This window comes from Macrosteles quadrilineatus, unplaced genomic scaffold, assembly GCF_028750875.1.
Source record: "Macrosteles quadrilineatus isolate MER2022 unplaced genomic scaffold, UCM_ALF_1.0 Scaffold_7__1_contigs__length_78375512, whole genome shotgun sequence".
Lineage (NCBI taxonomy): Eukaryota > Metazoa > Arthropoda > Insecta > Hemiptera > Cicadellidae > Macrosteles > Macrosteles quadrilineatus.
In genome coordinates, this window is record NW_026542600.1 from 31,292,643 (window position 1) to 31,364,731 (window position 72,089).

Genomic DNA, 72,089 nt, shown 5'->3' on the forward strand with positions numbered 1-72,089 from the left:
GGTTTACTTTGAAACATTTTTAGTTGCCCCTCAAATCCCCCCTTTTTTGGGGGATACTCAAAAATTTCAAAATCATAGAATGAAAGTTCCTGCTGAGATTGCACGATCACCAAAAGGATATCTCTGTAAATTTACTTGGAGAAATATTAGAGCGGGGGGGGGGGTCTTGACTTTTTATTCACCCTGTATAGATGGTCTTCACTATGTGACTGGTGTGTATGTATAAATGCGTGTATAAAACTAATGTTGGAGGTTTTTTTTAGAACTTTGAGTCCAACGTTGAAGGATCGTGCCTGATGGACAGTACTTTGGATTTTGCCAGTGTAACAAAATGTTCCTTGTTGTAAACCCCTTTTTGTTGCATGAACAGTTAAAATCGGATCATTAGAACTATCCACTGATACTATCCAGTCATTAGACTGTCCAATGATAAACAGAAAGACGTCATCTTCTTACTCCTGGGTACAAGGTGATATAACCTTAGCTAGCATAGTTTCTTCCGATCCTGGGGTGAAAAGTTAAAGTGTTTTTTTCATTTTTGTTCTAGAACGCTAGGCACGAGCCGGGAATTGTTTTTCACATTACCTCAGGCTAGACCTAGGCGTTACGTCATCATCACTTATATCAAATCCATTGGTGATTTGCCGGGATTTGAACCCGGGACCCCCCTCGAAGTCCCACGCTCTAATCACTAGAACAGCTCGCTCCCCGAAAGGAAGTATTGGATTTTTTATTCAAGCTCATATTCATATAAATGCCCCAATAACAATGCTACTCTAATACAGTATAGTCATTTATGGAATGCAATAACTGTAGTAGTTCGAATTGAAATACTTATAAAAAACTGAATAGAGTTGCAACACAAATTTCAATTCCTCTCCTGAAATTTTTCGATCTTAACTTGTACCGGCTATAGTTTATAATACGTATGATTAAAATCTTAACTCATAAATTTTTTTGAATAAAATTCCTTCCATGATTCTGTGTTTTACATAATATGTTTATTTAAATTGTCAATGATTTATATTTGATTTTTACTTTCTCACCCTTTTATTTTTTTTGTACTCCCACCGCACACCCATGATAAGGGGCATTGACAAGCTAATGGGATGAATAATGTGTCAAATTGATACAGTTTATTTTTTGTATGAATGAAAATAATGAGGTAAGAAACTAATGTCACAAGAATTTTTTTTTCCAAAAAATGCTTTATTGAATGTATGATACAACATGATTCACTGCGCCTACGTCTAGTATGGCTGCTATGGTTCAGTATTCAGTCTTATCTTAAAGAAAAAGAAGTTAAATATATTAAATAAAGCATATACCATGCTTTACAATATTTACAAATTATAAAGGATTTCAACAATAAACTATATACAAATACATAAGCTGACTAGCGACGATGTAGTACGAACTCTGTGATTTGGAGTTGCTCACTTAACTGAGAAGGCCTCAAACAGTGATATAAAAAAGGGAATACTATCGTGTTTTATGTATATAATGAAACTATTTTTTCCAGGACTTTTTCAAAGTAATTGAAGTTGTATGCTAAAGGGTTAAATAAAATAAAAACTTGCAATATACCCAATTTGATTTCATTTTTAAAATATTTCATGGATAAATATTGTAATATCAAAACTGTGATTGTAGCATTCAAACGATTGATCTCTCTAAATATAGAAATTTGATAATTTTACTGCGAAAAACAATTCGCAGTTCTCTCGTGAGCAATTCCATTCATAGTTCCGTAGGTACCGTCTTTTGTTAGGGTAAAGCAGGAGACTTACTAAATCTACATTATTGATGAACAACTTACATCTAAAATCTAATTACAGAAAACGTTTTACACTGTCGATTACATATATTTACACTTATTCTCACCAAGTTACTTACGTTTGATTTTTAAAGTAATAACAAGCTGGTTAGGTGAATATAAAATGAGTTAAAGTTATGCAAAACTTAACTTTCTCGCCTAGTAAAGTTTCATTTGCAATTTGGTTTGAATTATAATGATGCAAACTTTAATTAACATGTTCATCTTTAAAACAGTTCTTTCAATCTAAGTTATTGCTTTATTGCTTATATTCCTATAAATTCTCCTTAAAACAACATGATCAAACTATGTAAGATAAAAACTGTTAGGGCTACCTAATTTCAAAGTAAACAACCATTGTAAAATAGAATAAATAGAGGCAAAATATTTATAAAACAGTTGAAATTCTACATTTACTAGCTAAAACTAAATTTTTCTTCTGTAATACTTTTGTGAAAGACACCACACAAATCAAAACAATAAGTTATATATGGTTTGAATACATGAATCAATATAAAACCTGTACACAATTTGTTATATACATATCTACATACATCAGTAATATTGTGAATATTGCAATTACCAACCAGATTCTTAAAGGTTGTCCTGGCATATCTATGAAGAAAACTCTTATTTAACAAAGTAGATTGTTTTAAGGAATTCACATAAGAAATATTATTTTGTTAAAATTGGACTTGATATAAATCTCTTGCCTACAGTATGTAAATTAAAATGGAACTGACGATTATATACAGACAAACCTTGTTAATTTCAATAACACACTGTAATATCTCCTTATGTACAAGAAACCCAACTTCTATTAAATCTTAAACTATTATTATTGCACTAGGTAGTTATTTCTTACACACAAGAATTGGCACTATAACACAAAACAATCGTCCGTACATGTTAGGATTACGAAAACCAATTGACCTTTAACCCTTACAATAAATTACATATCAGCACTCGTTTACATCACATTCTATACAAACATATCAACAATAATACATATTTCTAACATTTCTAAACATTTTCGTTTTAAAATTAACTCACTTCAACTTTAAAATGAACTACACATGTTAGTTTATTTTAGCACATAAAAAAGATTGTGTGGTAGAAATTTGTCTCTATGGTTGATATATATAAGGTTAATCAAATTTCATGTAATTTGCACGGCTTAGTTGTGTTTCTCCTGATTAAGTATGTACTATTGACAAGTCACATCAAAGTCATTGTATACAAGTGTCAAATTACTCATGTATAAGCAAACATAAACATACGCTAGCGGTTTAGTATTTACAAGCTTTGATAAGTAGCATTACAAGTTTGTTTCGTTTAATTTGAATTGAAAAAGGTGGTTGATATTGATTTATTTATGAATAGTTAACACAAAACTAAACTGTATTTCTTATTATATGACATAAATACACGTTACAAATTATGGGGAAAATTATGTTACCTTTTATGGTTTTACGTGATGTTCATTGTTACGGATGCCATTATTAGGATAGTTATTTCTCACAACCTAAGAGTAAGAGCCTTTTGATAACAAGTGCACTTAATAATTACATCGATTTATCAAGACTTAAAATCTTCATAGTGTTTTTGTATAGTTCCTTGAGAAACTTGCTACAGTATGTAAAAGGGAACTCCTAGTATGTGTCTGTGGCATATCCAGGGATATTTTGTTGTAGGTAGGTGTTTGAACTATGGAACATTGTCTTTCTCAGGATCATTCAAGTTTCCAGGACCTAGTCTACGATGGTCTACTGCTACTACCACTCTCTGACTCTTCTTCTTCGTCACTAAGAGGGACGGTGCTGTGGTTGTACAGTCCCTGGGCCATCAGTTGCAACGCCAGCGGATTCTTGGTGCCGTTGGCCTTCTTGATCTTGGCTCTCTTGTTCTGGAACCAGATCTTGATCTGCGCCTCATTCAGTCCCAGCTCGTTCGCCAGTTCTTGTCGCCGCTTTTCCGTCAGATATCTGTTCTCTGAGAACTCACTCTTGAGTCGAGAAAGTTGCTCTCCGCTGAACGCTGTCCGAGGCCTCTTCTCCTCCGGTCGCTTGTCTTTCCTCTTCACTCTCCGGGACCTCGGACCTGCAAACACAATACCAGGTTAGTTATAGGTTATATGCATCAGAAGAAATTTTAGCTTAAGAAATTCTATTTGATCAAAATGCTAAGCTAACATGTATGCACACAAATATGGATTTTAAAATGTGTACAAAAATGAACACAGTAATGAACACTGTTCAAAATCTTTAACTTCCTGCCGTTCATTAGCTGTAAAGGACCAATTCTTTTCTTTCGGAAAATCATTGGATGGCAACATTTTAATCGCACTTTGATATACAGCGTTATTCTCCTCGTCAACATTTCTTTGATATAAATATCAAAGACCATTAACGAAAGCTACAGTATTCCTTGTCGGTATCCGACCTTTAACACCTAACCATCTTTCCATTTCGCCTGTCTTAAAGGCATGAGAGTAATGCAATTGAGACATTAAAATTACCCAACACGTATTACAATGTCTTATAAACAAAAACATTACCACGCCGAAAGGAGATAGGAACCGACCATTACGTATAATTCATCTGCCGTATAATGTATCTAGCCGCCATGTCCCACGGGTTTCCCTATTCCCTATTCCCTATCCCTGATGCGTGTTGCAGCATTGTTCACCGACACAGAACACAGCAGAGGAGGTCGACTCCGGGTGGCTATAACGGCCAATTAGAAGCCTTGTGGGAGCATTGTTGCTGTTTATGTGGGGAGTTTATGGGGGCGCCAGTGTATTGTACCAACAAGCGTTGTGATTAGTTGTTTAATAACCGATCCCTGGGGCTTGGAGCCTGGGGTTGTGTTGATGAGGCATCTGTGATGCTCTTCCACGGTCGTCCCATCGATATTGGGCCGAAAATATCTTCTGGTATTATTGGTTTGGATAAAAACGTAGATATATTACGTAATTATTAAACCTAGATTATGTAATCACTATATAATTCACTGTTCGTATTTCTTGTTGGCCATAGGTTCGTGGTCGGTGTGGCAATTATAGATTTACTTTTGGAAGAGTTAATATTTTTATCTATACTCAATTCACAAAATTTAGGCAGTTTTAGGGTAAGAAATGTATCCCCCTCCACTTGATCTCACCTTCAAACCTACAGCTGAGGGTTGCCAAAACGTCGATCAGTTTTAACATACATTAAGCAAAAAGAAAAAAGTGATGGAAGAAATTCCTTTTAAACCACCTACATTTTATGCACAGAACTATGGTTAATTCAACCCACATATGGTATATTTTTACAACATACAATTCACCAGTAGTATAAGATAAATTGATATTAAAGCTTCAGACAAAATGCTATTTTACGGCATAACTGGGTCCTGTTGACTAGAATTTATTGACTTAAGCTCCATTTACATTATTATTATTATATACATTATTATTATTATTGTAAGTTACATTATTATTATTATCATACATTATTATTATCTTTGAAAAAACAATAGATAAAAAAGTAGCTTAGTATGATAAGAAATGTTCCTAACCATCTAGTAAATGTTATGTTTGATATTCGTTGACATAAATAAGGCTATGAGTTAATTTGTATGTCTTATAATCTCTGAAATTCTGAACAGCATGGAGATGTTTAAAATGAAGAACCTTAAGGTATTGATTGCAAAAGTGATCTTGACTGGTGGTGGACAATCGTAAGATCAGCCTACTCTGAACTAAAAAAAATTACGAACCAACCGAAGGGGGAAAATAGTTTCACCAAGGTGTCAATGTGATACAACCGGCGTTATTCAGTAACGTTCCCTTCATGACTTTATGTCGTAGGTAATGTTCACGTCATTTATGATCTGAGGGTAACGAGTAGGCCTAAGTCCATCTTAGTATTTTACTGTGTGAAATCATCACCAACCGTTTTGGAGTATGAAACAGCCAACATTCGTTATCACTCTGTTCTTGCAAATGTAAACTTGGTCAGGTTAGAATAGTTGTTTCATCTATGTAATTACAAATAATATTGTATTTCCTATACAAAACATAAAAATAGGAAATTAATGCGATAACTATCCTTAGCTAAACTAACGTCAACCAACATAAATTAAAAGAAGACATTACAGCAAAGAGATTTACACCGAACAAACGAAACCTTAAACCAACAGCTGAGGGTTGCAAAAACGTCGATCAGTTTTAACATACATTAAAATAAAAGAAAAAGTGATGGATCAATATTTTTACCTCCAACCACCAATGACACCATCACAACCTCTCAAAAATTACTTTATGTCCTAACACAATCGGTGATATAGTTGGTAGAAAACGTTCTCTACAAAAACGACTCGGCTGGAAGGCAGAGAGAAGGTAGGTAATTATACATGTTTGTATGGGGATTCAGGAAGAAGCTAAGAGCTCACTGACAGAGCAGTAAACATGTTGACAGTTCGTCAGTAACAACAGCACTTAGCACGGCAACACCGTAGCAACACAACAGCACATGTGTGAGGCTAAACACACAACACATCATCATTGTAACTTTGGTTGGACGAGGTCAAATCGACCATATATGGTACAGTAGAGTCAATATCCAAGGTAAAATATAAGTTTTTATAATAATTGATTTTGATAATGATGTGGACTTCGTCTACTATGCGATTAAATTACATATTCTTATTGGTTTGCACTATACTTTGCATAGTATGTTTAATTATATGGAAAACATACTTTTGGTTTAGTGATCAATGTTTTTTAAGAGCATTAGAAATAAGTATGATAGTTGTAAAAAGTGGAAGCATGGATGGAAATATTATTACTGTTATTTTTAAATTGATTATATCAACTGTGAACACAAATTGTCTTGAAAGCCGAATACTTTTAGTTCTCACCTAAAATCTTTAAGTTTAGCAAAGTTTAATTTTTGACCCCGAGTGGGGTCAATTTTGCGCACAGATGCAATTTTCCATTTTGCTATCATTATAATGATGCTACATAACAAAAGTTTGACGTTTGATCGTAAGTTGGCTAGTGTTTGGATGGACCGCAAAAAAGACCCAACGCCATTAAACGAACACAAACTAAAATAGAATATAAACTGTAATATTATATCACCTGATAGTTATTCAACTCTTTGCCAGAATATAGAGCGGGCGTGTATGCAAATTTGTATACTTAACAAAATTTGTATTCTGAAGAAAATCAATAATATTTTTAAATATGCTAAAACTCGGCCTGAGTTGGTTTAAAACAAATGTTTCTATCGAAACGAGCTAGGAAAGGCAATTTTGTGCTGTAACCGTGTACACAAACCCTACTCTTCAGAGTGTAAACTAACAGGATTTAAAAAGATAAAGATTTAAAGTCACCTCTAGCCTGAAAAAAGGACTAAAAAGGGAATCCCATCTCTCAGTGCACAATTCGCAGGTAAAAAGCTTTCTTTGCATTATCCGCCCGGCCCTGCGCGGCGATCCAGGTGCGAAGATTACTCAAAGCCATCAGAGATTGAGCTTAGCCTCCAAACTTGGCTTTTACGACCGATTTCATCGCTGTCGTTGCCGCTCACTTCTTGATTTTAGCCAAAACCAAAATTCTAAACCCTCTTTTACGATTGACGATAAAGTTGATCGGTTGAGTGTCAAATTATCTTCTTAAAGCTTTCCTGTCGTTTTCCGACATAGCTTAATTCACTTTCGAAACTGAGTTCGTTAAGGCTCAAGAGTTGACTATGTAAAAATGTTTTATTGAATTTTAACTGTTTATGAATACCACCAAATATATTATATTTCCCGCGTTTTCTTTTCATTATGTATTGTTCAATAGGCACAAGAGTAGAATCCTAGGTTAGGTGGCAAAATAACCTATTCTATGTGCCTCACAAGCCATGGAAACCTAATATGGCCCTATAACAATGACTCTAGATAGGACAAGTATGATTTTCATCCAATTGTAAATATAGAGTAAGTTTGTATGTTTGTTTCGTGTTGAGCGTGCTGATTTGAGTATAACGAATATGTTGAACATTTTGTTACAAAAAAGGATATTGATGAAGCAAAATAACTATGCCAAGTTATTTATTAAATAAGAATTATGCATGGATTACTAATCAAAGACGGTACGAATACTTTAAAATTTTAAAATTATATTACTTGGTGCTTGATAAATAGCTCTGTATCAAATAAGGTGGACCAAAATATTTAGGTGTTGAAACTGTTGAAGCAAACCACCAAATAGTCAACTGCAACAAGAGATTAGTATCTCAGAAATATTAAAACTCACAATGAAAGTACGTCCCGAAGAATCCACATTTGTTACATAACCTCAATACCACAATGTAATATAAATATCAAATTACGATGAAAAGATCGTGTATTTTCCATCCACTTGCGACGGAGTTCTGTGGGATTCCCTTGAACTTTAGAATGTCGAAAGCGAGTTCACCTTTAGGGTTGAGGTGCTGAGGACCATTACATTACCATAGCATGATCTATATACTGTGAGGCCGTGCGCGCATAACACGCATGTACGCCCGACAAAGGTACTGTTGCGACATTAAACACTATACACTATACAGTATACACTGACAATATGTCTCCGCCACCCAGACACTTTCCAATCACTTTGGAGGATAATGGCGTGGTCACAATACGCAAGGCAAACTTCTATACTCTAATTATAACGGGTTTTGCCTCACCTAAAGGGTTATGTCGCAAACAGTGTGCACGTTTACAAAACTACTACATCAATGATATTATTTAGTTTAAATTCAATTTTTCCATTTCGTACCACAACTTAGATGAAAACGTGACGTTTCAAAATTATCAAAGATTATAGTTTTGCACTATGACTTCTATACTTTAATTGCAACGGTTATCACCTCACACTGGGGCTTATGCTGCAATCATAATCATAATCATCATAATTAACATGATTCAGTGAATTGATGTGAAAAATAATTTTTTTGTATATCAAAACCCAATTAAGTTGACAGCTTAACGTTTTAACACTATCAAAGATCACAATTTTGCATTATAGCTTCTATATTCAAATCAAAACACTATTTTCTTACGTATGGTTTATGGAACAACCCCATGCTTTACACTCCCCCACAAATTCATCTCGTTAATGCTTTATTACGTACTGTTCATTAATTTTGCCTTACTCCAACTTATTGAGCCAAACAAAAATATGGCAACTTCATGTTTTTACAATGTTAAATGTCCTTATTTTGCACTAGGATTGAAATGAAATACTACTTTACGAAAGAGTTATGTAGGTAAAGAAGTTCCCTTACAAATTTGGTGATGGCGCTCAAGGGGTTAAATCACCCTGTACATAAATTTACGAGACAACGAGAGAACAGGGTTGAAACGAGGAGAATTATAAATGGCAAAGCTGTGAGAACCCCATCACAGGGCAATGCCTTTCACACCTTGCTTGGACTAATTAGCTGACTTTTGTTAAGATTAAGTTGGCAATAGTTTATTACGTGGTTCAGTTAAGAATATTAATAAGTTGAATTAAAAATTTGGTTTAAGTTGCATTTAAAGTTTAATCGGCTAATTGGACATTACTATCAATGTCAATTCTTCTTTAAGATCTCTGCGTTTCCTTATAATTAGGTAGTTAAATCAAGTCAATAGGTTCTTTACGTATATAAAATTACACAACGAGCAATAGAATCCGACATATATTACGCGGGCACTCAAAATACTGTATTTAACAAAACTACAGCACCATATAAGAGGTGCCTAAAGAGGTTGCAGCTAAATTTATAAAAAGATAGTTTTTTGATGATAATGTAACTAATGTAAGATAAAGTTTCAGTTATTGTATGCAATTACATGCAAGTTGTTTCTTGTAAAAGCGTGCTCAATTACAAAGAGGCACATATGGAGCACATCTGGGAGGTGAGAAGGTGTGAACAGTAATGATTGGTGGTTGTTGTCACAAGTGCTCTCGTTGTCTGTCGTCGGTCGTCGATAGCGTTTTTATCAGCAGTTTTGGAAATGAGAACTCGTGTTTACACGATATTGTCACCCATTAAGACCTCCCAGGTCGATCTGGAAGATATATAGTCGACGATATTTACAAAGGTTGTAAACCTTTGTGATCGTTAACATTGTTTGATCATCTTAAATGATTACGTTTGAAAAATCCGATTGAAATAGGAATTTAAATGTTCTTTTATATTTACTTTCCTTAACTATTCAAGTGAATGTTGACTAAACTTGACCAACTATTGATCAAAACATATAAGTGAACAGGTATCACATTAATTTGGAAAAATGGAATTTTGTATAGACTCTTCACTTAAAAACCTTTCATCTATGAGTGTATTATGATTACTGAGGTATAACAGTACTGACCATATTGAACTTTGGCGTGAAAAATAATTTACCATAGTGTTGATGGATTTTTATAACGCGACAATCTGGTATGGTGTAAACTAACCCAAGAGTTATATCTAAACTTGCTCAAGACCGGATAGCAAGAAAGTCTGTAGCTACAGTTATACAGGGTGTGAAGAGAACATTACACACCATCGTGGTTCAAATAAGCTCCACTTTGCTTGTTAATTGCTTGCCGGGTACAAAATTAACTGGATTACTTTGCATCGTCTTCTCCCCCCCCCTCCCCTTACTCTGCGCACACACATTTATTGTTCTGCAATTACAGTTCCAAGATTATCTTGGAGTTGTAATATACCCTTGCGTTTAGGTTTGTTCTTAACATTTTCTAAAGCTGTTAATTAGACTGAATTAACACAAGACACGTTTTACTTATGTTCCAAACAAAATCTTTTCTAATCAAGATTATTCATATTCTTCGGCGAAGCTAGGATATTTTGAAAGTTATCACTGTATTGATACATATTCTATTGTTACGAGGAGTCATTAAAATGAAATTCAAAATTACCAGCATAAAACCGAAATTAAATGGTTGTCTACCCTTTCTTGGTTAAAAACTAAAGATTACTAAAGATGAGTTTACCAAGTTACGAAATCAAAGCTATATTGACTTAAGTTATGGATTTAATTATCATCGGCAGTAAAGATAAAGTATAGGGTGGCCTCCAAATAGCTAACCAGATGATAGATTGTTTGTACAATATGTTTAGAACTTGTTGAAGTTTAGTAGTGACAATGCTTGCCGCAAGTGGAGGCTAGCTTGGTCGCAAAAAATAAAAGTTCAAAAGCATTTTTTGATAGTTTTAAATGTAAACAAGTGAATGTGGATATCATTAGATATATTTCTTGCGTTTACATTTCCAATGCATTTCGTTTAGTACATTGTAATGTTCTACACTTTCTTGGAAATTAGAACCTCCTCAATGCGATATGGATCACCATATGAGAAATGTAAATTAATCTAACCTTTAACAAATGAAAGTGTGATACCAGTTACATATTAAATTACAGAGATTAAGCCATAACTGCCCCCATATTACATACTGTATGATAGGTATTTACCGTGATTGTAAATACAGTTTTATCTGCAAGTGCTTTATTCCCCACGACCGTCACTTAACGGAGGTTATCCAGATAACACTAAGTGAGTCAATGATTTCACCACCCTTTCCCTCGACTTGTACCATAGTTAACGAGACTGGCTCTAATAGATTCTAATGATCGGACCTAATCATACAGTGCTAAATACTGCGAACCTTTGGTAACCATAACATGTTCGGTAGACTGTAATTTATATATGAGTTGATGAAGATATTAAAGATTTGTATCCTCACGTATTAAAACACTTCACTAGCCTATGTTGAACACTTTTCATATAAACACGACCAATCGATTGAATACAGCTGGAAAGACATTCTTTATTGCCGAAAACAAAGACTGTTTATTAAAAACAAAACTACAAGCTAATAGTCAAATTTACAGCCAATTATTATTTAAACGTATTTTTTTCAGTTTTGCGTGTTAACGACATTAAATTACCTCACTTAACCCAATATTCAATTTCAAAATGCATGAATTGCATTTATTGGTGTCTGACATGTATACTTTACTGGTTACTTCGGATTGACTTTTCGTGTGTTGTAAATTATTTCAGCTTCAACAGTTTCTCACGAAAATCAAATTCGGCAGGTAAACACGATGCACAGGTTAAACATGTGTTAAAGAGATTAAACAAGTTCACTTACCGAGGAAAACAAGAGCTACAGAGGTCAAAAAGGTTCAGATACTTTCGCAAAAAATAAACATTACGGCGACAATACATTTAAATGCCTCATACATACAGTTATGCCATTCTTTTAAAACCTTCAACATTCAAAGCATTAATTCACCACATCTTTGTATCTTTTAACAACAATTTTGATATTTATAATCACTAATTATTCTAAAGTAAATCTACAGAAAATAGGTAATAAGAGATTTTAACCTACGTGTTGGGGTAGAGGTCAAGACAAATATTTTTTGTCAAATGTGGAGAAACTTATACATTGAAATGTTGCAATTTAACAAATATAATTTTTCTTGGATATTTCCCAAAACCTTATTGGCCTAAAACAGTTGTTAACGTTATAGAAAGAAGATACTGAATATTAGTTTGTGTGATAGATCATGCTATACTTCTCAGTTCCTTCTATTCTTTCAGGAAAAGGATGCTACATTTTTTCAACTTCCTATTCTTTATGGTGAATAATACCCCTAATTTCTATATAATTTCAGGCAGACCATTCTAAGTTTCTCAAACCTTCCCATTCTTCCAGATAGAACATACTCCATTCCTCACAACTTCCTATTCTTTCACTCCATTTCGAACCGCGAGGGATGTTAATGCCGTTGGTAACACGTTTACAGAAGGCAGCACAAGTCCTTTATATCAACTGCGATAACGCCACGCCGGTAGGTGGCAGTACCTCGATAATAACGCAATATATTATATTTGTCGCGGGAGAGCAATTTATATAGGTGATGTTAAACAATGCACTGCCTCGTTAGGTACTATCTGATCTCACATACGATTAGTACCTCTCGGTCGGGACGCGACGATAATGGCCCGATGATCACCGGCCACCGCTCAACCACTCAACCGCTCAACAGCTCAAGCTTCTGTTTACAAATGTTCAACTCCTTCTGTTACTACTGGTTTCTGTTAACAGTTTGCTTCTGTGAAGAGTAACATTGCAGAATTATTTTACCACGTTCCCTAAAAGTTATAAAGGCTCTTGGGTGCAAAATGTCTATTTATCTTTATCGCCAATGCTGCCTAGAAGAGTTTAAAAGTTGTCCCCTTAGCCTAGTCCCCTGTATGTCTTAAGGATTTTTTCACAGGTATTCAACTCCCCCCTGACTTCTACACACTTTGCTTCTGTCAAAAATTGTAATTTTTGGAACATATAAATTTAATTCGAAAGTAATGACCTCTTCTTTTCCCGCGTCCCTGGAGCTTACCTAGGATTTTCTTAAATGTTTAATCATTTCAACTGCTCCAGTTTCCTGGATGCTATATAAAGCCTTATAAGTATAAATTTCTTCTTTTGCTCAAATCCCTACACACCTTACAAAACCAGCTGAATCTTTCTCTTTTTTCAAGTACGCATTTTCTGCAAACCTGCATGCACGAACAGCTGTGATTATAACCATTTTCCTACTTCCGAACCTTCTTACTATGAATAGTATGTTTTCTTATAAATGCAGTAATATTTTTCTCTCTGCTGTCCAATTATACATCGGCTAATCATTTGCCACTATAGATTCATCTTGCCACTATAGATCCATCATCATTCGATATCATCATCCACAATCAAATTTCCGTCCTGAGATCACACTGAATGAAATATATGTATAAAAAACACCTTAATGAATGTGATTTTAATACTTTTTAGGTCAATCTCCGTTTATACTATAACGCAACCCGATTAATGAAAATAACTGCATAAAATATAATTTATCCCCGCTCATTATTTTGATACTCTACGTATAATTCGATCAAAGGGACAGCCGAGTTAGTTAACGATTTTCCTGCTGGTGGGAAGCATAATGTTCCATCTAGTCTGGGACTTGCGGTTGGGTCTGAGGGTATCAACCTCTACAACCGCAACTGTCTTCATCCATGGCTTCCCGACATCATCTCAACTCCCACCTACCATAATGGCACTACAAACCATCATTGTTGCAACTGCAGCTGCAGCAAGCCACAGGAGATTCACTGGTGGTGTTGGGGGAAATCAACGATTCTATGGTTCTATGGTTAAATTCATCAGTGATGAAACAAATGAATATAAACCGATGTTCAAGCTGGTATATAAATGAAGTATTTACTTTGAACAAAATTAGATTTGTTAGTCAAAACCGTGAATATTCCGAGACCCGGAAACAATGATCAAATATAGCTAGGTCATGAAGAATAGTTAACAGCTACTTTTAGGATCAAACCAGCACTCAGCTACCCAAATGACCCAACGCAAACGCCTTAGCAAAACCAAAGCAAACTCAGCAGTGTTCACTGGATCTTCGATTGTTAACTAGAAAACTAAAATCTCGTCTAGAAAGATCAAAGAGTTACAACCCCAAAAGAACAAAATTGATCAGTTTTTCTAGGTGTCAACTATACTCAAGTGTCCAATGTTATTGCCCGATTATCGGCCCAGGGTAGGGGGTGCTCGGTGTTGTTTTAACAAAGGCTCCCCTCCGATTAATCACTTTGTACAAGGGTATGTACAATTATACAGCCCGATTGTTTTCATTATATACACTTGTAAGGCCTATCCACTCCCCCATTGTCGGGAATTAATTCACTGTCCACGTCGCTTATTGGATCCACCCTCCCCTCCCCCACTCGGCTTAAACTGACTAATCGCTGGAAAAAGTACATTGTCGTTTTAATTTTACTGGAAATTCGTGGTTTCAACCGGGGGAGAATTTAATAAAGGAGGGTTACAATTGAAATTACACCGCGTTTGGGAACAATTTTCGATGGAAATCTGCCGCTTAGCGCGAATATCGGCCACTGTGTGCTTGGACCGGATTTGTTTGGGGGTTTTTAATGTTGTGGTAGCGAAAACGAATAAAGAAGAATAATAGGAAATAGTACTCGGTGTTGTAGAACCGTATAGAAGAAAGTTTGTTCATGAATACGGTTTATTTTAATTGATCATTGCTTGTTATTTTACTTATCATTTACATAACAATCCCGTATGACATCAAATACAACTAAAACAGCTTCTAATCAGGTTTTGTTGTAACATTATAATTTTATAATATTGCTGAGCAGGTATTGTAGGGTATTTCCTCCGGGTAAAAAGGAGTTAAATTAATACTGAAAAAATGTCCAGCAACCTTAATTTTTTCAGAGTTTCGGAAGACGTCATAGGCCTACATTCAGTTTTTTTCGAACTCATATTAAATTACCTACCAGAATATTCCTTTGTGTAGTTTCACATATATTATACGTCCCGTTGTGGGTTTAGAAATATAAATTACCACAATCAAGATACTACATTATTTACTCTTAAAGTTTAAACGCCAATGATATTCGAAATGCCAGGTCACTGCGGAAGTGCTATCTTAAACAAGGCTGGGCTGGGCAGGTGTTTCTCCTAATTCCGGATTCGATCTAAATTCCCAGTCCGCGTAAGCAGTAGCTAAGATATAATTAGTCAGATAGGACGCCCGGTGATGGGGCCAACACAGATAAAGGTACAATATGGGAGGTAATTGTGGATACGGTTACAGAGTTGCTTAATCTATTTAAAAAATAAAATCTACGTCTTTTATGATTCCATTTCAATCACATGATACTAGTTATTATTTTATTGATAATTAGACTTTTGAAGAAATAATTTACCATATTTGGTAACAAGGCTACACAGACCTTCCTTCTCCATTCTACACACCTTGCATTCATATACAGTTAATAATACGCACACGGTACCTGTAAGTATGCATCGCTGTCTTACAGTAGGTAAGGATAGCGAAATTTTCATTTCTCGAGGAGATCCAGTGAAAATTGAAAAGGGTCAAATTTCAAAATATTTGAACAAAAGGAGGGACTGTCATATAAGTAAAGTAACTTGGAATAAAATAGCTATGAAATATACAATCAAATATACTAAATCTGATATTGATTCGTATTCATTTTCGTTTAAACAATCTATTCACGTACGAGCAAGTCCAAAGGATTTGTGCACATTTTAACGGGGATAAACTCTTTGCCAGACAGACTCTTTGCCTGACTTTGCCAAAAGTAACAGATGCTGACTTACAGATCCCTAGAACAGAAGCTGGCATATAATTATTAGGGAGTGTGTGGAGTATAGACAAACAGACTCCATCTGACGCAGTATAAATACTGTTGGGAAAGAGGTTTACATTCCTTTTTTCCTAAACGTCTTTAAGTGCATGGCAATCAAAAGGATACCGAATCGATACCGAGAAAAGCCAGTAGCTTTATGATGGTTCAAACTGGACCCAGCTGTCCTTGATCATTTTAATAAAATGGTCCTGACTTAAGAAGCAGCTAGTCAGCAACAATGCTATACGGGTCATCTCACTCCAGTTGCACTCATATTCAGCAATATGCACCTGTGGCTTTGCTGTCTCAAGCAATGCAGTGAAGTCGTGTAACACTACCTAGATATACTATCGTCCTTCCCTAGAGTATGATGACCATCCTCTCCTCTTGTGTGCCGAGTACCGCGAGTCGCGCCGGCACGGACGCGAGTCAGCGGTTGGCGGTTGGCGGTTGGCGGTTGACGTTGCACCGGCATCGTTCCTGTATGGCATCCGCGAGCTGGGTGGTCTAAACTCGTTCCTCACACTTAGCTTTGTCAACGCATCGACTCTCCTAATCACTGGCTCTCATCTCTTGTAATGATGACAGTTGTTTCTCGTTTACAGTGGTCTAACGAGAGCCTGACCGAACTACCGGCTGCCGATCTAGCAGTCCTACTAGACGGATTTCGGGTTTCATTTTTTATTTGCTGGGTATTTTATTAACGACATTATTACGTTGATGATCTTAGTTAATTTGTATCGGCATTTTCGTAACCGGTTGCATTGGTAGTTTTCATTCCACAATTAAGTAGGAAAATTAAAGCTGAAATTGTGATGATTTGCATATTTCTACATGAACATTTTCGTTCGACAAATATTTTTCGTTTAAAAATAATATCCTACTAAAACTTCTTTCAAAAAATACTGATATTTATTGAATTAAAAGTGTCATCTTGATTGAGAAAACGTTAACAAAAAATTTCTTTATAACCATAAAAAAGCTTTGTAGATATTTAGGTTCTAGAGTAAAATTAAGTGAAAACTTCAAACAGGGTAATCTTTGACGACAGGCATAATAGAAGGAATCCAGGTTTTATTTCATTTTTATATATTTCGTGTCACAAGACAATTTGATTTTCTTTATTAGTATTAACAAGAATTGTTGAGACCAAACGAATTGGTAGATTTATAGTTTCATACTTTTGATTAATATAAATAAAATCGAAAAGCTGAAGTCTTATGAGATATTGTTTCCTACTTGAATCACGCGTCACTGAATATGCTGTTTTAATCATTTTATAAAAGAAATAGATTATGTTAGAGGTTTTATAAAAATATTTGCTTACATCGTTTGTTAAATGACTGATTCAAATATATAATCGGAACAGGCTCAATTCCGATAATCCTAAAATTCATTGAATTAAAAATATCAACTTGATAAGATAATTTTAAACATAAATGTTTTTGGGAACACACCTTCACATAACACCTTCCTAGATATTAAGTTCTAAATCAAAATTAAATACAGTAAATAGTTTACACTGGATAACGGGTTTATGTTTACAGCAACCTTAGTAAGGATTCCTGGGATGATTTGTATTTGCTATTTATAAAAAATGCAATACTGTACTATATATTGCTAAAAGACAATACTGCGTTGATTTTTCTATTGCGATTTTTCGGAATTTATTGCATCCAGTTGCATTGGCATTTTATATTTTAGTCTTCAATTAGTATAAAAAATAAAAAAGCTAAAACTCTGGTTCCATTCACGACTTTCCAAATTTTTTTCGGAGAAATATGTCTTTCGTTTACAAAAATATTTGCAAATGAATCGGCTATTTAAGAAACACATTTAAATTTCCGTCCAAAATGCAGCAAAAGGTATTTAGGTTTGTCTCCACATAAATACATTATTTAGCATAAATCACATAACCACACTGGATATAAAATCAGCTTACATTGAACCTGGATTTTATGGGGATACAACACAGTAACTGACTTACTGTATGTTCTGTTTTTTGAAGGTTTTATTTTTTACTTATATTGATTATTAAGTAATCAGTTCAAATATTCATCGAGAAATTCTGTCTAAAAACTCCTTATGCCCCTGAATTTCAAATTTCGTCGTGAATGAGGAATTATTCATCTAAAGTTGTCTTTACGATCACGCCTTCAATTCTAAAGTTAAATGAAATCAATTTTTGAAACTGAACAACAGGTTTACATTTACTTCATTTATCGTAGGTCATTTTATTATAAGATCTGTAATTAGCATTTCGTTACGTGTTTCATTAATCACTCTGCCTCAACAGTTTCTAATTATTGATGCTTCCTGATCATGATGAGCCTAACTGGTTAGGCAAGTTTTACTTGGCAAAGAAAGCTCCCAGGCGAGCCTTACAGATAAGGTTTGGTTTCAAAATTGAGTAACCACATTACCGATGTGTCCATACACGGTGCTGACGACGTTAAAAAATGTAATTACAGATGATTGTTACAGCTCTTGTCTCAGTTAAGATGCTGGTGTGCATTGTAAGGTATTCTTATAAGCTTGTCTCGTATATGTCATTGGAGAAAACTTTGTTTGGGTAGTAGTCCTCTTTGGTCAGTTTTTAATTAGTGGTGTTTTTTTTTATTCATGCACTATTTATAGGTTGCATTGTGCAGAATGTGAGTAAATTAAATGTAGCCTATTCAATATGATTTCTTCTCAGAGCACTGTCTATGTCCCAGTGGTGAACTTCTGTCGATACTTATGGTAATTAACATTTAGGCACAGTGAATATCCTTTGTACTGTTTGTGTATACAGTACAAAACTGCAATGTCAGTACTGAGTACTGTACGTATGTACATCTTATATAGTTGTGTGATGCAAATTTAAGACATTGAGAACCTATTCTATAGAAACCCCAGTGAATATGTTGGTATACATGAATCGGAAGTTATATACAATAAAGCCCCAGCAAGACTAGTGATGAACTCTGTCAAATCCTTACAAGACTGAGATGAACACAGTAAAGTCCCCATAAGTTTTTCAATTTATATAGTAAATTCCCTGCAACCCTAGTCATGTACAGAGTAATCTCCCTGCAAGCCTAGTGGTAAACACAGTAAAATCCAGTAAAACCCCTGATAGCCTAAAGCACTCTTTATTCTGTTCCAAAGTAAACAAAGTAAATTCCTGTTAGGCTGTTTGTATGCACAGCAGAGCACCTAAAAGACTATACATTAGGACGGTAAAATCCATATAACGCTGACATAACAGTAAATACTCAGCAAGAGTAGTGATGAACTCAGTGAAATCCCTATATGCTTCTGATATAGTCAGTAAACCTCCTGCCAAAGTAGTGATGAACACAGTATAGTTAAGGTTATTCATAGCTCATTAAAAACAACTGTCAGTATGTCGAGAGGCCTTGTTTTGAGCGTGATTCACAGTTAGTTATATTCCAGTAAAACATCCGATGTACACAGTTAACTCCGTGTAAGATCGTTTATGTAGGCAGGGAATCCTGTGTCCGGATTAGTCCCCTACAAGATGCACAACCCTCCATCACTCACCCCTGGATATACTCAATCCAAGGTGTCACCCCATCACCCATCACCCATCACCCAACACTCCCCTCACTTGATAATTGTTTGTTCGCCGAGAAGATTTGTTCTGAGTGAATCTTCTTTGCGAGGGGAAAACGAATTTCACTTCAAACTCTCCAAGAGCTTCAACTTTTCTCTTGCACATTGGTTAACGCAAGAGCTATCAATTATTTTTCGTAGGGGTTCAGTAAAATATATTTTAGGGTTGTATTTTTATTAAGTTTGTACTAACAAATTTTGAAACGATTTAATGCTCAAGGTGTATATTTGTGTTTGTATACAGCTAGTCGAACTATTCCTCTTAACATCGAGATGAAAATAAAATATTGTTTACTTTAAAATGGTAAAAATCAAACGATCCTAAGCCTATGGTACATATTGTTCTTTACATGTAACTGGATTTATTTTAAACCATACCTATCAACACAACACAGTATAATCAAAAGTACTAGCAAAATCTGTCACTTATCTATTCGTTTTAAAAGAAAAAGATTTCTGAGCATCAGTTCATGAAAGAAAAGTATACACAATAAAGAAGTATTTACAGATTCTTTATGTTTCTTACTAAATACTAAGATAATAACTAAGATTTTAATGTGATAATGAGTCAGGACTTTTACTAATAATATAATATCACATTTGATGTTTCTTTATCTATATTTCATCCGTCAAACTATAGAGTGAGTATTGATTGAAGACTTAATTAACACACTCAAACATTGAAAAGGATGATAAGGACCTACCGGAGGACTCCTTCAAGGACAAGATGCCACCCGCCGCTCCGCAGGACACGACCATTGGCCGAGGACATGTCAGGCGCTCGTCATACTTCCAAAAAATATTTTGACAACTGATCTTTGAAAGTTAATTTGGTGACTAACATAAGATAAACCAATGAGCATTATTCATAGTGTTCGCTGCTACGATTATTGTGATATACAGAAGTTTCAGGCTTTACGGGAGCTAGATATTTATCTGTGAATACAGTAATTAGATTTCCAGATTATAGGAGAGTAGTTTTACTGGAATTTGAAAAATAACAGTTTGGATAGAACATTAAAATACAATTTATAAGTTTAGATTCTTTACACATAGATTTAACAGTAACTATGGGTATTGTGTGGTACTGTATTTGACAAAGAAATGCTGGCATAGGTTAACGTATGTTACAGTATGTTTAGGGTAAAGTCTTGGTTAAGTAAAGTCTTAGGTTAGTTACCCTTTGGTAATACATTAACTAAAACAAACTGCTATTTTGTAGTATTCCGTTAGAGTGGATGGTCTACAATTAATAACGGTTTATGTTTTTGATCAATAAAAAAACGAAGGAATTTAGATGGTTTGTTTATCAAATCCGATTTTGGCTTTGAACGTTTTTAGGTCAGCGTTACATAATAATTTGGAAGGGTTTCCAAAAAAACAATCACTGTAAACTATTTCTATAATTATGGCGTGCTACAAAATTAAATAGACATTTTCATCAGTGGGAGTAAAATTGACATAATTTTCACCTAATTTCATGGAAGGTGTTGAATTAATAATAATCCATTTCTTGTCAGCTATTTTCTTATAATTTGGTCCAAGTTGTCAATAAAGTTAACCAAAGTATTGGTATTTGTAACAAAATTTTATTCATTGTGCACCCATTTATTTAAATCATAATAAGGATGTTTTTTTGTATTCGCACTACTGGTGTGATATAATATAAAATAAATGACTACTTGCGCTTATACTAAAGACCTGGATAAGGAAAATGTGTTGATTAAAGGATCTAGCAATTACAGTAGAACCCCTCATATCCGGCCACCACGGGACCAAGCCCCTGACCGGATAACAATTTGGCCGGATAAACCAACCTACTATGAAAATGACAATTCATACCTAATAATAATAGGTAATCATATATATGCAATCAAAAGTATCATTTAATTCTGTTCTGGGATCATTTTTAGAAAAATAAACATGTTTGTAAAAAGGGAAAAAAATATTTGTAGGTTAAAGTCATTAAGTAATGAATGTACAAATATGATGATTCCAGGTAACAAAACATATTAAATGGAAGTAAAAATGACAATAAATTGTACTTAAAGATCATTAGGACTTAAATGGTACATGCATTTCTACTCAACATTCTTAACGATTTTGTGAAATACAAAAATTAATGTACTCGTACTGTACTGTACTAAACCCACTTTGGAAATAATCAACCAACTGATCAGAGGTTAAGCCTACTAGCTCAACTGAGTATAGTTACTCAGCAAATAAATGTATAAACAAACAGATAAATAGTGAGAACAATTTATTTTATGACTTGAGCAGTCACAAAGACTAGTGCTTGCATCTAAGTGTCTATAAGCTGTGAGAAAAAAATTTTGATTTTGGCTTCCTGGAAGGGGCCGGATAAACAGAGGACCGGTAAAACCAAGGCCGGATATGAGGGGTTCTACTAACTGTACTAAACAGATTATTGTAAACACGCACAATCATACTTAACATCTTTCAATAAACATATACAGTAGGTCAATTTCCTACATAAATCATGAATATGCAATGGAATTTCGGAAAGAATATTTAAAGTGCCAATCGAATTTAGGATTTATGTGTAAATAGATCTTAAGTTTATTAAAAGTGATTATTTAAATGTTTAATAGTTTTCAATACATAAAACCTCTTTCATCAAATGAATATTAAATTCATATTGTAATGTTATTATATTTTACTTTAAATATGTGATTTGACTGTCTGAATTTTGGTTAAATATCGTTAATGATACAGACCACTAGTAAAATTATTTGAAATAAAAATCTTATCCAAAAAACGTCTTTGGCGTGGTGAGTTAACATAGATCGCGACTCTCCGTAGAAGCGCGCATTTCTTCATTTTGTTGGAGAAAGAAAAATTTGCGCATCTCCATCCCTTAGAGCTTTGGGCGTATTTTTTGATTATTGAAATACTACGTTTGGATGAGATCTTAAAAGAGTTTAAAGACGTTTATTTAAACATGTGTTCCTTGGCTTCAGTCACCGGTTTATGAACGGTAAACATCTGTCACCGTAGAGATTAAACAAATTATTTGTAGCTCAATAATTTTTATAGTCTGTCAAGACAATTGTTTTATTTTGAAATAAACTATCTATTAAGTGCTACGGATAAAAACGTGTATGCAATTTTACCAATTTAGATGTGTTACTATTACTATATAATCAACAGTATTTGGCACTTTTAAACAATAAATACAAATTAATAAAATGTATGAACTTTTATACATATAAGTTTAATATTCTTATTATAGCAGGTTGTTATTTATGATGTCATCACAAACCATTTTGAGTAGCCATACATGCTATTTTAAAAGTGCATGTAATCTGTAAACATTTTAAAGAATTATGAACAGTATGTTTATTAGTTTTGTGTATTTTGCAAGGGTTTCTGTGTATTATTTATGCGGTTTATGTTTTCTTTAATGCTACAAGTAGATTGTATACAAATGTTGACTTTTAAAGAAAGCAAAACTGTTTACTTATATTAATATCAGTAGTAATTAAACCTACAGTATAAATTAGTTTTACTGATTTTTCCTGCCGTGCTATTTTGACATAAGCAATTATTATGAAGAGAAATATGATTTATACATAGATCCATTTAGACAAAACTAACATGTAAGTACCCAGTTCAACAATATTAACAATTAGAACCGGGTATTTTGTATTATTTTTGCAAGAAAGAAAAATAAACTATACCGTGAATGAATTAAAAATGTTATAAACAAAGCTCCTTAATCAACCCAATAAATATGTATACGTATAACCAAATTAGATAAGGCCTTTTACTAGGAATGATTAAATTTTTTTCATTTAAATTTTCTTTGGATTCTTAACACTAGTTTGTGTTTATTTTCAGTATAGTATTAGATAGGGCCTACATCTATTGGCACAGTTGTTTGTGTTTTTTTTTTATATATAGTTGGCTATACGATGAAGTATGGTCATTCTGGATTAATTTTGTAGTCTAAAATCGTCTTGGGTTTGTCATTTTATATACCGGTATATCACTTATAAAGCTGTTTGTTTTTTCACAAATATTACGCTATCTGACGTTTGTAATAATATGTATTTTGTTGGCTGCAAAAAAGCCGAAATTCACTATTGGATGTATTTTTATGTTATGTAAATTTACAAAATATGACTACCGTGAAATTACTGACTCTAATATAAACACCAACAACTATTATTTCAACGTTTTAATCACAATTTCAAGAACTCTCATTTTGCTACTAATGGCTTTCTTTTTATGATTATATGATGGAAACTATTCCTCAGGTAAATTCCCTAAATCACGTGAGTTTTTAAAGTGTGTATGTATTTTACGATGCGACTTTTAAGATATCTAAAAACTAAATGCAAGCAAGTAACTTTGAAAACAATTTTTTTTTTTTATTGAATATTCTGCGCGATTCGAAAAAGTATATTTTAGTTGCTAAACTCAAAAGTGTTGCTAGAAGCTTAAATAAGGCAAATTAAAATGTACTAATTTAGAAAAACAGTATTTTTTTCAATCTCCCTTGTACAGAATACAGCAGATAATTTTTAAGTTAAGATACGGTACTTATTTGTATGCGCTAGAGTTCCTTAACCTACTAAAGAATTACATAGTGTGTTGTCAACTAAAAAAAAAATATTTTTTACTCGTTGTTAAAATTCATTTATACTGTACTATCTATGGATGGATATCGTGTTAAAAGTATCACCCAGATTTGTATGAAATAAAGAGAAAAACGTATACTATGAAATACATTCTATAATTCTTTACAATATAAACAAATACAAAAAAATATTTTGATAGAAATATTTGAGATAAAATTATATAAAAACTTAAATAGCATTCACAAAATCACTTCAATTACCTATTGATAAACTGTGATCAATATAACAATGGCGTTGATGCATAAGTTTGTTAATATTAAACTTAATAGAACGAAATAGAAAAAAAAACCAGCGGCCTTATGATAAGTATAATGAAAAAAATACAATACGTTTACTGTAATTCATACAGTTCATATCATGTTGCACTATTAATTGAATATTTTTATTCATGTGTAAAAACAATGGAACTTAGTCTATCATAATTGATATAAAACTACTGTAGAACCGATTGTTGTTTAATTAGAATCAACCGTCTAAGTGGTCTAATTGATTTGGATTGTAACATTAATTAGTAGAATAACGATCTATTGAACAACGAAGCTTTATTTTATCAAGGTCAGGTATAGGTTATAATCAGCACTCAGCGTTTCGTACTAACAGATCAATTAATTTACTTATCTTGATTGTCAAAATGACAGTTAATTGTTAATATTTAATTACTCAACTCAAATGCAACTTCTAAAAAATGAGATTGGTTATGATAGTTTGAGTGATGATGGTTAATTTAATGATTAAATACATGTCATATGTTATTTAAAAGATAGACTATTAGTATACGCCCATGATGTAAATAAAATTCAACAATACATTTTCATGGCCATACTTTATTTTTCTAATCCGTGGTAAACCAATATTGGATCCAAATTAATTTTTGCAAAGTGGTCTAATCAAACCTCATTCCTAATACCTTTTTTATACTAAATAACTACTGAAATAAACTCAATGATGAAAATAATTTCAAAATAAATCATAAAGAAGAATGATGTACTGTAAAAAGAATACAGTACATTTACTGTTTAAGGCCTTACCTTTAAATTAATTAAGATATTAGACTTTTTTGAAGTAAGGTCTTTTATTAGTATGGACTGTTATGACGGTCTTTTATTGCATTATTTTAATATCTTGACGTCATAATATAAACAACAGTAATTGTTATTCGATGTGTGTTGAGATTCGCTGGAAGATATAATGTACGTATTTATACGATATGTTTTTATTTTATTTCTATCCTAAAGGTTCTCGTGGACACAAATGGGTATATCATTACTGACCCATGCTGTGTCGACTTTCATTGGTGGTGGGAACATAGCTACATGTATTTTCCGAGTTAAACGATTACAGTATTTAAAAAAAACTTCAGTTGTTTTATATCTCATCGCGTTTCAGGTAGTTAGCATCAGCTTCAATTACTTAAAATAGGGCTCATTGTTGTATTCCTATTTTGAAGCGAAGCTTTAACTAATAAATCACCTGTTTGTTGACCTCGCGATTCTGGACATAACATGTTATCAGCTGTTATCTGGCCTGCACCAGCGGCCTCTACCGCCGTCCACTGAGGGTGGCTCTCTGTACCGTATCTATCATTATGATTACAGTATGCAGTGCCTACCTGAGGAAGGTCTGTCCGAGTAGCGGGTGCAGTAGACCCAAGCCGGCCACACTTGTCCGTTAGCGTCCTTGTCCTCCCCTACACTCGGCACCTCAGGCTTGTCAGCGATGGGGATCGGCCTCTTGGAGGAGACAGGTACGACGTCCTCAGACAACTTCGGCTCCGGTACCTTGGCTCGCCGCAGCTGCTGGGCCTGCGCCTTGGGACACCTCCCGAAGTCCGGCCGTAGGATATTGTCTACGGAGAAGGTGAGTGACGACGGCCCCGGAGACCTCTGAGGAGACGGCGTCCTACTGAGCATCCTGGGAGACGGAGACCTGCAGCAGTTGAGGGAACAGGAAGTGCCGGACACCCCGGGGGCGACGGCCGGCTTGGCGGAGCTGAGTAGTCTGATGTCCATGACCTCTGGCACCGTGGGTCTTCCGACGAACACTCCCAGAGAATCGGTGGGTAGCAGGGCTGGTGTCCGCGTGAGTCCTACCTCGGGATACACAGCAGGCACGTGTAGACCCATCGGGAACCTGTTAGGGATCACCCCCAGGCCGTACACCAGAGACAGACTCGCCATGTCGGGGTGGTACAGGAGACTGTTGCGACGTTCCTCTGGTGGGCTAGAGGGAGGTGTTGAGTCAGGGTACCCCGGCTTGCTGCTAGGACTGGGGCGAGTCGTAGAGTGGTTAGAGCAGCTCTCGTCAGACGGGGGTGAGCTGACGGTGTCGTCTGGCCTCCTAGTACAGAAAGATGGTCTGTCGAAGGGTCGAGTGTCCGTGGGGCTCCGGCTGAAGAAGGACGAGCGGTCGCTGCCCGGAGGACTCTCACTCCTGGAGAGGGCCGCGATCTGATGGAAGGCTGACTTGAGTTTACAAGTGTCGGTCACTGCGCGGCTGCCCTCCGGTCTCCGATGAGCCTCACTAGTCGGGCCCGGGCTGGCCGCGTCACTAGGGTTGCACCGTTCCGTTTCTAACGCCATATCACAGTATCATTGTGTCTCGCTGCTCAGCTTGTACTACTGTCTCACTGTCTGGACCACACACGACGCTAGTACGCGCTACAGTCGCAGTGCGGCGCTGTCGCTCTCCGAGTCTTTACTCTCTACTTCGCACACTGCCTCGACGCTCGACGCCTCGCACACCGCGATGAAGTTATACGGGTATCCGCACCGAGACAGCCGTGTCACTTCCACAGCCGCGTTTTCAAAGTGACAGCTTAAACTAAGACTTCACTTCAAAAATCTGTGGTGTCCTTTTTGGTCCCCGCCCTCTTCCTCGACACCCCCACCACCGCCCGGACTGGATGCTTGCGTCTATATTAGCGGGGTCGGGATAAGCTCCGCCCGGGGCCCGCCTCTCCCAGCAACGCCCTTCCCCCTCCATTTACCCCTACCCCCTCCACGCTAGAGCGGTAATCGACTCTTCGCTCCGACTGAAATATAATTCCGCTCGATTTTGACATTATTATTTACGTTTGAGGCGTGGCCTTCTATAAAGTTGTCCGGCTCATTAATTTCCCTTTAGAAATATATCGTAAGCAAAAAAGAAATATTTGAAGAGCGATAGATAGATGAGGATGAGATCGATTATATAGTCGTTCCTGGCATCTTTATATTAACTTCCTGTTACAAGTAATATCCGTCGCCCCGGTAGCTGCAAGGCGTTGGACCGCAGTGCTACGGCTACAGACTGTTAGTTAATGAACCCATCTGTCAGGCAAGTATATACTGTACTGCATGTTTTGACGAAGAAAGACTTCATTGCTTCATTGTTCATCCGATGTGTATAGTTCTTCATATTACTTATTCAGACTATATAGCCTAATATTTATATCACCTATTAACATGAGCTATTTTTTATTCAGAAAAATATCATATAGGCCTACTGTTGAATTTTATAATAATGTAAAAAAATATCATTCGCTTGGATAATTTCATGCTAATCTCATATCTCTGCATTTATTTTTCTCTTACCATTATGTTTCGTTTATCCATATTAAAACCCTTTCCCGTGTTATGTTTTATTATTGTTAGGAGTTAATTATATTTTTTATTTCATTGTCCATTGTCTTGCATTTCATGATATGTTATGAAACGGTAAATATTTCCGGATTATTACATTAATATTTCTTTTGGTTGAATAGATTTTATTTCTATCCTATTTGCCGAAGAAACACTGTCGTTATTTATTAGTTTTAATAGTTTAAAAATCAGTTTTATTTATTTATAGTCTATCTCTGGTTATCCCAGTTGTACTGTTATGTGATTTGTTAGTCAATGCTGTACTCTCTGTGTGTAAATATTCACAAAATAATAAATGTAACAAAATTGAAGAAGCAAGTAATCAATCAAGTGCCGTGTTTGTCAACTCATGTAATCACTGGTTCCAAATACTAGTAACTACTTGTGTATCTTTAAACATAAGTGCTGCAATCTTTGAAATTAACGAACAAAAACATGTAATATATATTATATAAAGTGTACCTTTTAAAAGGTCTACCGATGTTAATGCAGTGTTAGATTGAACAATTATTTTACCTTATTATTACACACGAACGTTGAGTTGGAAGAAGCGTATGTGGTTTGTGACTAAAATGCTACATTGGCAATTAATGCTAGAATGTTAATAATAATAAGCTAGTATAGGTTACAGGGGTACACACCATGGGGATAAATCTTTTAAGGTAAAACAATAATCTAGAGCTGGCATGAGGTTAGATAGGGGTGTATTTATTTTATTAGTTAGAAAAATAGTATTATGTCTAGCATTTGATTTCACGATGCAAAAATAACTTTAATTACATCATATCATTTGAAAATTGTAAACCACTTTTTAAAATCATAACTACACTAAAATTAAACGATTCAAACAGATTTCCAATATGTACCTCATGAATAATGCATGAAAATATTCCATTATTAATTTCAAAACTTATTTGAGCAACAATAGTTTACTATTTTCTCTGATTAGATTGTGTGGGGCACGGTGTAGTAACATCTGAAAATAAATATCGCCCTTTGCATGTGAATGGCTAATTTATTTTCCTGACTGTTTCCTTTGAACCAATATACTCACTTCGCTCGTCAGGTTAATTAATGAAGATTAGCTATTTTTAACTTACAAATTAGCTTCTGAGTAATTAGACTTTCAGAATCTATCTGAAAAACTGATTAAACTGTACTGTTGTAGGCGAGATTGGCTTAATTACTTTATACATCTATTTAAAACACAATGGAAACATTGCTTGAGATATAGCAGAACAGGTGATTTGTTTTGAAAGGGTACGGTAGAAGTCATACCTACAGTTGATTGTGAATTTAAATAATGTACTGTTGTGTTATTGTTTCACTTATTTCTAATTGTAGCAACGAATGCGTCCAAATGTTTGGTCCAAAGCGTCTTAATTTTTAAGCTGTGAAATATTTATAATGGACCCATATGCAGACATCAAGATGAATGTAAAGATACAAAATATATATTGTAGTAAATTTAAATTCTTTAAAAAGCCATTGGAAATAGATTACCTTTTATTATCTGAAACTCGCCCACAAATATTATATTGATTTAGAAGAAGCATGAAAATCACTCAAATAAAAAAAAAGAGTTAAAGAGGGAGTCTAATACTAGTAAGTATTGATATAGTGATACATCTTTTGAAATCAAACGCTTAAGAAACAGTAAATAATTATTATTAGCCTGCAATAAAATACTGTAAAAACACCTAATATTGAAAATGTGGGTGATGAAATAATTATTTGTGTGTTACTCTAGAAACAAATAAAATTTAGGTACTGGCATAAATAGCCCTTAAACCATCTTTAAGATTATGTGTATATTAAAATCAGTGTCAACTCTGGTTTTGTATACAGTATATTCTAGCAGATTGTATACATTATTGTATAATGAGATTGGCATAATATATAAGATACTTATTTCAACACTATCCAATAAATATACACCTAAACTGTAATCATTAGCCTTCGTCATTAGCCCAACGGCGAATATAACGCCTCCACATTTAACCAAATTGTAAATGTTTCATTATAAGTGTAAATATATAGGATATTGTTTAAAGACACATTTTATCGATCATATTCCTATAATCCAACACGAAAAATTCTAACTAAAAATTTATGAAATAATCATACAAAACTTGTTATAACCACTGTTAGAACAAAACGGAAGTGAGGAAAATCAATATTGGTATAGCTTTCCATTCAAACTAATGAGGAATGAGGAAAGTCAGTTTTTGAGCTGTAGATATTCAAAAATAGTTCACAGTAAAGCTAGAGTAAATAAATGCCTACACTAGCCTGTGGGTCTACCCATAACCGCAGAGAACCTACCAGCTGGCCTGCCACCGCTCACTTGATATGTACAATTGGAAAGGTACATTTAGTGCTTGTGCTTTAACTTGATAAGAAAAATGTTGAAATAATTCGTTTTTCACATTTAGAACTACTGATGAAATGACATTAAAGTATACAATTCGATTAACTAATATGATTATGATGCAGTAGGTTTTTAATTGGGGAATCGTTATTTTTCAAGAGAAAAAAATCACTCTATTCGATAACACATTTAAAAAAGTTAAACCTAATAAAATGCAACGAAAATATTTGTGCTACCGATGCATGTGTGTACATGCCTACGTTAACGTGTAATGAAGGACAACAAAACACAGATTTTACCTAGTGTATTAAAGCTGTACGTAGTATATTAAGGTAATTATTAATTACAGTACAGTACAGTACATATTAAGCACATAACTTTAGAAACACTCACATAACACAAGGAACACACTTTAACCACAAATGCAAATGGTAAACGACAGAGTGTAAACAACAAAATCTCAAGGAAATAACAATACACCAATCAGCTGTTATATTATTGACACGTGTTCCATATGATCAAATGATGCATACCAGCAAACCCCTTACTACCATACATCTAACAGAAAATCGAACTTTCATAATTATTTGCAAATCTACACGGATTAAGCTTCAAAATTGACCTATTACTGTGGTTAATAAAATCGATCCAGTAGAACTGTAGATATAGTAGTATAACACGTTGAAAAAATATCTCTGATTAAGTATTTTCTCACCACTATAAATTTGGAGGTTGCTTAGCCTTTTGAAAATAACTTTTAAATGGCGAGGAAACCGACCAAAGTGATATTCTGAAACTCTTTGAGACTGACTCTTTGATATTCTGAAAGAGAATAAATAGAATTTCCTACAAATTACTATTTCAAAAATACATCATAAAAAAAAAATTGAAAATACTCAATAAAGGCTGCCAAAACTTGCCTCAAAATAAAGAATTTGGTATACCCCATTTCCAATATATGTACAGTATTTCTTATGGAAAACATGTTTTTCTTTAATTTCCACCGTAAATCTAAACAATATTATAATTTTGCAAATGTACAGGGAGTGAGCTTTCCAACGACCCATTAATTGATCAATTCAGTCCAGTAGAACTGTAGATTTATTTGTACAAAGATTTTTAAAACCGAATCATTATAAGAGTAGATACGTTGTTGTGTGAAAAGTGGTCAATATTTTAACAGTTAAGTGTAAAGATATAAGTTAGCCTCCATGAAGATGTCGTGTTTTCCTTCTGCACCTTTATGTTGGTGGCATGCTGCAGATTAGTCTGTGTTTATTATGTTGTCAATTTAAATAACAATTAGATAATAGACTTAACAGCATGTTGGAGACTGACAGGATGTTTGTCCAAGCCCAACATATCACATTTTCAGTGTGGTTATCATTACATAACATTGTTTTTTTTTTATATAATATAAGCGATTTGCATACGAGTTAGCTAGTTTTACTTAGTTTCAATTTGTGATAAATTTTAAATTGACATTATATGTTTTATGAAATACTAGTGAACGGCATCAAACAGGTTTTGTTAGTTATTTTTAAGGAATGGGTAGTATAGATTAGGAGTATGAGGCTTCTCAATGGAATTTTACCAATTGTTATAATAAACTATATAAATACTTGGAACAGGTTCAAATCCTGCTGAACTAAACAGGTGATTCTACAACTTAGTACGAATTTACCATCGCAATACTTTGTTGTCTACTCATACTTACTTCAACAACATAACATCTGTCATCTTAAGATGTATTACATATAACCTGCATACTTCATTTTTTTTTCAAAAATAAAAGGATTTTTTACTTATACCCAGCCTAATAAAAATAATAATATTAATTTGAGGATACAGTAGCATATTCAGTAATATAGAGGATCAACTATAGTCATACAAGTAATTAATCGTTATAAATATACTTGTAAAATTATTTTTATTGATAAAATATTATACACTATTATTAATTAATTATAATTATTCGTTCTATTCAATATTACATATGAACTTTGTTTGTCGTTATTAAATAAAAAATATAGGGTGTCTTATCTTAAGACCACATATATAAACTGATTAATAATTCAACATGTTTGTAAATAATCGAAACAGATATTTTAAGATATTTACCGTTGTTTATAATGGGTTGCGCGGCCAATGATTGGACATAATATTAGTAGCAGCGAAATGGTGCAGACAATTTGACAATAGACCCAATCATCAGAGCCTCAACACGATCGATCTCTCGATTGATTTACTAATAATACATCGAAGTTGACAGCTGTTTACCTCCGTAAAGCGATACGACCAAATAGACCTAGCCATGACTTGATTGGACAATCAATAGCCGAGCTCTGCTTTTGAATAGAAATTTGGGCGTTTATACAAATAGAAGATCACTATTGCATAACAGGTTGTGGAGTAACTAACAAATACAACCAAATTGTTACTAAAATTTTGTTAACGCTAAGATTTCATCGCTTTATTTATTTTACTTTTAGCGAATTTCCCTTTAAGGAAGTAGTTATAACCGTAGGTGGCACGGTAAGACCTAAGCCCGAGACCAGTTTACTTGTCCATTGTGATGCCTCCAGAGGCCAAAAACACTCGTGTACGTGAACGCGATAACTTAATTTTTGCCCGATTTTGATGAAATTTGGCTTAGAGTACGGCAGGATAAACTTGAGTTCACGATCTAGTTTGATCGGTTAATGGGAACGGGGTTTTGGGGGGTAAAAATAGGTTCCCCTCCCCCAAAAATATAAAATCTTGCAATTTATTTCCAAACCATTTCGTAGAGCTTAAATAAACTAATTTAGTATATTTAAATGTATTTCTGCGCATAATGGTTATGGGAAAAAAATTGTAAATTAAAAATTCTCAGATGTAGTATGATTATTATTCTGTTATTCTCATGGAGAATAAGTAAACTGTTGTAGTTTACTTCTTTATGGGTATATTTTGAGAAAACTTGGAACATTTATTTATATATTATACTGTGGTATTAATATTTTACAAAAACACACCTTGTTACCCTCCCTGTAGCAGCAAACTTAGGTACAGTACTCATTCAACCTAATGGTGTTTATGTAAATAGATTCAAGTGAAAATCAAATCAGGCAGATGGAAATTCCCTTAAGTCTGCAGGTTTGCTGCTGCTGGGGGTATATGCAATGATTAACAGGAATGATCAATATTCATTCTTCCTTTATGACAGTTTCAAAATTGTGGTTTACAGTCTCCTTGCCCTTTCAAGTACAAGTGAAAATATATTTTTTGCAATAACTGTAATTGAAAATTCTAGGAGTCACTAACTATACAGATTAATAAGTGCCTCCAGAAGTAAGCAAGAAAATATTTAGTAAAATCATTGCTAACATTAACAGCCTTGTTTATTTTGGTTGGGATAAAACTATCGATCGAAGGTTTAGGGAAAATAACGATGATGTAAATATAAAATAAAAATGTTTCAGATTGTTTTAAATTCTATTTCTTAGGCCAACGCAAGAAAACTACATGGATCTTGACTCGTTTATTGGTGTTACAAATAATTTGTATGATCAATATTAGTAGGGCTAATAGATAAAGTACTCAAAATGCACAGAACAAAATTGATAAAAGCTTAACTTTATTTGAGATGAAATCGAGACTCGAATAAAGAGAACAAATGGCGCAGGAGTTATTGGAAGAAAAATTCTTTTGATCGAACCGAAGTATTCTGGAATCTACCGAACCCAGATGTCGTCGGATCGAGATTTTCGGCGTGTTTAAAAACGAGTTTACAAAACATGCGCATAAACAAAGATTAGTAGAAGAAAGATGACACGCAGCGAGGAGAGACCTGAATAAGTTGATATTCATGGGGCAGGACCTCGGACACAAATTGAAAGGGGCCGAATTGTAATAGAGAGATAACGCGATATGAGCGGGCGACAAAGATGCTGGGAAAGAAATAGAAGATAATTAGGCTTTCTACGTGTGTGGTCCAGCCAATGGCATAACGTACAGTGAGATTACGCTCTCTATCTCTCTCTATACCTCTATCCCTCCCTCTCACTCACACTCTCTCTCACACACACACACGGACACCTATTCTTTCTATCTGTCTCTCTTTCTTTCCCTCCTCCTTTCTCCTCTTCTGGACCCTGTGATGAACGCGAGTGTTAGGTAGGATTGATCCAAACACATATAGTATTCATTTAAAGGAATAATTAAAAAAAAAAACTAATACATTACAACTCTAATCTCGAAATAGATTTTCTCCAACTGCCAGAGGTTGTGATTTCTTAGTACCTGCATGTGGGTAGTATGTTTGCAAACGCATATTATAATCTTGAGACTAGGATTTTTTAAGGTTCATTAAAACACTAATTAAACTATCAATAAAACGTAAACTTCACGCAATCTTAACTGAAAACCCCCAAAATTAATAAATATATAAAAAATATATAATAATATAAATAAGAGGATAGAAACTTTTACAAACAAATCAAGCATTACTTAGATTTTTTCTTATTTTTACTATATTAGATAAGAACTTAAGTATTAGATAAGAAGATATATTCAGTAGAAGATAGAAGGAAGATAATATTTATACTGTCTGGGTGACATAGTATTCGTTTGTAGGAGATGCTTATATTTGTCTTTTACAAGAAGTAATTGAGCCCGTTACACTTATACATATTGCGGTACCAAAAGAAATTTAAAACTTAATTGCAATTATTGACGTTGTTATATATGCTTAAAATGATCTCGGCATAAAATAAAACTAGAACATTTTACACCATATCATTACTATTTTGACATATGCAATTAAAGTACCTAAGAAGATATATATCTTAAGTCTGTCCATTTGAACAACGGATTAATGACTTTTAAGTTAGGCAGTTGCAAAAGTATTAGTTTAACATTATTTTTTGGAAGATAATATTTAAAAATATTTTCATGAACCGTAGGTGACTGATGATGTAGGCCCGCCTAGATTGGGTTTCCAACTACTTACTTTTAAATTGTCATCACTAGCAATAATCAATAGATGGCTTAAAGTATTATTGAAAACTGGTTTAGGCCCGCTTGATACCACAAAGAGATATGTGATACAGTATATTGGCATGTTACCTATACAATTGTAACGGGTTGTTCTTAGCAATGATTACCCTAGGGCCATATAAGCTAGTTCACTAGCGACAAAAACCTGACAGGTCCCTTCAATAGATAGTTTCACAATCTGTTGACCAATGTATTTTGCTCTTAATTTGTGTAGAAGTTTTATTCTACATTCAACAGCTGGTGTAGAGAGGCTTTATCAGATTGGTCGTCATGACTTTATATAAAACTATAAAAGGTGGCTATGGTACCACAAGCTAAACTTACAATGAACTTACTGGTTAGAAACTCAATCAAAGTTGATTGATATAGTTAGAAGTTCGATTTTTGCTAAAGAATAGTTTAAAGGAATAACAATACAATGAATAACAACCAATACAATACATAAAACTAGTGTTTAATATCCCTGGCTGTTGCTTTTGAATGTATAACAAGTATAGAGATTTCTACCGTACTCTACGCAAATAAGCAAAACACATCAAAATGATTTGAAAAAAACACATTCTTATGTTTGATTTCCGCAATTCTAGCATTGTGTCATGAACATCGATTTACAAAATGTATATAAAACTTAAATATTTATTTTTGGACTCAAATCTTTAACTTTAAATTTATTGTCTGTAGGGATCGCGGTTATGGGGTTTTGGTGTTTATGACTAAGAACCTTGTTCGTCAATTTTTCAGTAAATAAGATAAAACATGCAATGACTATAGTAAGAGATATGTGTTATACATAACAGTTAATATATGTAGTTATTATTTACATCCTGTGGTGGATAGGAGAATCAAAATGGCCCTTAACAACAATTTATTGGAACGAGAGATATGACTATACCCCTGACACAAGCTTAAATATACTGTATGTTTCTTATATAGACTTAATAGTTTATAGAATTATAATGTAAAATAAAGTAATCTCAAACATGTACCCAGCTGAGGTTTAGTACTCGCTATAATTATGGATCAGATGGTAACCGGTTCAATCCTGCGAAAAGTCAGTAAAGTTCAAAATTAAAACAGGATCTTAAAGTTTAGATTTTTTGTTAGTAACCAGGCCCCATAAGATTCACACGTAATTCTGAATTCATCTTTCACTCATGTTCAAGTTGACACTGCGCTGTCCCTCTCCTCTTGCAATAATTTAATTATATTTATGAAAATGTTTACAGTTTAAATAATGTTTAAATAAATGTTTAAATACTTCAAATTTAAACTCACTTAGAGGACCAATGGTTAAAAATATTATTTTGGTACGCAACAGTTCTTTGAAATGTTGAGAGATCTATCGATTTAACCGATTTTTCGCTTAGGAACACTAGATTAAGGCCAACCCCAAAAGACCAGGAATTTAGTGCAAATCAAATGGTCGCTAGTGAACTACAGTACCATCGTCTAACCTGTACACTGAATACTATATAGAGGCAATTCTAATGTCACAAGGGAACTGAAGTTAAATAAAAATAGATAACCAAAATTGCTCATGTATTCGCACAGATTAACAAATAAATATTTTCATTAGTCATGCACCAATTTCTTTACAGTTACTTTCGCTCAAACTGTTCCAAGATGGAGCATGTTACAGATTTTTAAAGCAAATACTGTACTTTTCTTTTATTTTACCACTGTGAAGGCTATTTTTACTCAAACTATACTTCACCCTATTAACTTGAGGAAGATTTAATGTTCCTTTAACATAAATATTATATATTATCACTCATTCTCTAAGTGCATGTAAAAGTAAATAGATGCATTTTGACATTATTTAACCACATTGGTGCAAATTTGACTTTGACCACAAGGTACAAGCTTTTCTATTGCTCCACAAGCTTTTGGAAACAAACTAGGATTAGATCTGAGAGGGATTTGACACAATTTAACTGTATCTCCCACAGTTCAAAAATTTGTCATATTACAGTGATGGATCACCTTTTTAGCACGCAGAAAATAACTCTGAAACAGCTGTTTGTGATAATTCATCCAGGCGGTGATATTAGCAAGAAAACGACGCGAATTGGCAACACGTTCTTTATTGTGGAGCTGCGGCTGATATAATGAGGTGTGGAGATTTAGATGTGAACTTGGGGTCATCGTTCAGCAGAGTGGGAGGTCTGTACACTTAATGGTGATTTGAACGCTACAAACAGAAACACAAACATCAGATTTGTCAATTAATCGGTAATTTTGTGGTCGGTGTATTTGTGTTTCACGTATTGTTTAAATCGGAAGATGCAATGAAGATCAAATCATTCTCATACCTGGTTGAGACTGTCAAAACTATATGTAAACATTTACTAGTGCAGTGTTAAAGATGATGATGTAAATATATTAAGGCCTGCAAACATTTTCATAAATATAATTATTGCATTATTGCAAGAGGAGAGGGACAGCGCAGTGTCAACGTGAACATGAGTGAAAGATGAATTCATAATTACGTGTGATGTCTTTTGGGGCTTTGTTACTGACAAAATTCTAAATTTTAAGATTCTGGTTTAGTTTTGAACTTTACTGACTTTTCGTAGGATTGAACCGGTTACCATCTGATCCATAATTATAGCGAGTACTAAACCTCAGCTGGGTACATGTTTGAGATTACTTTATTTTACATTATAATTCTATAAACTATTAAGTCTATATTTACTAAAAGATATAATAACAATTTAGTATATTTAAGCTATATTTGGTTATAGATATATACTAAAGATGGCTAAAAAGAATAAGGTAGTAAATAGAAACGAATGTTTGATATTAAAAAAACTCTTGAGAACAACTAAATAAAGAGGTGCATAACCAGATAAAGTTTTTGACCCTCGTACTTTTCATTTATATTTATCTGTTTAAGGCCCGGTTTCCCCAAAATGGTGTAAACCTCGTTTAGAGTAAACTAGTTTATTTGTTAAACTCTGTTTAAAATGTGTGTTCGGTTTATCCAACTGGCTTCGTTTAAGATAAACGGCAATTCGAGCAGTTGGCAATCCTGAATGTGTTATTTGTGAGGAATCGTCGGTGGACTGTGGACTAGTGTTTCCTACAACGCTACAACACAATGGAGCAGACAGCAAAGTGCGAATGCAGCTAGACTAACATCAATATCACTGTTAAGGTTATGTTATAAAGTTAATTTTTATTTTAATACAAGAATTATTTTAGTACGTCTTCTTGTTCTAAGTACTATAATGTGGAAAGCTTCATCTTCTACTTCTTCAAAAATGTCTATTAATTCTAGTTGCTTCAACTATTAGTGTTTTAACATCCAATTTTTGTTTTGGAATTATTTGAGGTTATGTTACTGTTGTAATAACTAACTTGAACTCACTTTATTTGATCCCTAGTAGTTAAACCAAGTCGAGAGGTGGTTTAGTTTAAACTTAGATTAATACCTAGTTTAAATTTGGGGAAACACAAATCTAAATTTAACTAAGTTTAAATAGCCGTTTATCTTAAAACTAAGTTTAAATGAGTTGGGGAAACCGGGCCTAAAAATAGTTGATAGCCTATAATGGACGGCGGTTACATAAAATATATTTATAATGGGTGTGCCAACTTTTCTAGTACATCCTTGAAACTACTGTAGTACAGTAGTACAGTCATGGTTGGGTGAGAGCCGCATCAAATCGGCATTTGTTTTTACACTTACATTAGATACGAATAAAAAATTAAATATTGTAAATACCGATTAGTGGTAATGAGAATGACCAAGAATGTAGTGATGACACGGGCTGCTCAAGCTTACCTACAATGAACGCCCTTTTTCAGTGTTTAACATGTAGTTTGTTATAGCTCCTAAACGAGTCATTAAGAATTCGATCCATGCATATTTTTAAGGGAAGTTAACTTCAAAGTTTCATATTTTCAAAACGGTTATGTTTTGAACAAATCAAATAACCTACAAAAAATATCTTGACATTGTGTTTTTAAAATAACTTTAAGATATACAATCTACCTAGTTGAAATAATATAGTGATTTGATCGGATTTTAAGCAGCGAACGTAAATTTTTCGGAACACCCTTTATTTTGACTAAAATTTTATTAATAGATTCCTAATATATGGTTTAGTGAAAAATATCCATACTTCAAGACATTAGCTCAAACCGTTCTCCAATTATAACCAAAACTAATTTTTAGTTCTCGCAGGAAAGTTGTGAAATGCTCTAAGAATATATACACCCCGGTTAGATGAGCCTAAAAGGAGGACCGATGCCACCAGGTATCAAGCTTTTAAAGCACAATATACAATATACACCTATATATCTCGTATACAAACACCAGTACCTGTACCTATACCTCGGTGGCGACTATTTGTTCTCCATTTTTGCATTTAATTTTTTTTAACTTTGAGTCTACCGCAGCGGCACCCTAGGTGATCGTTAAGGCTATTTTCCTGAAATATTCAAGATCAAGTTTGAATTAATTTGTTGCAGAAGTCCTGGGTTGAAATCATTATTATTCCTGAACTAAAATTTAAACAAACAAGAATGTACATTTAGTTTATAGTGTTTAGTTTCAGGACGTTAGCATGGATTTTAAGGCTCGGGTGATGTCCTACCGAGGAGTCGGCCAATATTCTTCAACGTAAACCTATGTTGTGTTTGTTGTCAAATTAAAGGTCTATTTCGTTTGAATGAAATGCCGTAAACCAAACTTCAAAATGTTGTCCAGATCCTGAGAAATAGGAGGTTAAAGTGTACAAAATTATATGAAAATCTGCTGGTTTAAATACTTATTTCTAATGCCGTTCACAATATTTTAACTAACTAAGGTCATATAAACGTGCGACTCGAGTTTTCAATAGGTAGTTTAAATTTTTTTTCTTGGGCTAAAATAATGTTAGAATAAAACACTTCCTTAATATGCATGATAAATATTAAGATTCGAGAAGGTTTTTCCAATTTACTTTTAAAATCACATACAACGGACTTTTATATATACAACGGACTGAGTCATTATATCTGATTTGTCAAATAGGCAAAGGTCGTTTTCTCCCTGTACACAAAAAGATAGCCTTGTTTTATTCAACGCTTTTGATCTGACTTGGTTATATAAATTTCGTTTTGATGTGGCTCCTTAACATTACAATATATGAGGATCCTTTAATATCTTAATCTATTAAATACATATAAGTATTCCATAAATTAACTTTCAAAGTGTATAATCATTTCTTACAGAGTAGGTTTTTGCAACATTGTTTTTTCCGTATTAATTTTAGATGTCACGACAGTTTATTTATACTGTACGTTATGTTATGTAAAGTTGTAATGATTACGACAGAAACAGTAATTGGCAGTAGCACACCCTCCCTGTACGATGCGCAGTTCAATCACGTTTATTAACAAATGGGAATAAAATATCTTGTTTTGTCCGTTATCAAAGGTAAAATACTATCATTCTTTAGTTGAAAATGTGACACGTAAGTTAATTGTAGTTGGCCCCATACGCTGGTTTATATTTTTAGTTAAATTGAGTGCTCTAAATCTAAAGATTTTTTTTCTGGACCTGAAAAAATGAAGGCAACATTTCACAAAAATCTGTTTAATTTATTTTAGCAGTTTTTGTAGGCTTACTACATATAATTTACAGTGAATATGTATTTTAATCACAAAAAAATAATGCAATTTAAAAATTAAAGTTGTTATCACTTGGTTTTAACTGTTGAAGTTTTATAAATAATTATTATTGTTACTTAAGTTACTTGTTGTTATTATTTGTATATGTTTTTGCTATCACCACTACTGTTGCATGTGTAGCCATCTTGTTTATATTGTACCTGTTTTGTAAACTGGTGTAAACCGTTGGGAAATAAATAAATAATAAAAACTTCTACACATACACAAAATTTAAAAAATGTGGGCATTTAAGAAATATGATTTATATTGATAGGTAAGTGTTTCTTCAAAGGATAAAGTAAGTGTGAATAGATTCGTTGGTGAGAATATACAAGAACGTAGGTGTGAAGCGGCGTAATCTCATATAATTAGAGTAAACCGGGAGATAAAAACTATGTAAACGGTAATTGAGTTAGTAATGGATCCGTGGGTAAGAGTCAAGAACTAGTGGTCTTTTGTTCTGGTAATGAACTACCAACAGCACTGATCCATGTGCACTGTGCATCGACCATCAGGTTGTAGAAAACACTAACTAGATGTGAAAACTGGCATCCAACTAGCAACTACACTAACTACTGCTTGGGCTTGGTGCTCTACTAGCTGTTAGCCAATTAGCCCAACTAGATGTGGATACTGCTAGCAACTGGGTAGCATTTATGTATTGACGTGGTTGTTGATTTGATCATACAGTAGTTCATCTTTGAGCAATCACAGCTTTGGTTGTGGGACAGCCAGTCCCAGGGTGTAAAAAGATGAAGATATTAAACAGAAATAAATAGTTGATGAACCTTTATTTGAAATGATAAACAAAGAACTGAAGAGGTTTACAAATATTGTAAATAAACATATGTTATATTTAGTTTTATTTTAACACTCTCCCGCACCCAAATAAGGATATCTGCTTGCAGATGATATTGAACACAATTCGGATGTGATGAGTGGCGTTGACAACTTCTGAGTGTAGAGATGGAAGGGGCGATTCTTAAAAAAAAAAAGATTTCTGTCCCATTAGTGGTTTAGATTGTCCACATATAAATACAGACCAGCTAACATACCGTGATAATTCTTTCTTTGCAGTTTGACGCCTTTCAATAACTTTAAAAAATCGTCTCATTGTGTATTCAGGGTTGGTAGCTTCACGGTGAAGTTGGTGAATGTGAGCATCGTTAGATTTATATTTAATTCGATCTTCAATGTTTTCATCCCGCTAATAGTGATAGGTATTAACATTTGTTAATACCACTGTTTGTATCCACTAGGCCCAGCAATAATCCAACCAAATATGGTAGATTGTGCAATTGGAGTGGATGGACGCCTTTTACAAGGCCAGGGAGAATAATTGCACCGAAAGTGTGTGCTCCTATAATACTTTGTGTCTGACCACATTTTCTCACGGCTCGCCTCGTGAAGAAAGAAGGCCCTGCTACAGATGAAAATTGACGATTCCCCGATCAGCTGATTGCGGAGAAGACGTCATATGTAAGATGTAAAATGTAATAACATAAATTGTTGCTGGATTCATGTATTGGGGATCAGTGAGCTGTAGACCATGAAGATGAGGCCAATTCCGTAAAGGAGCTTTTACTGATAGTAAGATAGATGTAAGCTTTGACTTTGACAGGATGTATGGTTTAGTAGAACAACTGGCATGTGGATTAAAGGCTGAGCTAAGGGTGATGTTAACTCTTCCTCGAGTGGTGGAACTGTGAGTCCCACCTATTCCGACTAAATGAATAACAGATGCTGGTGATCGTTTGAGTTCTATGACTTGAACGATCCGTTCACCGATAAATGATAATTCAGAGGCTTGTTCAATTAAGGCTCTAGCTGTGACAGTGTTCCCCATGGGACCAATTACATTGACCTGAGCTGTTTCTAAAAACACGACGACACACGATTGCTTTTTGAAAAATGAATTTTTACGGCCTTGCCTTCATTGAACTCAATTTGAAAATTTGATTGTTTGTTGGATGTAGTAATTTTTAAGTTGATAAATTAATACGGTATAGATAAATAAAACTGTGAAGTTGGACATTGTATTCAACGCTATCATATTTGTAATATTTTTGTATTGGTGTATCACCGTTTGCAATAAATAAATAAATAAAAGACAGATTGATCACGGTCTAGGTATGATGAAGCATGATGGATTTGTTGGATTTGCTAGAACTTTTACTTTCAGATTCAATTTGATTTAGATTTTAAGATGACTGATTTGATGAAAGAGATTTTGTTGCAGGTACAAAATGAATCATTTTTATGATGACTTTTTTGCAGTTTAGAGAACAGTTTTCGGTCTTACAATTCTTCAAGAGATGTGGTCCAAGACGATTAAAGCACAACGACTTGATTGTAAAAACTCTCTTCTGCAAAGTGGGGTTTTATGATAAAATGATGAACTCTTAGACAGATAGTGATCTTGATTAGAAAGAAAAATGCACTAGTTTTATGCTTAATTTCGTTCTCATGATTGAAACTAGATTTTATCTTAGAGGGTACATTACCAAACTGCTATGTTGGACTGAGACTACTTGCTGATTTATGGATATTATGTCTTTCTATGTTTTCCTAATCTTGAGCTCTTCCTTCGACGAAGTCTAGTAGTTCTTTGAGTAATGATGGACTTACCGAGGCTCCTTGTTTCACTTCCCAAGATTCATGAGTGTCTTGATCCAGTCGATTTACTATGAGGTAGACAATTATGTGGTTCCAATGATCCGTTGGACATCCAAGGGCTTTGAGTAAGCTCAGAGACTCGTTTACTGTAGATAGTAGGGGGATGCGGAATACTATCCCCCGGAAAACTACCCCCCCAGGTGAAACGTGACGTCACAAAATCTGCTAACTAACCAATATGGAAGCCGTGTCCGCGACTGGAATACTACCCCCCCTAGACAAATCATGTTATGTAATTTAAATTTTAATTCAAGTAATTCCGTTGGATAATAGAAAATGCATGTGGTGAATATAAAACAGATTTTCGAAATGTTACAGCAAGTTTGGTTGGTTAGGTTAGGTTAGATTAGAACTGTTTGACAACTAAATTTGAGTGTCCGTGACTGGAAAACTACCCCCCCGGTCTCTGACGTCAATATGACGTAGGAACCTGCTCGGGGGGTAGTTTTCCGGGGGGCAGTCTTCCGGCGACCCGATAGTAGGCTGTTCAAACTTTTCGCAGATTTTGTTACCAAACTTGAAGATCGCATCCAAGTGTTTAGTGACTGGAACGCGTTTGTTTTCGTAACGCCCAAACCGTTTGTTCCAAGCAAGTTCAACATTTTCTGATGATATGGTTAGATTTGAAATTAGTTTCGCAGCTTCTGCTGTCAAACAACTTTCCACGTAATGCATTTTAGCGACATCTGATTTATCAGAATTTGAACTTACCAAGGAAATAAAAATGACACTAAAGGTTTCCACGATTAATAGTTCCCAGATAATTTAATCAAACGTATTTTCGGAAGGATTGGTTTTGGATTTGTTCCTATTGGATCTGCAGCTTTGCTTTCTTCTTGTAGGCTGTCTAGATAGGACCACATTGCCGATTTACTCATCATGTAAGCTTCTTGCCCAACACTATAATGGTCTTCATTGATAATGCTGTCCTTCATAACTTCTAGTTTTGACTCACATATCCTATCATGATCACGTTCAAATTTCCTCCATGTTGATTCTAAAACATCCAGTCTTGTCTTAACTTTTGATTTGATTAACGATGTGGAATCTGGATTTTCATTTTGAAAAGGTTTGAGATGATTTCGCATCAAGATGATTCGTGATTCTTGTAATTTCAGTTTTGATTCCAGAGATGACATGACGATTTTCCAGGATAAAGATGTAAAATAAAAGGTTTGATGATAATTTTCTGTGTGGTAAATTGATGAATAAAAAAAAACTATTGGTAACTAGTTATAATCCGGCTCGAAATCGGACCAAATATAAATAGGTAAAGATATTCAACAGAAATAAATAGTTGATGAACCTTTATTTGAAATGATAAACAAAGAACTGAAGATGTTTACAAATATTGTAAATGAACATATGTCATATTTAAATTTCTTTTAACAAAATAACTACTGGTCAAGTGTAAGTAAAATATTTTGCTGGTTGGACAACCTCACTAATTCGTATTGCTCCTGGGAATGGTTGACACCAATACTAGCAAAGCAGGTAAATGTAAGATACTGAACCAAACTGCTCCATAATGCTGTTGTACAAACATAAACTTTTTAAAAACACAACACTTCTATGGAAATATTTTCTGCTATTTACAGTTAGGGCCCAAACCTAACTTAACTGTTAAACATAAAAAAAATATTAAACGCTCTAAGTATCTTCCATGATGGAAAACCTTACCAGCTTTTTAAGAGCTGTACAACCAATCCAGAACAAACGCTAAACATCACGCGGGCCCCTCATTAGCCTTTGAACTGACCACCAAGACCAAGCCACAGCAAAACAGATAAGCCACCTCAGGAAAACATCTCAGGTAAACAACTCAGGTAAACGTCCATCTCTTCATTGCTTTAGGTTCTATGAATAATTTGGGGTTCTTTGTCACGACTTATAATGATTAAATTTAAACAATATTATTCTTCATCAAGTTTACAGTAAAATAAACTGTATCAGTAAAATAAAGTCACCTTTATTCAGGTTACATTCCAAAGAAAGATATACATTAAGAGTTTATGAATTCTAGTATGGAAAAATTTATATAACCTCAAATACTCAAAAGTGCTTAACATTTTTAACAAAATTGGACGATACACAGCGTTATATGGTCAGTGATTTGCTCAGTTTGTTGTTTATATTTTGTGTGACGAGAATATTTGTTTCAACTTCTTTCCAAATTTGTTCTATAGTATCATAATTGTATAGAGCAAAATTTAATGGAATCGGTGTGAATATACGGGCCGTTGAAATTAAAATCCCCTGGAAAAACTAACGTTTCTATGACGAAGTAAACTTATCAACTTAATTTTGATCACAGGCGGAATTTTACCTTGATTAGCAATAAAAGTCGTAATTTTACCCTTGCCCATATAACTAACGTCCAAGAAAACCGTAGATGTACGCCTCTGAATTTTACCCCCGGAATCGTACCCTCCTGGAAATTTACCCCCTCACTAGCTATCAAATTTCGTTGGAATCATTAATGTTGTACATAATAGGCTTCTTTTAGAGAAATACCTCAAAACAGTTCAGTACTTTGTACCGCTGTTGGTATTGATGTAATTCCTCATATTTTTGTTTGCTAGTTAGGTGGTAAATTTCCAGTTGGTGAAATTTCGGGTCGTACATTCTGAGCTGTACTCATGAGGTAAGTAACATTTCGTGGGGTAAAATTCTGGCCTGTATGCTACACTTTTGGGTTATAGATTTGATTTGTTCTAATTAACTTCACAGCCCGGAAAATATACGTAAATTAACTTATCCAACTCATGATGAGCAGATGAAGTGTTCGCGGGCGAAATTCACCCCCCTCTTTAATTCCACTACCTTTAATAGATAACAGTGTCTAACGAATAAGTGTAAACGAACTAGGCCTCTAGAATATTATTATTATTTAATACAGTTTGGCAGCAAACACGAAAAATCAGTGTTTCATAACTTAAAGAATTAGGATGATAGATAATACAATATGGTCAGTGATGTGGCTCAGTTTGATTTTCAGAATTTTGAAACGCTGGTTTGGACCAAAGTATTTGTTACAATTTTGTTTTAAAACGTGTTAAGTATAGTTACAGGTATGCAATTGCCCATAATTGATCACCAAAGAATGATATCATACAAATTTTCCACAACAGTTTTGCAACTTAAATCATATTCTTAGCACTTGCATTTATATCCATATACAGAAACTAACTTGATCTCAATAAATGGTGGTGTCACTCATGTTTAGGCTTGGACTGGATTCTTTTCCTCATCCTATAAGGATGAAGCACTTTCTTCGCGTGTATCTCTTAATTTGGTCAGTGCGACTTGACGATTTGAGAACTGTTGCCAAAATGTGACTACCTCGAGCGAGAAATTTGTTTACAACCTAAATGCTTGAATAGTTATTAAAACAACCTTCCTTACTGGTTAGGTTATCTTGCCCTAAAAATGGCTTAGTGATTTTTATTGAAGCTGTAAACAATGTTTTCTTCTTTAAACTATAACATTTACTTACCATTTAAAGTATTCACACTGGTCAAGGAGGCAAATGTTTCTGTTCAAAATGTTTGGACAAGTTTCCGTTTTAAACTGTTTACAGCTGTTCCTAAAAATATAATATCAACTCTGTCCTCCAAAAAAACAATACTGTATGTATTAATGCAGTATCAATTTCTTCGTGGTATGACTATTTATAGTCTTTATTTATTTTAGCATTTATATTCTAATGTATAGTGGATAAAATCAATAAGATATGATTTCATTTAACGACATTCATTGTTCTTGAGCCTGAATTTGTACACTATTTCGTTAGTTTTCTTCAAGTGAACGAGGGAATCTGTTCAACTATAACACTTACCTTATTTTGCAACATACGTACGTACAAATACGTATTAAATGTAAACAGATACTAAAAATATGTATTAACGTACTAACATATGTCGTCTTAATTTGTAAGTAAAGCATACATAAGAAATACATTTTGAAACATCAAGTTTCTGACCCAATTGACTTTTTCATACAAAAGCTATCGCGCTTGCTTACTGTTTTAGAAAGGATTTATAAAAGGAAACTAGACTACTTTATTTAGTAATAGAATTAAAAGCTTCCTGGACAGTCTCAAGTGTTGAAGTAGTTAGCATTTCCTCTGGGCTCGTTCTCTTGGTTCGATGAGCTTCGGAAACACTAATATCCCATCTCGGCCCCACCTAAACTGTGAGGAGACGGCAATTATGGGTACTAACTGATGCTGAGAAATCATCTCCAGTTTTCAAATTAATACATGCCTTGCGTTCTTTATCTTTCACTAATTTGTGGATAAGGACAGGTGTATGGTTCTATAACCAGGTTACATGAAAAATTAGGAAGAGAGCAACTACAGTGTGTGTAGAATTACATCCTGTTAGTGTAAAAGGGTGTTTCAAGGCAATTCTATTAAAAAATGTTTTGTAAAAACTTAAGTATAAATACTTAAAAAAACGTAAAAAAATAACAAAAAGTTTTTAAAGGTCTAGGAAGAACCATAACTTGACACTGTTGTTAGTTAGGATTGTTACAAGGGCAATAGAGCCATAATACCGGTTACCTTGGGCTAGACAAAAACAATCTAGATCAAAGACAATTAGGCAACCTCGAGAAACTAAGGTTTAACACCTGAATAGAAAATGCAAGTGAAATTAGTATGGAACAATGTGGTCTACAGTCAGAAGTACTTATCTTGTTATTGAGGACAAGGGAAGAACGTTTTAGGGTACGAATACTAAGCGGCTTGGCATGGTTAGTATTTATCGTTAGGTTAATGCTTTAGTTTTGGTCACATAATAAAAATGTCAATAAAAGGTTATTACATACTTTTAGAATTAATCAAAATATGACACCTAAAATGTCAAATTGAAGATCTTACTTTAGAATACTAAATCATCTTTGTGGATTGGTTCATGACAGAAAGACTTTTCTATTTTCTTCTATTGTGTTCTCTATGATTATTATGCAATATCCTATTTCTGTTCCAGTTGTATTTTTTTACATTATCCTGATTGTTAACTCAAAGAAACTTTCTTTTGAAACCTAAAGGAATACATTTAAAATACCAAATATATTTTAAAAGGTTCAAACTTTTAATACCTGTACTACCTCATAGCTACCTGGAATCTAACTACAATTACGATGATTATGTCAGTGGTTAATCAAACCAAATCTAAACCATGCTAAAGTTTGAAAAACCTGTTATCCAGTTTACCACTTTACAATCTCTTAGCTCTGACGAACTTACGTTTAGACAGGAGAGGGAATAGAAAGGATTGTTAGATCTAATGAATTGGGAATCTTTATTTTATAATAATTTTTATTTTAATTTGTTTATATACATTGTTTAATAATATCACTAAAACTGCGCAATACGTATTTATTTGGGTATTTAAAAATTACTAATAGGCCTAATACAACTAATGCGACGTCTTGTTAAGACTGATAAGTTTGGGTGTCTGAGTGACAGTATATAAACTATTTCAATTCTTGGTTTGTTGGTTTTTTAGTAGAAAGTTTGAGCATACCCTTCAATTCGCATTACGGTTAGTGATATAAATTTTTATTTTAAATCGTATATATTGTTAGGACATCAGAAAAGTGCTAATTTTGACGATATGATCAGGGTTGGTCCTCAAGACACTGTTACACGTTGTGATGGTATCTAAGTAATTAAGTCAAATAGATTTCTAAAAAATAAAATGATCATTTACAATGTGTTATTCTCTCTTACCTTAATACCTTCTCTTTTCGAAATGTATCGATATTAATTTGTATTTGTTTATGTCTACATTTATGACAACTATAATACTGCTTGGATTTGTCTTTGTTAGTTGTTTAGATGTTGTATGGATGGCACATTTTAGGAAATTTAACATCACATTTGTTCAACTTTAGGAAATTTGTTTTACTATTTATTGTTGTTGACGATATCAGTTTTTAAATGAATGGTAGCTGGGTTTTATAAAGGAAAATGACGAATAAAATCACAAATTAGTTGAATTACATTTAAAAATAAGTTGAAATATTATTTAATTGAGGTTATAGTTAACTTTACTATGATATACCATTATCAGAGTAATTTCCAGGTTTGTGTCTCGCTAGTATGCAATACCCTCTAGAAATACGATTATATTCCTACGTGACTTATAACGCTCTCGTGCTCGCTGAAAGGTGTTAAATTTCAAATCACTACGTCACTCTGATTGACCTAATGTGCCGCAATCGAAGCAGTTCCACAATTTACATAATTGTAAGAGTTTAAGATACAAAACGCTTCCTCATGGCTGGAAATATGTAAATATTCAACTGTGAACTTTAAAACAGTTCGCATCGTGGCGAGAGAGGAGAATGCTTAGACTGTTCGTGAGACGGCGTTCTTCTTATCACTGAAAACATGAAAAAGGAGGGGAAACGAATAACTCTTTGGGAAAATTTATTTGGCCATTGGTAACACTTGGTTCACCAACCATAACAAGGGAGGAGAAAAGACATAAAGTGTTGTAGAAATGTGCGTGCACTCTACCTGCTTTGGGTTCATCTCCAGTTAATGTTTATGGAACTTGGATAATTTGGAAAAAAATCTGAAATGAGTTTCATGCTTCGAAGATAGTCTCGCCATATAAGCGGGTATCGTCCTCGGTTTTCATTATATATTTGTATTTGCATACAATGTTGTTCAACGTATAGTTAATCTGCATTTAATTATTCTTATCAGTGCTAGTTCAATTTAAAATAATTTTAATGGATGCAGCTTATGTTTTATTTATAATATAATTTCAAAGTTGCAGGTAACCAAGTGCAACTTTAATTTTGGGTAAAAAATCAAATGTAAGTAATTATAATGTTGATTAGAAGTCTGAGTCAAAATTACAAGCTAATAGCGTTACAATGTGTTCTGCTCTATTCTGTGGTAAGAAATTTCTGTCGTATGTTGGATATTACAACAGATTAAACATATTCCTTATTGATCAGCTGAAGACAGTTTTAAGGTGTGTTCCGTCCATTTTGTGTAGAGGGTGTTTGTTGTTTACAATTTTCTTCGTTTACAGGGAAGAAATATATTTCTTCTACGCGTTTCTTGTTATTTATTTAATATGTAAACCTTATTACCAAATGAAACTATCAATTTAATATGCCATTGCTTATCTTATGGTGTTTATAATTAAAGAGCAAAAATCATAAAAAGGTCCTTAAAATGAGAGGGAAATTATTTAGTCAACACTAGCCCTCAAAATTGACAGACAGAAACCCACACAATGCTTCAGATATACGGAAGGAAAATCTACTTTGACTGTAAAGTCATAGAAATGGAATATGTAATGAAATTTGTTAAAAATTATCAGCTTATGTTTTAAGCTTAAAATGTTTATTATTCAGGAGCAACATGTCGAAGCTTTTTCTAAGCCCAAAGAATTGTATGTTAAAGGTGGTAGGAACATGATGAAAAAATATACTGTAGTTACCTAGTTTTTCTTTGTCCTAAGGACGCTAGGCACGAGCCTGGGATTGTTTTTCACATTACTTTAGGCTAGACCTAGGGGTTGCGGCATTATCTTTTTGATAAAATCCATTGGTGACTTGGCGGGGATCGAACCCGGGACCTCAGGGACTGAAGTCCCGCGCTCTAACCACTACGCCAGCTCGCTCCCCCAGTTACCCATCCAACAATTTTACCCATCCAGAGTCCGACGATAAAATTGCGTGTTACTATAACTAAAGTTAAAATGATTCAGCAACAAAGTATCGACAAATTTGTCAAAAATAGTTTGCTAGCGTGATAAAAAACGTGCATAGGGGAGTTCGAATGAAGGGTTATGATTTAAAGACATTTAATTTACGATTTACCACAAATCGATTTCGATAGTAACTTTAAATTTATTAACTTGAGTAACATTGTAAAAAAACAAGAATTAATTTGAATTGGTTTTTCCAAATAAAATTACTTTAACAAAAACGCACTAATTTTGAAGTTCCGCACTTTGTTCTGTTTGGTCGGACTCGGAGTTATTTTGGACATGCTTTTGTTACAGCTGTGAAATTTCAAGTTGTTAAAGTGTTCAATGCGTTTTGTATATTAGTTTAAAGATAGCGACCTCTTTGTGGGTCACCCTATATAATATGAACTGAGTTATCTGGTTTTAAACGATAGCGGTTGCAATTTTCCTCTTATTTACTCCTAACTTTCAGTTGACGAGAACTTAATTTCGAGTAGCTATTCTACAAGTTTGTAAGCCATGAACACCATAAGTAGGCTACTAAAATAATTTTTAAAGTCGTATTAGCCTTTAACATAGTTAACTTTTATAGCACATTATTAAAATGATTGGAATTGAACATTAACAAATCTTTTCGAATAATGTTGACGTGTTTAGTCTATTTGCATAGAATACGGTAGAAATCCCTAGGATTTACAGGTTCAAAAGCAATGTTAAAGCGAGGTTATACATACTGTAAACATTATTATACTTTACACATTTTCTTCAATAGATTTAATTAATTCGTTCTTTAAGTCTTTTGCTAAGTTTTAATTGGATATTTATTAATTGTACTTCCGTTTCTAACCAGTAAGTTCACTCCGAGTTTACCTTGTGGTATCATAGCCACCTTTTATATGAAGTCACGACGATTAAACTGATAAAGCCACACTATGTGACGTGTGTTGGTCTTGTGTGATCATTGGTATTATAACTATTACAAATTCTTCGTATGCAAATTTTAATATGTACCAATCAGAGTGTTTTGTAAAACCGTTGTCAACAGATTATCACTACTAACTTAAGATTCCCACCAGATTCGTTGTCACTATTACTGTCCATTTATGATCCCTATGGTCATGGTGTTATAGTTGTCGCCAAGGAATAGTAGAATACCCGTAGAGAGCTTTAATAATAAGTAGCATAATCACTTGCTATCGGGTCTTAAATCTTCGGGATTTTTGTAAAATTCTTAAAATGCATTAGATTTTTTGGATACTTATTCTTAAATTAGTGGTAAATCATGTCCGAAATATAAATTTAACATCAACGGCATGAAAAAGTGGGATATGCGTAAATATTGCATATTTTGTGTACGCAGATTTTCTATAGATCAATGAAAACACGTGTTTGCTCAAAGTATGCAGCTTTGTATGTTATTTGCGACATTTTTACAATGTTTGTTGAGAGTTTTAGTTTCTTTAACAGTTTCTGAAACTGTAGAAAACTGTCACGGTCACTTAAATTGTTAGAGGGAAAATCAAACTAAGGTGATTTATTTTTAAAAGCAAAGTTAACCGCTTTCCTAATTTACTCAACCCATAAGAAACTGTCTCTAGACATTAACGTATCAAAACATCCTAGTATTTTCTTCGGCCTAAATCTGGTCAAGAACGAGGACATCCTTTGGTCACGTATAAAAAGTAGAAACGCTTTGATTTTTCGTCGAAGCTCGCGGCAGGACAGCGCCTAATGCCACACGCCTATCATCCCGAGGCGCTCCAGGTCGTTCAGGTGATTCCCACACCCAGGTGGACGAAGAAAGTCAAAACATGTAGAGGGCGAGGTGGTTTTGTTGTCTAGGTGTGACGAAGAAGACGTAAACAAGCTACGCAGGAGGAGGGTGAGAGACTCTACGGGGTCGTCCGTGACCAAAGTCTTTAGCTTTGTTGCGGTCAGGCGTCAAAGAAGGTCGTGTCGCCAAAACAATTAAACTCTCTTTGTCTGACCACCCCTGGCCACGTTGTAAATCTACTAGAAACAAAGCTAGGTGTGGGAATGTCGTCACTAACCCCACAACACACAAACCCTCTCATTTGTAAAGTGGTGTCGTGGTGTTTACCCTAAACTCTCTTTTAGTGCTTATTACCCATTCTTCTCCTGGAGATTACCTCCGACAGATTTGTGGATGACGTGTTGTGCAATAGATCGGGTGTTATGGCTTTGAGACAGGTCACTGAAGATCTTGTCAGTTTTACCGCAGGATACTAAGGGTTAAGTGCGGAATAAATGTGTCAAAAATACCACTAAGACTTAGACTGGTAAGAAAAACAGCAAATGTACTCATAATGTGAAGGGAATAGTTATTTGTGCAACTAGTGAGAAAAGTGAGCAATTGACTCACTCGAGAGAAATCCTTACTCACGAGCCGTAGGCGAGTGAGGAATGGTTTCTCGAGTGAGGCAATTGTACTTTGAACTCGAGTTGCACATTATACTTTTCCTACAGTTACCATAAAACCATAATTTGTTACCATAATTTATGAAGAAACATAACCTATTTTTGCACTGTGAACTTTTAATATAACATTTAATGTGAAGTGACAAATACAACAGTACAACAGCTGACCAGCTGATTTACAGCCAGTGCTGCCAACGTATTTCGCGCGCATACGACGTTGCCTGCATGTTACGTGCTCACTATTTCGTACCTTCACGTTGCAAATCTGGAGTGAGACAAAGTAATTAGAGTGAGACAATGTTAACATTGTCTCACTGATGAGCGAATTGGCCACTTTGCTTTCTCAAATCAGTGAGAGAACATGTATATTGTTAGGTAACTGTAGGAAAAAACTAAATCATATTATGACCTCTTCTATTTTTAAATAGTCCATTTAATAAAAATGTTAATCCATCAATGATTAAATAGTAACTATAGAAATAATAGTCCAAACAATATCGCACCGAATGAACATTGTCAGCCTATTATCCGTATGAATTTCTATTTTAATCAATGTCACAGCTCTCGAGACTACAATAAATTAAAAATAAACTAAAATTACACCTTAAAACTTACGATTTTCTGGCTTATTTTGATTTTAAAATTGAACTGAAACAAATCCCCCCTCTATTCGGTCGAACAATTTGATGATATAGTGCTACATATACAGGGTGTTTCCAAATTGTCTGGACATGTTTTGTGGACTTGTTCCTTGGGCTAAGAGAAACATAAAATGGATACAGATAAGTATGGGTCTAAAATTCCTAGATTTCTCTTTGTCAGTCTGTTGGTGATTTTTAAGAATTATTTTATATCTTGGGTATTTTCGAGATAGAAATTTAAAAATTGATACAAATGTTTATTTAAGAAGGTAAAAATAGATCACAAAGTTTCTTTTCAATATCTCAAACCGTTTCAATATGGCGGTCATTTAAAATCTTTAATACAAAATTTCATGAAAACCGTAAATATTAAGAAAGGTTTTATAGATTTAAAAGATAGATAATATAAACCTAAATCAAATGAGACCTTATTTGTGAAAATCGGATGACACACAACCGAGTTAGGAGTTTTTTTTTTCTAAATTCGATTACGTAATTTAATAGGACTATCATGCTGATCTGTAAAATAACATGTAATAAAAAGTATGGAAGTCGTATTAAATTTCGTAACCGAATGTGGAAAAAAACTGATAACTCGGTCGTTTGAAATCCGATTTTTACAAACAAGGTCTCATTTGATTTGGATTTAAATTCTATATTTTTTTTATCTTAAGAAAATTTTTCTTAATATTTACGGTTTTCATTAAATTTTGCATAAAGGTTTAAATGGCCGCCATATTGAAACGGCTACAAATATATACACATTAGTACCAATTTTGAAATTATTATCTTAAGAAATACCCAAGATATAAAATAATTCTTAAAAATCACAAACAGACCGACAAACAGAAATCTAGGCATTTAGCCCATAATTATATGGCATTTTATGTTTCTCTTAGCTCAAGGAACAACTCCACAAAGTACGTCCAGACAATTTGGAAACACCCTGTATTATACAAGACCTTAGTTAATAGGTAGAAAAAATAGTTTTGACAACTTTTTAATATTATTTAATTTGCTATATACAGTTGCTATAGAGATTCGGAACATTGGTGTGGACATTTAAATCCACATGTAAACTACATTTCACTGTGACTACATAACGGGATTTTATACAACGGGAGTATTTTGCCAATTCATATTCTTTATTCAAATTTCAAATAGTGACAAAACACAGCCAGCTTATGATGAATCACAGATCACACTGAGGGGTGAGAAATCCAAAGTTGCTATCAGTGATGCAACCACCAAATGGGTGTTGTGTCAATTGAAAAGGAGGGGACAATAAGCGTAACATATGCCGCAGAATCCGAATAAGGGATTGTCGGGATGACTGGGGTTCATGTTTGTGCTAATGGATTGTATCTAATATTCATGATCGAGGGTGAAAACCGCCCCATCATGTACCGCAGCGGAGGCAATCCCCTCCTTGCTGAATTTTCATGAACAAACATACACTCTTGATTGGGGCTGCGAATGAACTGATCGCGATACCACAAGGGTGAGAAAAGGGTCGAAATCTCTTTGTCTTGGGCTGGACAGGAGATCGAGTGAAGAAGCTATTCCTTCCTTTTCACTTTCACCAATCTCTCCTCTTAACAAAACATCTGACGTAAATCTACGTCTGACGTTAAGGTTAAGCTAGAGAACAATTATTATTTAATTACAAAAGTTAAATTGAACGTCATACCATGCAAACGCGTAGTTAGGGTTGCAAAATTACAATTACTGTTATTTATAAATAAAATTAAAATATATACTGTTTACAAAGCACAATCAAATTATCTAGTAATTCTTTTTAAGCGGTGACAAGAAGCATAATCATATCTTATAGACAACATGAAGGCAGAACATACACTATTGTTACTAAAAAATTCGAAATCACTGAAATAAATATTTGCAATATCTTTAGAGTAAGTTAGTAATTATTTGGAGTTTTAGAGCATTAGTCTAAATTATAAGTTTACGTTGTAATCATAGTCATAGATTACTGTGAATACGACCTAGGTCTTTCTGAAACAATCTTAAATAACACAAGTTAGTTTTAAAAGTTTCTATTACAATAATTTTGTACAATAATGATGTTCATCCACATTTATTCTGGCCAACCTCTGTCCCATGAGTCACAGAGGCGTTCATCCACATCTTATTTTGTTCAAACTCTGTCACGTGGTCATAGAGGCAGTTTTCAGAGACGTCCCATCCTCGTTTATTTTGGTCAACCTCTGTCCCATGGGTCATAGAGAGGTTCATCCACATTCACTCCGTTTAAGCTCTGTCCCATAGGTCATAGAGGCGTTCATTCACATTTAGTATTGTCAACCTCTGTGCCATGGGTCATAGAGAGGTTCATCCACATTCATTTTGTTCAACCTCTGTCCCATTGGTCATAGAGACGGTGATCCACATTCACTCTGTTTAAGCTCTGTCTGTCTGTGATTAAGCTCTGTCTGTCAGTGTATTAGGTCATAGAGGCGTTCATCCACATTTATTCTGGTCAACCTCTGTCCCATATGTCATAGAGACGTTCATCCACATTCACTCTGTTTAAGCTCTGTCCCATAGGTCATAGAGGCGTTTATTCACATTTATTATTGTTAACCTCTGTGCCATGGGTCATAGAGAGGTTCATCCACATTCATTTTGTTCAACCTCTGTCCAATGGGCCATAGAGAGGTTCGTCCACATTCATTCTGTTCAACCTCTGTCCCATAGGTCATAGAGGCGTTCATCAACATTTATTATGGTCAACCTCTGTCACATGGGTAATAGAGGTGTTCATTCTCATTCACTCTGTTCAATCTCTGTCCCATATGTCATAGAGACGTTCATCCACATTCACTCTGTTTAAGCTCTGTCCCAGGTCATAGAGGCGTTCATTCACATTTATTCTGGTCAACCTCTGTCCCATGGGTCATAGAGAGGTTCATCCACGTCTATTTTGTTCAACATCTGTCCCATAGGTCATAGAGGTATTAATGCACATTTATTCTGGTCAACCTCTTTTCCATGGATCTCATATATTTGTTCATCAACATCCACACTCTTCAATTGATCACATAACTGTCCATCCATACCCAGTTTGTCCAGCCACTGTTCATGGATCTCTGTTCATTTCTGCTTGTCAATGTTCTGCCGAACATTTTGATGCCAGCACGTCATCGTTCTGCAGCGCGACGGCAACAACGAATGTCCCCATCCGTTCCAAGTCACCCTTTAATCACAACTTCCAGTCCGCTCTGTTGTATTGAAATGTTTCGCATTCTTACATCACCCTAACTGTCTGTCGCCTGTCACCCAGCGACATTCACAAAGGATCACGACCTTTATGGCAGTAAGTGGGATGACACTGTTATACTGGCATTTATATTCTGTACTGTTATCATATGAATATGACTTAATACATTCACATTTACATTCAGTTTGAGCTAACGCAGTACGTTCAGTAGTGAATGTAGCCGTACGTTCATTTGTAACAGTATGCGATCAGAGATTAACTGACCCCCTTATCGATATTTGTACGAGTGAAGTGTATTTTAAACGTAATGATATATGTATTGTGCATTGTGCAAGGCATAATACTCTAACTCAATATTTTCTCCCACTATAAATTCGGAGGTGGCTTAGCTATTTTGTTACAAATGACTTTTAAATAGTTGGAAAATCGGGCAAAGTGGAAGGTGATATTCTGAAATAAGGACATAATTTCCTACAAACAAGTACTAAGCCTTTCTTGAAAATAGCCAAAAAAAGGCAGTCATAAGTTGCAACAAAAATGTAAAAAACACTCTTTTCAATGTGTTTCTAATAAAATACGTGTTTTTTTTTATGTTCACCATAAATCATGAAAAAAAATGTCTATAACATATTTTCAAATCAACACATATAAACTTCCAACGACCCATTATTAAAAAAATTAGTCCAGTAGAACTGTATATTTAGTTGTACAAAGATTTAAGTAGATGTTTCATACGATTAGATGATTCATACTGGCAAACCAATCACAGAACTGCCATAACTCTTTAAAAAATTAAACTTTCATAATTATTTTCAAACTATGAGTAAAGCTTTCCATTGACCTATTAGTTAAATAAAATCGGTCCAGTAGAACTGTAGATTTAGTTGTACAAAGTTAAAAAACAATCTCTCTAATTCACCACTATAAATTTGGAGGTTGCTTAGCTTTTTTGCAAATTACTTTTAAATGGCGAGGACATCGACTAAAGTGAAAGGTAATATTCTGAAAAAGAATACGATTTCGTACTAATTACTACTATGTATTTTATAAAAATACTCAAATAAGGCAGCCTAAAGTTGGCTACAAATAGAAACTTGGACAAAAACTGTTATTAATGCATTCTTGATTTTTGTTGTATTTTTTCACCTCAAATAATTAATGAAATCAAACTGTCATAACTATTTGCAAATCTACACGAATCGGTTTTTCCAACGACCCATCAACAAAATCGGTCCTGTGGAAGTATAGATTTAGCTGTACAAAGTTGAACAAAAATATCTGTTATTCAGTATTTTGTAACAACTATAAATTAGGAATCGCATAGCTTATTTGCCAATAACTTTTAATTTGTCCAAAATTGACCAAAGTGGATGTGATATTTTGAAAGATAATATAATTGCTATGTATTTCTTGAAAAATACTTAGTAAAGACATTAAAAAATTGTCAACAAATTGAAACTTGAAAACAGAAACTTAAAAAAGAAGTGCTTATTGTATTTATGTAATTTTACTTTTTCACCACAAATATTTAACAAAATCACTCTTTTATAATTTTTCTTTTCAAATCTATATTAGTAAGGCTTTCCAATGACCCATTAATCAACTAATTCGGTTCAGTAGCAGTCTAGATTTAGTTGTACAAAGTTTAACAAAAATATCACTAACTCATTATTTTCTCACTACTATAAATTCGGAGGTTGCTTAGCTTCTTCGCAAATAACTTTTTAATGGTGAGGAAATCGACCAAAGAGGAGGGTGATATTCTGAAAGAGAATAAAATTTTCTACAAATTGATACCATGCATCTCTTGAAAATACTGCAAAATGCAGCCAAAGGTTGCATCCAAATAAACATGTGAAACCTCCGTTTTCAATGTATTTCTTTAGGAAAACACGTTTTTTTATTGTTCACCATAAATTATAACAAAAACCAACATTCATAAATATTAGCAAGTCTGTACGAATTAAGCTTTTCAACGACCCATTAATTATTAAAATCGGTCCAGTAGAACTCTAGATTTAGTTTTCCAAAGATTTTAAAAACTGAACTATATATAATTATATAGAAACCACACGTAATAAGATTAAACCTCCAAAATAATCATACAAACACTGAACACTATAAATTAAAGTTTACTGGGAGAAGACGTAGTTTCAATGGCAGCCAGTTCTTTTAGTTTAGCAAAATATATATTAGAGTCAAGTAGTTTTCATATATTTACCACTTCGAATATCTACTTTCATTGTCTTTTTGTACATTGAATCACATTTGGAATTTATAAAATAAAATAAAATTTTATAAAAAAATATTTCATATTGTTTTACTTATATTTTACCGAACATTGGCTTTGTAAAGATAATACTTGTTTAGGAGGAAGGCATAATACATCTTTATATTTGTTTGACACCATTCTTTATATATTTAATTGTACTTTGAATGAGTAAATATAATTTAAATTGAATTGAATTGAACCCTACCTGAAAGATTTCTAGAATAACCTGTTTGTTAATTAATATACCGTATAACTTGATGATGCATGCAATACATAGGGAAAAAAATCTAAAAGTTTCTACAATGTTTTGGTGAAAATAGCGTATTGTGTAAATCGGTGATGTATCAAACTATTTTTCAATAAGTAATCACCAACTTGATAATTTAAGTCGATGTGGAGATAAAATGGGCGATAAGACGATATTAGAATAGTATTAATAAAAATATGTACACAAAAAAATACGTAATATATATACATATATACAGGATGTCCCACGAAGAGTTTGATCCCACGAAACGTTTGATTTCAAATTACTTGCATATTTATGCACCGAACATTTTGAAACTTGTAGAAACAATGTTGTAACATATTGAAAAATAGTATTTTAAAAACAAAAGAAATTGTGTTTTTGGTTTTGTAAAATATATTTAGTAAAAGGGAAATAAGGGTGTTTAATCAGGAAACTAGAGCATAGCCCAATGATGAAACCCTAAAAATAAAGTCCAAAATGATTCAAACTGTGATCCACCACTAGTTAGTAAATAATAATAAATTATTTTATTAATTAATTCAATATAATTAGTTAATAATACATTTTTAATATGCCACCATTTTGTTTCTAGAAAGGTTAGGGAGCTGAAATCTTCCCACATGTTCAAACCCACATTATGAATTGTGTAAAGTTTCAAGGTTTTCGGTTTATATGTGGGTAAGAAATTTAAAATCAAACATTTAAACCTCTTCGTGGGACACCATGTATATATGGTATTAATGTTTGATCCAAGATTAGGAAACCCTGCTATTGTTACGAAGCTAGTTATAACTAATAATAGTCATTTAAAGTAGGTGATGAAAGGTTACATTAACTGTTTCGAAAGGTGTTTTAAACACTCAGTTAAATGTTTAACTAGACAACGTAAAGTTACGTTATGAAGTGTAATTTAAAAGAGGTAGATAATTTATACATTTTTTTATCATATAACTATCTCATACTAGACCTCGAAGGGGAAGATTTGAGTACCAAATCTAAGTACCATTTGGAGTTAGAAAGTATGTAAAAAAATGTTTAACCTTTGGTCGGAACATTGAATTTTGGAGCTACAGTAATAGTTTTAGTTTAAATGATCGAATATGGGCCACGTTCGGACATAGGCTGTTGAATCATACCTCATAAAACGTAATTAAAACATTTTTGATTTGTTAGAAACTCTTTTACTACTATATACAGTACAGCACTACTAAAAAATATAATAATAATTTTACAAATATTTAAGAACCTCGATTAGTAATATTTGCATACAAGTTGTATGTTTTATAGATAATAATACTTTATGTACGCACCATTATTGACAAAAAATACCTTATTTATCTTAGTTTGGTACTTTCCTGTTAAGGGGAACATTCATTATTATCGATGATTTCTTTTCGATATATCGATCTTTTTGTTTTCGTTTACGATCGATGTTTTGTAATGTTGGATTAAGAAATGAAACTATTCTAAACTAACCTAACATAACTAACCAAACTTGCTGTAGGCTAAGTTGCCGTTTCAAAATCCCGTTTAATAACAGAAAAGGCATATGGGAAATAGGCTACCAAACGGCATTTTGAAATGTTACAGCAAGTTTGGTTAGTTAGGTTAGTTTAGAACAGTTTCATTTCAATATAATTTTGTATTGTTTGTTGATACTGATTACTGAACAATTTATTCATCGTAGTTGTCAGCTGATAAGTTTCAATTTTTTTATATCAATACATCGAATAAACAATAAAATATCGATATATCGAAAAGAAATCATCGATAATAATGAATGTTCCCTTTAACAGGAAAGTACCCTTAGGTTCAGTTAGTTAGCATATATACAAGAAAATGGCAATAAAATACATACAAAGTTTGAAGTAATCCCTCTTCCAAAAATAAAGAAAAAACAAAAATCATTATTGTATTGACGGCAAAGGTTTTTGTAAGCGTCTTACGTTAGACATATTTAACTCACAAAAAATGGAACCCCACAGAGTTGTCGACCAACAGAGGTTTGGACAGAGGGCGGCGACATGGGGTTTCTAGCTCGCTAAGGTCCTAATTACTAAAATCAAAAGTCAAGCTCTTCCCTTGACCCTGTCCCTCCATGAGAGCCCCACGTTAGTTCCAGAATATTCCCTTTCGTAGGAGCAGCTTTAATATAATACAAAGCGTTAATCTGCTAATTAGCTATTTTTTTTAAACATTGGACAATCTTTAAAACATAAATACGAAGAAATGATGGGTAATTACTTTTAATAATTGTTTTATTTGTCTCCAAACGAGAGGTAAGGACAATGTTTACGTTTCTTGGCTTGATATTTACAGGGCACCTCATAATAAACCTTATTTATCTTTGCAGCCAAGTTGTTCAAACTTTTCTCAACCTACGCCACGTGAGTTTCTCAAAAAATAATTACATTTAAATCATGTTATTGATTAGAAACTTAAGAAAAATCAACAAAAGTATATGTATATATATTATTTATAACAAGAGGTGATTTATATATTATTTATGTACAGAATGCATTAATATTTCTTACTGAAACGGAAACAAATTGTAAAAGTAGATCTTACAATCTTATTCAGCTCAATAAACATTGTTGGAACATACAACAGGCTAGTTTAAATAGTTTTAACACTTAAAGTTAGCCAATTTACAAGAGACAAATGACGTATACATTTAATTATTAGGCTATTCACACGCTGATTAAACTACTTTGTTTTGATTTTCTTTATTAATTGGTCCACAAAGATGTAATTCAATTAGTCATGAAATGGTTAAATCAATAAATAAATACGTTTAATCAAACTATAGATATAGCACTGGTTATTAATGCTATTTCGATTTCAGTAGTAGCATTATTTTAGTAGGTATACTGATTTTCCGTGTTCCAAGTATAATAATTAATATTTAGTAGACTATAGATAAAATTTGTAATCAACTTTCACTCGATTTTTAATTTATTTATTTAATACTATTGTAGACACATTATGTCTTAATTAAGGGTTAAGATACAATCCCATTCAGAAAACTTTGTTTTAAATGTTCCTGTACTCACCCTGTCCTGTAGCTGTGTGGTTGTAGATTAATTTGCTAGCAATTAAGCTGGGACTTCGAAAACAATACCTCTATACGAAGGATGCTATCTATCTTAAATAACGATAGCAAGAAAAATACTATTGTTATACATACTGTACAAGCAATCTATGGCTAAACCAAAATAATTATAATTAATGAGAAACATCTATCCCTATCTTGCTGGACACCTAACCTAGCACATCATTTGCAACGCTGTAGCATTTCCCACGGGAGATCAAGCACTCAAGCCAATTACAACTAAATCTCTCGACTTTCGGTCAAGTAACAAAATGCCATTTTACGGGTTAAATGAGTCCATCACGCAGTCCATGGCACGTAAGCGGCAGCCGGCAGCGTTGTTCCGACTACTAAGTAAATTTCCATTTATAATTAAGGTAATTGTGTTTGTGGTGCAGAGGTAGGACACGCAACAACTTTTCACTGGTAAACAAACCTCTTTAATTTCATTGAAAAATTACAGTCCCCTGTTAGCTTTCTTGCACGACACGGCTGCCGATTTGGTCTCACTTCAGGCAACGTGTGGTTAAAAATGGAGGAAAAGTATATTGGGAGATTGTTTTTTAAGTAGGTTGGTTGAGTTGTTCCTTTCCTACCAGTTTACTATGTTTTGTATACTTAGGCGGTTAAAGGGGATAAATCTAGATACAATTAATGCCAAAATATGATTTTAAAATCACAATTTTAGACCTTGCGGTTTTGGACGTTGGGCACTAAGTCCAAAATCGTTTTACACATTACTTTAGGCTAGACGTCATAGGGGTTACAAAATTATCAATTGGATAATATACATTGGGGATTTGTTTGGATTTGAACCCAGGACCTCAGGGACCAAAGTCCCGCGCTCTACCACTTACTTTCGTAATTTGCGTATGAAAATTGATATATCTTGGACGAACATATTGTTATTTAACTGTCTGAACTGTCTGGTCGGAATAACGTAAGTAATTTAGTCTCACAAAAATAGTAATACTAATTCTTTTAAAACACTATTTTGCTATCAATGCTGTACCATCGAGTTAAGGTTTGATTTAATTGATTTGATTTCAATTGGTTTGATTGAGTTAACGTTGTAGAAGTAATTCTAGCGTACTTTCAGGTTGAACCTATTTAACCTGTTGAATACACAAATAATATTTAGCAGCTAAATAAAGTACCTACTTCTACAACGTAGTGTACAAAGTTGGTTATGGTAACAGTAACATTGGAGTGTTACAAAGAAGAGAAGTGTCAATGATTCCCCTTCACCTTTGGCCGGTTTGTAAGCACCCCTCTACGGTAGGAGGTTTAGCTCTCCAGATTGTGTGTAAATACAAATACTTTTATTTCACAATTAACTAACATATCAATTTATATATAATTAGAGTTTTAAAAATCTTTGTAAAGCTAAATCTAGAGTTCTACTGGACCGATTTTATTTATTAATGGGTCGTTAGAAATCTTAATTCGTGTAAGTTTGTTTTTATTCTTATTTATGGTGAAAAAAAACATGTTTTCTATAAGAAATACATTAAAAACGGGGGTTTTCCAAATGTTTTATTTGGATACAACTTTTAGCAGCCTTGTTGAGAACAGTATTTCCAGTATTTTCATATGTACTACGGTATCAATTTATAGAACATTTTATTCTCTTTCAGAATAACTCTTTCACATTGGTCGATTTCTTCACCGTTTAAAAGTTATTTGCAAAAAAGCTAAGCAACCTCCAAATTTATAGTGGTGAGAAAATACTGAATTAAAGATATTGTTGTTAAACTTTATGCGACTAAATTTGCTCAACTGGCTCCAGCTCTACTGGACCTATTTTATTAATTATTGGGTGGTTGGGAAGTCTATTTCATGTCGATTTGCAAATATTTATGAAAGTTTTTTTTTTTTTGTTAAATAAATGTGGTGAAAAATTCAAAATATACCATTGAAAACTGCTCTGTCAAGTTTCTGTATTTAAGTATCAATTTATAGCCAACTTTTGTCTGCCTTTATTAAGAGTTAGAAAATTTGTAGGACAATTTATTCTCTTTCAAAGTATTACATCCACTTTGGTCGATATTCTAAAAATTTAAAAACTATGGGCAAATAAGCCAAGCAATTATAAATTTATAGCTGTTAGAAAATACTGAATCAGATATATTTTTGTTAAACTTTGCACAACTAAATCTAGACTTCTACTGAACCGATTTAGCTGATCAATGAGTCGTTGGAAAGCCTAATTTGTGTAGATTTGCAAATTGTTATGAAACTATGATTTTATTTAATATTTAAGAGAGAAATACCCCCGCCGCAGCAAACCTGCAGACTAAGCGAATTTCCATTTCCCTGAATGGATTTACACTAAAATGTCTCCTTAAAAATATCACATTTATTCCCTATTTAAAAAGAATTAGTTTAAAACATACTTAGGTTTGCTGCAACAGGGAGGGTAAAAGTGTCTTTTTATGTAAAATGTTAATAGTTGGTAAGAAATAAAAACATTTTCCAAATTTGGGCAAAATATGTTAATAAACAAGCAAACTACAACAGTTTACTTATTCTCCATAAGAATAACATGGAAATTTTAAAATTACAATTTTTTGGAATTTTCTCCGTAACTATTAGGCGCATTATAACGCTTCAATATACTAAATTATTTGTTTTTTTAAGCTCTACAAAATAGTTTAGAAAGAAATTGCAAAATTTTATGTTTTTTGGGTCAAAAATGGGAAAACCCATTTTTACCCCATAAAAGCCCCCATAAACCCCCGTTCCCATCGTCCGATCATGCTGGTTCGCGAACTCGTTCGAATAAACGTAGGTTTACACGTTTGTACCAAATTTCATCAAAATCGGATCATTTTTGCTCGAGTTATCGCGCTAACGGACACATATATATATATATATGAATTTGAACGGATGGTGTTTTTGGCCTCTAGGGACCTCAAAACGAAAATAAAACGGTCCCGGGTCCAGGTCTTGCCATGAGTACTACGGTAATAGCTTATTCCCTATATGGGGAATTCGCTAAAAAACAATAATACATTAAAAATGGCTTTATTCAAGCTGCTATTTCCAAGTTTCTATTTGTATCCAACTTAACCTTTATTGAATATTTTCAAGAAATTCATGATTGTAATTTGTTAGAAATTTTATTATCTTTTAGAATGTCACCTTCCACTTTGGTCGATTTCCTCACCATTTAAAAGTTATTTGCAAATAAAGCTAAGCAGCCTCCATATTTATAGTGGTAAGGCAATACTAAATTAGAGATATTTTTGTTAAACTTTGCAAAACTAAATCTAGACTTCTACTGAACCGAATTAGCTGATCAATGAGTCGTTGGAAAGCCTAATTTGTGTAGATTTGAAAATGTTTATGAAACTTTGATTTTAATTAATATTTAAGAGAAAAACATACAAAAAACCAAGAATACATTAAAAACGGCTTTATACAAGTTGCTATTTCCAAGTTTCTATTTCTATCCAACTTAAGGCTGCCTTTATTGAATGTTTTCAAGAAATTCATTATTGTAATTTGTAGGAAATTGTATTATCTTTCAGAATATCACCTTCCACTTTGGTCAATTTCCTCACCATTTAAAAGTTATTTGCAAAAAAAGCTAAGCATCCTCCAAATTTATAGTGGTAAGATAATACTAAAATAGAGATATTGTGTTTACTTTTGTGCAACTAAATATACAGGTCTACTGGACCACTGAACCTATTTTATTAATTAATGAGTGGTTGAGAAGTTATTTCATGTCAATTTAAAAATAATTATAAAAGTTTTTTTTATTATTTATGGTGAAAATTAAAAATAAAACAGGTTTTCCATAAAAAAATACATTACAAACTGTTCTTTTCACATTTTTTTATTTGGAGGCAACTAATAGGTTTTCAAGAAATGCATGATAGTAATTTGTAGGAAATTTTATACTCTTTTAGAATATCACCATCCACCTTGGTCGATTTCCTCACCATTTAAAAGTTATTTGCAAAAAAACCCAAGCAATTCCCAAATTTTCAGCGGGGAGAAAACTGAGGGATATTTTTGTTAAACTTTGTACAGTTAAATCTACATTCTACTGGATCGATTTTGTCAACTTAAGGGTTGATAAAACCCTAATTCGTGAAGACGTGTGAATAATTATGAAATTTTATTTTATAATAATTTGATTTGATAGTCTAATTTTATTCCATTTGCAGTGAAATAAAAAAAAAACAAGAATACATTAAAAACGGCTTTATTCAAGTTGCTATTTCCAAGTTTCTATTTGTAGCCAAATTAAGGCTGCATTTATTAAATATTTCCAAGAAATTCATGATAGTAATTTGTAGGGAATGTTATTCTTTTTCAGAAATTACCTTCCACATTGGTCGATTTCCTCACCATTTAAAAGTTATTTGCAAAAAAGCTTAGCAACCTCCAAATTTATAGTGGCGAGAAAATACTGAATTAGAGATATTGTTGTTAAGCTTTGTGCAACTAAATCTACAGTTCCACTGGATCAATTTTGTTAATTAATGGGTTGTTAAAACCCCTAATTCGTGAAGATTTACGAAAACCCACAATGTTGGTAATAATTAGGTAGTATATAGGTAGAATAATAATATAGGTAATAATTATGAAAATTTGATTTTATAATGATTTGATTTGATTATAAAATCTTTTTCACATTTGCAGTGGAAAAAAACAAGAATACATTAAAATCGGCTTTATGCAAGTTTCTATTTGTAGTCAACTTTAGGCTGCTTTTATTGAGTATATTTAAGAAATACATAGTAATAATTTGTAGTAAATTTTATTCTCTCTTTGAATGTCACTTTCCACTTTGGTCGATTTCCTTACAATTAAAAAGTTATTTGCAAAAAGGCTAAGCAGCCTCCGAATTTATAGTTGTTAAAATACTAAATTAGAGATTTTTTTGTTAAACTTTGTAGAATTAAATCTACATTTCGATTTACTGGATGTTATTAAATAATAGGTAAATGGAAAGCTTCATTCGTGTAGATTTGCAAATAATTATGACAGTTTGATTTTTTTTTAGATTTATAGCTGTAATGGGTTTGCCGGTATGCATAATCTAATCATATCAAATGTGTGTTGATAATTTAACAGCTGATATCGTATTGTTGTAATTGTTATTTCATAAATTTTTCGTTGCTTGCCTCTTGTTGTTCACAATTTGCATTTGTGGTTAAAGTGTGTTCCTTATGTTATGTGTGTGTTTCTAAAGTTATGAGTTTAATCGGTACCATTTATATTATTGCGTAATGTGGTACATGGCTTTTATAACTGTTATTTTTCTAGAGACCGTTGTATTTAACCATAATAAGCTGTATTACCATTCAAACAAATATAACCTACATTAAAACCAGACTACCTATTAAAGAGATAGTAAATATAGATGTTTTAAGTTAGTCTAGTTTGGAGGGGAACTCTCAAAGGAAAATTAAGCTGTAGTCGCTTTCGTTTAAACTTATCTTCCACTTTTGGTGAAGGAGGTCTCTTTTTAAGCACTCATGCATTATTTTACATTATATGACTATGCATCTTATAGCTATGTAGGTTCAGGGATCACCTAGTATTGTAAAACAGATTGTCAGTACAATCCTGAGCAAAGTGAGAAGCCTTTCGATGGTTCAGGACTATGGATCGCTGTCTAGATGTCTTCTGCATAGCTATACACAGCTGCCCTCAACCATTGGAATTTAATACATAGGTAATTCTAAATAAGGAAATCCAGATTATCTTATTGGATCGTCTAATTATATAAGCACTCACGTATCCTACACTTATCATCACCTTAATCACTAATAAATCACTTGTAGAACCTAACAATTTCGTAGTTTTATCCATCTAGATACAAATGCTTCAATTTTTCCCTGGAACGAACCTAGAAAGTGGGAGATAGGCATAATGAACGTAGGCCTACGTTTATATGGACTTTTGATAAACTGAATTTAAATAATATCCTCAAACCTTCCTAACAAATTAAATTATGTATCGTAAAAACGCGTGTTGGGCAAGAATTTTTTTTCCTTTTTGTCAGAGTAATTTACCAAATTGAGTACATCAGCTTTTAATGTCCGCAATAACTAATGGTTTTAGCTATTTTACCTGAAGGTGGATTAAGGTGCTGCTTGAGCGTGTTCACTTAACAAGAAGAAAAAAAAAACAGAAAAAAGTATTGTACTACACATTGGTTTCCAAGCATAATTACCAAATTATAAACTGGGGGTTTCAAGAGTTTATCTTGCTTGCTCATCTTATATTAAAATGGCTGCTATTTTAATTAGGGGTGCGATATTGACCTCTGGTTTGCGCCATTCAATTTCTCTTCGATAAACCTTTTAAAATGAGGGTCACATGATAGTTGTTTACATTTGAAAATTTGGGGCTGCCCCCAAAGTACCCCATTTTGGAGGCTGGGGCAAAGTTGAAACTATGATGAAAAAGTGCAATTTCGTATGTTGTAAATATATGCGTTAAAAAGTTAACTGGGGAGTTCCAGACTTATAAGATGATCGGCAATGAAGTAAGTTAAAAACAACCGGGATACCAACATATGATTGTTTAGTTATTTAAATGTTTCTCACAGTACTTTTAATTTGGGTTGCTTAAGAAAACAATATGTATATGGAAGAGATTTCAAACTTAAGAGTCTTCCTTAGTGGAAGCCATGTTGGATTTCTTCCCCATAAGAACAATGTTAAACATTACATCATTTGTGGACACGTAACGGCGTTATTTGTTAAGATATAGCTTTGAAATTTATAATTTGTATTTTTAACATAATAGACTCGTGACAGAGGTTTTTGCATTTCGAAAATCCATTTTCATTTCCTTTCAATAATTAGCTTAATTTTAAGCTAATTAATAATCAATTATTCATTATACAAATTAAAAATTGTGAAATAAAAAACGTCAATCTCTAGAGGACCGCAATTCCTTAAATTTAACTCCTTATCCATAATTATATGACAATTTGCTGATGAGATATTTGGACCCAAAGTTAACATTGTTCTTATGGGGATGAAATCCAACATGGCTTCCACTACGGAAGACTCTTAACTACTGTGTATTCATACTGGTGTTGTATATAACGCCCAAGCACACGCCTTGGATGTTTTGTTTTGTACTGCGCTTACTGTGCAGGAGAACACCTGAAGATCTAGCATGACCTGATCACAGACTGTATCACCGCCGCTGTCGGAGTCACTATCGTCGCTAGGTCACTTATTGTTGTCATGTCTGCAGTGATTTATCAGTCATCAGAGTCACCGGAGCGACAACATTGGGACATTATTTCCATAACAACCGAGCCGATACCGGAGGTCCTCCATTGTCTACAGTAAAACCTCCATGACAACTGTGTTAAAGGTTTTATTAAGTAGTGAAAGCCTGGGATAAGGACCATCCGACGGTGGACCCGGTGTAGAGTACGTGTGTGGTCCGACGCCATCTTGAAGCGGCTAAATGAGTTATTCCGAGCCGATAATTGCCGCGAGCTCAACACGCGATCATAAACCGGCCCGTCGTTCGATATTTAAACCCGTACTTAACGTTTCGGATAGGATCCGCCGCGCGCCGCGCCGTGGCGGCCATGCTACAATCCAGCGGTCACCGTCACCGCGCACCCCGTGTGAACCACGAGCACGTTTTCCATCATCGGGCCGCTCAATAAATAACTCAATCCGGTAAAAGCGAATCGGCTGAAATTAAGCGGCTTTCCTAGAGGCCGCGATTTATCGACGTTCGTTACCGCGCCGTGACAATTATCTTATTGTGACTCGTTGGCTCATTATACCAGTCCTGCTAGTCCTGAACATCGTGTGTAGACAAATAACTATGAAATTACACTTGAAACACGTTATTATTACTTACTCAAAAAACGTAACAGGGGTGTTAACTATTGTAATCGTCTCGATTGGTGATCGGTGTTTTACGGTAGGTACCTCTAGCTGGAGGTACCCACTGTTACTTCGGGTGACGTAGCTCAAGAATGAAACTCAGCAGTCACTTGTAAAACCCAACTTTATTAAAACCCAAAAACAATACAAAGAACACAAAGATGAAAACAAAAGACAAAGTAGACTGGAGATGTAGCCTAAATCGTTTAGTTAGAAATTGAAACCCCAATTTGGAAAAGACTCTAAGCCCCAATTTTGGGTGTCCGGAAAGATGGGGACAAGGATTTTAGGGACACGGAAACTTGGGGACAGATAGGGTTATGAGCCGAGGGGGAGGCAAACGGAGGCTGACTTTAAGCTCTGAGAACGTCTCTTTAAATCGACTCGTTCTCGTATTTTAGTTGTACCTACGTCTAGTTTTATCATCTACTAGTTGTATTTACAAGTTGTATCTCCTCTTTAATTGGTGACCTTGTTTAAATGGTTACTTTTATAGAGCTTATAAAAAACAACAGATTAGGTAGGCCTGCATTGAAGTTTTTTGTAGTGTTCACGTAGTGAACTCAAATAATAATTGTAAATAATTATTCAAGCATACACTTATTTAGATTTATAGCCTCCGATTTGTTTTATACAACCGTGAGTATAGGCGAATTTCTCTTGTTTGTTTGTATTAGAACAATAACACAATATGCCTTATTCTTAATTCAGGAACAAACCATGCCTAGCTATTACTGGGAAAGGTTCACGAAATACCTGTTGTAAAATATAGTCGTAGGTACCTGGTACAATGTATTCCACCTATTGCATAATCTAAGCAAA

The 72,089-nt window shown here is 33.8% G+C and overlaps 1 protein-coding gene across 1 annotated transcript; it reads right to left on the minus strand.

The window, feature by feature from the left end:
- Window positions 1–1,243: 1,243 nt before the first annotated feature.
- LOC128998484 (homeobox protein engrailed-like) lies at window positions 1,244–27,155 on the minus strand. Its single transcript, XM_054424634.1, has 2 exons — window positions 25,974–27,155; window positions 1,244–3,916 (listed from the first exon to the last, which is right to left on the minus strand). Exons 1-2 carry the CDS (start codon window positions 26,941–26,943, stop codon window positions 3,573–3,575), a joined length of 1,314 nt encoding a protein of 437 aa, XP_054280609.1. The 5' UTR covers window positions 26,944–27,155; the 3' UTR covers window positions 1,244–3,572.
- Window positions 27,156–72,089: the final 44,934 nt, after the last annotated feature.

What these genes read in the sequence shown, in the direction of transcription:
- LOC128998484 (XM_054424634.1), bottom strand. Translation starts at nt 26,943, where the DNA reads ATGGCGTTAGAAACGGAACGGTGCAACCCTAGTGACGCGGCCAGCCCG. An exon ending in CTCGGACAGACCTTCCTCAG is followed by an intron (nt 3,917 to 25,973) that starts GTAGGCACTGCA and finishes TTGTGTTTGCAG; the next exon opens with GTCCGAGGTCCCGGAGAGTG.